Source organism: Choristoneura fumiferana, chromosome Z (assembly GCF_025370935.1).
Source record: "Choristoneura fumiferana chromosome Z, NRCan_CFum_1, whole genome shotgun sequence".
NCBI lineage: Eukaryota > Metazoa > Arthropoda > Insecta > Lepidoptera > Tortricidae > Choristoneura > Choristoneura fumiferana.
In genome coordinates, this window is record NC_133472.1 from 10,642,076 (window position 1) to 10,703,256 (window position 61,181).

A 61,181-nucleotide genomic window follows, 5' to 3' on the forward strand; every position below is an offset into this window, starting at 1 on the left:
AATCGTGACCAGCTCAAAAATTCTCAGTAATGGGTCCCGACTGTTGAACCTTAAATTAGCTACCTAACAGAGTTCTAGACCACTAGACTTATTTTCTTCCTTTTAGTTTTAAGGCAGACGGGTTTTTGTTTTTTTTTTATTTAATGGTTTTTTATTACAATTGTTTACCTTTAGGTAGGTAACTTCTACGTTTTAGGTAAGATCTAAAAAGCGATCTAATCCTTAGATTAAAAAAATACAGACAGAAACACCTACACTTCAGCATTATATCAATGACTTACTTAACACATTAACCGCCTCGGGACCGCTATATAGGGATCAATACAAGGGCCTGAATTAATAAGTAAAATTAAACGTCCAAATAAAATGTGATTTTCAAGTCTTGAGCCCAGTTTTTAATACGGCATCCATAAGATTGTATTACGGAAAAAATTGCGCAATCAAGAAAGCCGTTATGATTCATCCATAAAAAAATATATTTAAACTACGCTACCCTCGGCTCTGAAACACGGGAGAAATGAAAAACTAAACTACCAAAACAACCATTGCATTGGTTATGAATGAAATTTAAAGGCACGAGGCGTCTATCTCTATCTGCGCTGGTACCTAAGGGTGCCGGACATAGTTATTAGAGCGCAAGATAGGACAAACGATTACACATTATTGGGGTCCGCCGACAACTGACTTGATAAGGGTTTCACCAAGTGTTGCCATCCATCCGGATTTGTCAGGACTTCTGTCTTGATTTTGACTGTCTCTTTAGTTTCTATAAATTTCACATAATATTATTGTTTAATTTTTTTGTAAACCCGTGCAAAGTTACTCGTTTTTGTCCCGAGGATTGACATTAATCCCGCGCCAAAACCTGCCCACGGCCTTACCAAATAAGTAGGTACAAAGAAATGAAATAAGACATGAAATCATGCCGAAATGAAACATTGTTATTTTTGAGATGGGCCTCCAAATCGGCCGAAAAACGCAAAATCAGGGCTGTTAAAGTGTTCTCGACACTCTATTAGACTTTTTCGAAGACATTAAAATTTTAGGCGTTAATATTCTAGTATGTAGGTAAAGAATCACAACACTAATTACCCTAATAGAGTGCATATTAGATTGAAACTAAACATAAACTTTAAAAGCCATTATATTTCATGAAATATTTTACGACTTTCGTTTGAAATATTTTCTATAACTATCAAGGTGTAATTACGTGACTGTCTGACATACAACACGCAGCCTTAAACACTAGATCTAGAGAGATTTAAAATTGGGCATACGTACATCAGTGATGTGTATTAATTTTTGACTGTGTGCCAAATATGTTTTAAATATATTATGCGGGTGAAATAATACAATAAACGACGATTTAGTTTTTACTTTGTATTATCAATTCAGTTTAATTTTATAAGAAGGATATGTATACGCTTCCGTCAATTATGTTATAAAAAATACGTGTGTGCGTGACCAGTGGCTTAAACGCTCGAAGATTATGCGAGTATGACCTACTTACTGTTACAAGTTCTTTAATATTCAGATTTGACTGAAGAAAATGTTGATTTCCAAGAACAAATGCAATAGTTCTACTAAAGTAGACTCCATTTACTTATACGATTACGTGTGCCTACAATATTTGAAGATATCCCTCGATTTCCCCAGGATCAACTCATCAGATCTTGATTGTAAAACAATGGGAGCTTACCAAACGTATTAACTTATCAACAATAAAAACAAGTGACCTCCACCTTTTTTTAAGTCGGTTAAAAAACATTACTAAATATAACAATTATGTGGACACTAATATCATCCAACTGCATAAGAATATGAGGTAGGAGTTGGCATGGCTGTTGAGGATACTCGGTAAGCCTGAGTGCGGAGGGCGTGGCAGCGCGCCCACCCGTCCTCACCAGTGGACCTTGGCACATCTCCCATATTCGCAATCAATTTTATCACACTGGTGGAAATTAACTGCTTTGCTGAACCATTATAAGTATCAACCGTAAAAGGTCAACGCAGTTTAAATTTACGTTTTGCGCCGAGCGCACGCGACCTGTAGGTATCAATGCATATTCGTACCTACCGATTCAGTGCTCACCGCCACACATACACTCGAGCGGACAGGCAGGTGGACCTCATGACCTCTCGACACTTCGTGCCCATACAGTGCTTGTGAACAATAGAAAAGGATGTCATTAAATATTTAATGAACACGCTTAGAGTGCAATTTAACAGTGATCGAGGTAAGCTTGATTATTTTTTATAAAAATAAGAAAAAGGTGTTACCTACGATTTAAAAAATTGCATAATACGTTTTTTTTTTTCGTTTAAATAGAATTTGGCTGGATTTCAATGCCGACTATGTAATTTTGAAATGCGTTCATTTATTTATTTTTGACATTTTAATGAGTCCATTCCATGTCCACTTCGCTTTACCTTTCATAATTATGTGCTAGGTATAGGTACGAGTATATTGATTGATTACATCAACTAACTCTACATAGAGCTTCCTACAAGTTCCAATTTCAAATCAAATGCAAAATTTGGCGTATGATACTCACAGATCGTCGCCGCGTAAATTCGGCACCAGCATTGGATTCTCACGCAAACATCGCAATACCGATGCAAATGAAAATCGTTCAAACTTTCCCGGGCGTGAATTCATGATCCAATCATCACATAAACGGATTAATGATATATATATATGAACCTATAAATGTGCTCACTGTGCCGTTGACAGCTGTGTACCAATAATAAAAATTTGATCATTTAACAATTTTCGCAATAACAAAGTAATTTTAATTGATTGCAATCAGAAGTTTAAATACAATCATTTATTTTAAGTATTTATGTATGAAACTAAAACAACTTAAACTAATAATGACACGTTTTAATACAAAACTCTAAGCGAATTTAATAATGAACTATTTCAGTCATTACACGTTACAATATAATTATTTAATACCAAATTACTACAGTTTCAAGATGGAGTGCTTGTGGCACGTAATAAACCGAAACTTATGCATAAATTATATCCATTAAAACTATCGCGTAGTACAAAGTAATATTTCACTAATTTAATTAAGTACGTACCAACGCAAGGTAACTCTTAAATTGAACTATTGAGTTCGGTAGTAGATACAGCTTCGCCATTTATTTTCCAGACGTAGAATGTTTGTTGCGTGTAAAGAATCCGAGTTGTTTTCCGCTTCGGCAACGCGGCAAAGGAATGTTACTTAGAACCATTCGCTCAGACCGACTAAAGTTGAATTCATCTTATTTGCAGCTATTTCATTGCATTACGTATAAATAAGAAGGAAAAATATGTACATACAAAAGCAATTTTCGAAAACTGTAATATGACTCAGGGCATTTATGCCTACATTCTGACCTCTAACTAACAAAATCGCGTTAAACTGAGATATACTCAGCGGCACAAAATTTGGCCCACTCTTCATACAAAATTACCTATTCTCTACATACATCCTCCTATCCATCCTACTCTCATACATTTGAGGACCAGATTTTTTGCCGCTCAGTATATAACTAAAATGCAGTTTCAACAGTTTAACGTACTTCGTTACAACACCAATACCCAAATATGTTAATTTTAAATGTTTCAACTTAATCTGCGCGGGCGCTCGAAATTAGCAACTCATTTAAGCGGTGATAGGCATAAGTTCCATGCCGATTATGAAATGCCTATAGTTATAAAATATCAATAAAGTTTAGCAAACCTGCTAGCGGAGAGCCACGACCGATCGAGCCCACCGAGCGTTGCACCGATGGCCTTGTCAGACGCATTGCCGCCATGCCGCCTTTTTTCTATCCCGATGCCCAAATTTCAGAATTGAAATGGTATCAAGCCAAGTATTACGGCGCAGCTCTAGTTGTGATGTGACGTCGCCTATAATAATAAGAGATAATAATAGAAGCTCATGCTAGCTCATGTCAGTTTCTATGGGCGTGGTAAAGTGTCAAAACGATCGAGTCAAAGACACATAAATTCTTTTTTAATGTTTTTTATTCTTGTTATAATTCTTGTATAATGTATAATTCTTTTTATTCTTCTGAACAACCCGTAACCGGCCGGACTGTCGTAATTTGGCGGTAAAAAAAACTGTTTCATTTTTTAAATTAATTGATGCTACTTAAAAATCTGATATTTTCTGTTAATTAGAAAGGTTTCCTATTGATATAAAAAATTTCAAGCGTTTCTAAATTTTTCAGACATTCCCCATTGAAACAAGTACTAATAAACGTATAAAAACTGCAAAAACTGCATGACAGGTGAATGCTAGTTAACCAACAACTGAGAGTGCTTTTATAATGATTGGTGCAGAGGCTCAGGGGGTGATTTTTAAAATCATGCTTATGAATTACCTTTCGAGAGTGGTAAAAGGCTATGTTGCAGAGACATGATAGAAACGTAGATCTAACCAAATCACCAAGGGAGATAAAAGACTACAATTGTTAAAACTGATATTTTTAGTCGATTTACTTGCGAAATTTAGTGATATTGACCAAATCTTACATTGCACATAGTTATAAGGGGAGGGAAAAGAAAAAATAATGCCAATAGCGGTTGCTATCCAGTTGGATATTCACATTTTTTTGTAGTAAGTAATTTGACTTGGGTACTGATACAAAATAATTGTGTTAATACGGTTTTCGACACGTGGCATAATTATTATACCTACTTGTGATTTACTGCTGTACTCTTATTTCAAAATCAACACAAATTATCGCTGTTTTTGAACGCTAAATATTATCGCATGTGTGATTTCATTAATCGGCCCCCAGGTCGATTAAGCCACAGTAAGTGCATTACTGTGTTGCTGTTTGCATTACTCTGTTATATTCGAGGACTATGTTGCATTGCATAGCATTTGGTTAGGTACCGTTATTTGTGTCACTTATTGGTGTCAGTTTAGTCAGAATTTAATTAACATTGTTTTTACACGATATAAAAAAGAAGAAGGTTCTAAGTTCGAATGTATGTATTTTTTTATCTTATATGGTTTTTTTTTAATATGACCGTTCTTCTTGAATAAATATTGAGTTAGAGTTTTATCATGCAAATCAATGAGCTTATCACCGACTTCAAAATAATAATAAAAAAAATCATGATTTTTGGAGTCTGTTAAAATCTTTATTCTAATATTTTTTGCTGGGCACAGGCCAATTTCATAAAGTATAAGCTTTAGTTGTGGTTCGCAAGCAAGCCTAGAGGCAGGCTTTTTACCTAATTACCTACAAATAAAAAATCAAAACACCTTGAAGAGTTCCAAACGTAAATTCCTGGGACCTTTACGAATGTTAGGTAAGTAGTTAATTAAATGTTAGTGGATAAATGCTGTGACTTCACAGGTAGTCCAATTTCAAAGTGCAGCGGCTAAATGTGACTTAAGCAACCGCGGAAACCCGTTTCGATGCTCATACACGTATTCATGTACTGGTTAACAATCTTGGTAAAATTACAAATTAACACCAGTCAGGGACCAATTGCTTAATATGAAATAAGTAAATACATTGAATTTATTATGTTTAAGACCTGTAGTTTTTCTTCACGGATTGATACGTAAATGTATATTTAATAATAACAGTAATCGTTGGGTAAATGAAGTCAAACTAACAGGGCAATTATGTATCATTCACGCAGTTTACGTGACAGGACTTAATTCCTCATTTTCATGTTGTTACATGTCCAGAGCTAAGCATGGCCAATAAAGTGATTTCGTAACCATTCTCACGAAGGTCAACGCTTAATCTTAATCATGAAGGTCATTTGACACATATTCATGATTGTGAAGGTCAGCATGTAAACAATTTTGCTGTAAATTTCTTCTCTGATCGCCTCGAAGTTTATGCATAATGCTCTCATAGTCACCTTATACCTTAGTTACCTCTACCTGCTAGTTACCTTAAATCAGTCAACGAGCAGTGGAGAGGGCTACGTTCAGATCGAACCAGAAATGAGGAGATCCGTGAAAGAAACCAAGTAGGTAACTAACATAGCACGAAGAATTGTCAAACTAAGTAAGTAACAAACAAGGTAAGGCAGGCACGTAACTAATACTTAAGTAATTATGTAAGTAAGCAGGCATGGCACATTGCAGGAAGAACTGATAAGTTGATAACCGTTAGGGTTAATTTTTTCTTGGATGACGGCCCCCCTACCGAAAGACGCGGCTTGGGTAAGCTCCTCACAAGGTATACTATGATGAATAACCCGGTAGAGGTCACAGGAGTCCGATTGACTAGAGCAGTCATTGTGGCGTTGTTTGAAAAAACTTAGGTACATCCAGCAGTGGACATGTTTCGGCTCAAGATGATGATGATGCTCCAGAGCTAGAGATGCGGCACATAAGAAAATGCAATTGGCAAAATTTTAAGAATTTAGATTTACTTCCTCCGCTGCCCGCGAATGTAAAACGAGGGAGTACCTACGCTGCGTCACGGCGGTAAATTCAGCATGCCGCTGATTGCCTCCCTTATTTATGAATTCGTGTGCGTATGGTTTAATAAATATACATGAGATGAGATACCATTCGTACACCGCCCAAATTCAGGGCAGGTACATACGGTTGACGTTTATACCAATGCGGTAGATATATGCTTATATTGCATGTTAAGGATATCTACATTAAAACTCGGCCAAGTATGTGTCGGGCCAGTTGTCTTCGAAGAATCCGTTTATCGCTATCCGCGAGAACTATGCAATTTTCCGGGATAAAACCTGTCCTATGACCTTCCAAGGGTCCCAAACTATCCCCGTATCAAACTTCATCTAAATCGATTCAGTGTTTTAAGCTGGCAGAGGTAAGAGGTACGTGCCAGATGAAGTTTTATGATTTGTCAGAAAACATTCATTGCAAAATTACAACGCACGGACAGACGGACATGACGATACCTTGTAGAACTACTGAACCCTAATAGGGAACGTATTGCGTTAAATATCCTGGATCTTATATTCTGGAGAACACTAGTAAGCAGAATTTCTTTGCTCACCCGCGACCTTACCTTCCGCGACCTTGTGGTCCTCCGTAATAAGTAACGCTTGATTCAATAAATTATTTGAATCTTAAGCTTGCAGATGGTAGGTACCTGTACCTACTTAATGTAAAACTTTACAGCTATCTTTTTTTTGTTCGAAATGTTAAATGAAACGCCGCAGGGTTGTCTAGTAAAATCTTGCCACAGATTTTTCCTAGTAATTTATATAGATAATATTTTTAAAAGATGGTCCCTCTTGTTTAGAAATTAAAGTAAGTATAATATACAACAACCGCTGCTCAGCAGCCGCTATTCTGTCTGTCGCTCAGAGTTTTCCAATTGTTAAAATCATTCTTTTTTCTATGGTCCTTTTTACTTTCCTAACAAACGCACGCAAAAGGGCCAATCAACTATTTTACCGACACTTTGGGCGTCTCCTGCGTTACCAAAATTGTCTCTGGCGTTACCAAAAAATCGTACATCCACCAAGATATTTCACGGTTTAATAGGTTGAACTTACGTACGATGGCATATTCATATACACCATCTATTAAAATTACAGAAAAAACATGTTTACTTACAAAAATCTGCAATTGTTTGAAAAATGTCGCGGACAGATTAGTGTCGGTAAAAAAGTTGATTGGCCCAAAAATCAATAAATATGAATGGAGCACGGTTCAACCCTGTGGCACTGTATAACCCCATACTGATATTATTTAACTCATATTTCTATCAAATAACAGAGGGATGAGGGTTGGATCTTTCCCTGTACCTAAAATAGCAGTTACAGATTAAATAAATCGCTTTATATGTACACGACATCCTGCAAGCATTCAAAGCGTACAGGTACCTAAAGGCCGAAGTGTCTTCCAACATACTTTGTTGTGTTAACAAGTATAGTTCCAAGCCACTGGCGAACCATTTGCATGAAATGGGTATAAATAGTTACGTAGCGTGCACTTAATAGACTTGTCCATTACTAGTCTATTCCTCGGAGGTCGGGGTATTTGCTCATATCAAAGTGCTAATTGTTTCCTTGGTATGCGCTACTGTTAACAATCTCATAAAATTACAAAAAGCATGTTAAATAAATGGACAAAATCCATTCCCACCCAGCCTATATACGTCCCACTGCTGGGCACAGGCCTCCTCTCAGAACAAGAGGGCTTGGGCCATAGTTCCCACGCGGGCCCAGTGCGGATTGGGAACTTCACACACACCATTGAATTTCTTCGCAGGTTTTGCAGGTTTCCTCACGATGTTTTCCTTCACCGCAAAGCTCGTGGTAAATTTCAAATGTAATTCCGCACATGAATTTCGAAAAACTCAGAGGTGCGAGCCGGGTTCAAACCACTAGGCCACCACGGCTTTTTTTATTTTATTTTTTATTTTATTTTCTTATTGTGCCCATAGTCTAAAAGTTACGACTGCAACAGGCACCAATTAAATATTTTAGCGAGGTTGCATACAATTTCGATAATTTAATACTGGTAGTTTTGCTATCAATATGTGATTTTCTTCTAAAAACGTCAAAGCGCAACTGACAATACATATTACCGAACTTGTATATTGCCAAGTAAAAAAAATACATATTATAAGAGTTGAGTTATAAATAAGATAGAATTAATGACTTAACAAAACACACGAATATCTTTTAAAATAATGAAAATATTCAAAAATAAATAAATTCAACAAACTTAAAATGAAAAAATATTTTTGGGGTGTCTTGAGGTTTTCAGTTATTTAATTAACACCTTGTAGACCCTAAATAGTCAAAATATAACTCTATTCTAACAGGCCCAAACATGGCTTGAATATGCTTTGTTCTGTTGACTGTAAAGTATCTTCTAAAACTTCACGTATTTTATTTAACTATATTATCTGATTGCTCTTCATTTTACGATTCTGAATATAGCATGAAGGCGCTTTTTTAAATAACACCTGGTAAAATAACATTCTAAAATGGTACTTATCTGTGTGTTGCAACAAAATTACCATATTAATAAAATATTCAAGTAATTAAAAAAAATAGGGGCTGTTTTACCACCCATTGATTATTTGACGGATAAATGTTATGCCGTCTCCGTCTATTCGAACAAAATAAACAGAGACGGCATCACATTCATCAGTCAAATAAATTTAATGAATGGATGGTGAAACAGGGGGTAAGTGTGTGATTATAATTGAGGCACTACCTGGCTTTTATTAATCAGGTACCTACTTTAAGCACCTACCTAACTAATGGAAGCGTCCATATTCTAAGTCACATTGGCGTCATAAGGTTGCTTTGATTAGTACTCGAGTCAGTGGCACTAGGCTGTGTACCAAGTGATATATTTATATGCCAAGGCCTACAGTCTACTCTACGTACCTGAGTACTCACTTTACGCCGTTTCGCATTAGCAACTTACTAGTGCTAGCGGTACGCCAAAAAAAGCTGCAAATGGTGTTAAAAGTTATCTTGAGGCCATACGAATCAATTTGACCCGCGTAGCACGAAAAAAAAAACAAAGAAGGAGAGGAGTTATGACGTCATCTTTTTTATTGTATGAGAATATTTTTTTTGTTCTGAAAACTAACGCGTGTGGTATCTAATGACAGGGCTTACTAAGACGATTCTAAAAATATATCACATCAATATATTTCAGTCCCTTGTTTAAAATAAAAAATAAAACCGGCTAAGAGCGTGTCGGATACGCCCAAAATAGGGTTCCGTAGCCATTACGAAAAAATTAAGTAATATATTTCTTAGGATTTCGTATTCTATACGGAATCTTCCAAGTTTAGGTATATTTTATACCCTAGGCTGCTATTTACCTACTCATAAACTACTAATAATTCTTAAGCAAACTTAGCCGTTATAGTTTTCCTTGAAAGTTTGATATATTTACTACCATCCTGAATTTTTGCAAATTTTTCCACCCACCGGTTTAGTTGAATATTTCGCAAACAAATCACTGAATCAAAAAATCGTCTTAGCAAACCCCTAATGGTTTTAAAAGACCTATCCAACGATACCCCACACTATAGGGTTGGATGAGAAAAAAAATCACCCCCACTTTACGTCTATGGGAATTACCCTAAAAAAAAGTTTTTTTTTTAGTTTTTAACTGTACCATTTTGTCGACATAGTTTACTTATATATCCTTGCAAAATTACAGCTTTCTAGCATTGATAGTCTCTGAGCAAAGCCGCGGACGGACGGACAGACAAACAGACAGACAGACAGACAGACATGGCGAAACTATAAGGGTTCCGTTTTTGCCATTTTGGCTCCGGAACCCTAAAATCATTTTCAAAACATACTTACCAAGTTTGGACTTCTCCAGAAATGATGCGGTTGAATCATTATTTGTCAAATATACCTAAAATGATACGGTGTTGTGTGATTGGACGTGTCTGACACGCCACACGCTCTTGGCCGGTTTAGAGGGGCGGGGGGAAGCTCAATTTTAATGAAAATTTAATTAATAAATAAATAAATATTGCACTTTAAAGTTGAATATTTCGCAAACAGATCATTGAATCGGAAAATTGTCTTGACAACCCCAATGGTTATTTAAAGACCTATCCAACGATACTCCACACTATAGGGTTAGTCGAGAAAAAACACCCCCCCTTTACGTCAATGGTGCCCTATTTTTTTTTTTTGTTTTTTTTTTTAACACTGTCGGCGTGAATGATATACCAAATATGCCAAATTACAGTTTTCTAGTACTAACGGTCTCTGAGCTTAGCCGCGGACTGACAGACAGACGGACCGACATTGCAAAACTATAAGGCTTCCTAGTTGACTACGGCACCCCAAAAATGTAGATACGGCCCTTTATGTCTCAAAAAACGTATATGTATTTCGACACTTTCAAGGGAATCAAAATTTAGGTACGAGTATAGGGTATTTTCTGTTGACCTAGAACTATGAAATTTGAACTGGATATTCATAAATAACTACAAATTTGTACGGAAACCTCGGTGCGCGAGTCCGACTCGCACTTGGCCGGTTTTTATAATGTTATAAATAATATGTAAATTGACTTGCACTCAAACATAATAATAAATAAAATAAACTACTTAGGGGCTGTTTCACCATCCATTGATTAGTGTTAACTGACGGTTAAATGTGAAGCTGTCTCATTTGGTTTGTTCGAATAGACGGAGACGGCATCACATTTAACCGTTAGTTAACACTAATCAATGGATGGTGAAACAGCCCCTTAGTATCTATATGTCATCATCATCTGCCTGGCTGTTTTTCTGTAACCTCTTTACGTCTAAGCCGCTGAACCGATTTATATGAAATCCGATATACTTACAGATAGCTTGAGTCCCGGGGAAGGACAGGATAGTTTTATTCCGGAAAATTGCACAGTTCCCACGGGATAGCGATAAACGAATACTACGCGAAAGGAGTCGCGGGCAACAGCTGTAGGTATATTATATGTCCCACTGCTGGGCACAGACCTTTTAGAATGAGAGGGTTATCATTATAAATTGTAAAATAATCCTATTATCAGCGCGATATTAGACCAAGACATTAGCATACAAAGTGTCAACAATACTTAGTACCTACTTAAAACCTATTAACAAATAGAAACATTATGTTCGCCAAACTGTTCGCTTTTCGTCAGCTGAAATCAAACGATAATCCAATACATCGCAAGAGCCAGACGAGCGTGCAAAGCAGTCAGCATACGTGCTATTGAAGCATCAAAATCAATTGAGAAGCACCACAGAACGAAGAAGAAGAATAGAAATATAATGTGTGGATAAAAAAACATATACTTACTTGGGTATTTATTTTCCCAGCTTAGTCTGACTATTTATAACGAAGTTAACTGCTACAATAAAATCGGTCAAGTGCGAGTGCGAGCGACTCGCGCATGAAGGGTTCCGCACCTCCGTACAATGTTTTAAAAACAAATAGTTCAGTAATAATTTATTGTAAAAAAAATTAATACAAGCTTTTTTGTTGGCGGTACTTTTTGCCGCTGGTTACCAAAGTAGGTAGTCGTCAAGACGAATCAAATGAGACCCAATATCGATGCGATCGTGTCGTTTTATTACAGAGTTCCTACGGCCAACATCTAACTTCATCATCAGATCAGCTCTACGTCATAATAATATTGCATTGTCATCGGATTTATACATGCATGCAAAATTTCAGCTCAATCGGTTGAAGATATCCACTTCAAATTAATAAAAATATCACCAAAATGTGCAAATATTTTGAATAAAGAACAATTTTAAATTCTCATCCTCTTTGGCTGTCGCCCTGTCGGAGGCTGCATAGCGCTTTAGACTCTTGTCAAGCGCCAAAAAAAAATTGGCTGAACGCAGTAATTCGGCCGAACGGCGCGTACTTATTATGAATTAGCGAATAAATCTTAACCTGATTTTAAAATTTGACCTTGTAAATAAATACTGTTACTTAGTATGAATATAACGGACATTTTTTAGTGTAAAAAAATTAAGTACAGCGGCTGTGAGTGCTTTATTGAAGTTGGCTTTTGTGTAGTGTGTGTCGGAGGTTTGTGGATCATAAATTGTTATTTAGTCTTAATGCTGCACAAAAAAATAAACCACGGCCTTAGAAACAATTATTATAATTATCGAAGGTTTTATAAAATCGCAAATTAATAAGTACTTAAACATTAAACAACATAGAGTCACGGGCGTTGCCCCTAGCAACTGACGGCCGTCATCTTGGCAGCCTAGCAATCAAAAACCGCTGAATGAAACACGTTTCTTGTACGACGACTCCCTTCAATTTGTAACTTTATTTTATTTATAGTATTTGTTGTTGTTGCGGCCACTGTAATACTTTGATCTGTGAAAATTTCAAGTGCCTAGCTATTACGGCTCAAGAGATAGAGCCCTGTGTGTGACAGACGGACAGACAGACAGACAGACAGCGAAGTCTCAGTAATAGGGTTCCGTTGGCACCCTTTGGGTACGAAACCCTAAAAAGGATTATTGCGGAGATAATGGTTCAAATGATTACATTTCATTAGCGATCAGGGAACGTAATCGTACCTGGCTTTTTGTATAACCTATGAAAATACAAAAACACATTATGTTGAAGTAATGATCTTTCAATAGTTATTGCGATCAATATACTCGTACCTACCTACTCTCGTCATAATTGAAATATTCAGAATTTTTATTAGCTATACGTAAAATTACAATTCCTTGGGAAATAATCGTACCAAGTAGATTTCGTTCTTGATATAACTTACAACATATTATTTGGAATTAAAAAGTATTTCTTACGGATTCGAAAGCTTACGAACAAATAAATCCTTTTAACGCGTTCCAAACAGCCGAGGATCCGGGATAGTAATGGATTCCAAAATAAACAAGCAATGAAATGGGCAAACAGGTGTGTTGAATCGTAACTGAGAGAACCATTTCGTAACTTTGTGGAACTTCTACAATGGAGCGGAGCGCCTTGCTAAGATTCCCAGACCTTGACTGATATCAAGTGGATCACATTTTTATTTAAAGCGATACGACACCCAGTAACTGTTTATTTATAATTAAAAAATGTTGCAACTATTCATCCGGGCCCTTAAACTAAGTAATTAAGTAAATATACTACCGGAATTTGCTTGTAGGTAACCGTAGCGAAGTTAAATGTATGTCCATGTTTACGCAAACGCATGAACACGCAGTGCCTACGAAATATCAGTGGGAAACCCGTCGGGGTACTTTATGACGAGACATGGTTTACTGATTAGCAGATTCAGCCATTAACATCCATTTATATTCTTAGAACACACGGAGACACAAACCAGCAGAATCGGAACAAAGGTGGCCTTCGAATATGAGAGATCGCATTAGATATCTTGTATAAGTGAACAATTCAACACAACCTTACTGTACATACTGATATCCTTTAGTTCTTGTTTTAGACTTGGTTTAGTTACATTGTAAGAACAACGAAGTGTGAAATTAAGAACGGAATTCAGTGTAGGTACAATCCATGAGCTCTTAGAAACCTTCGGGTTTCGGGGGAAATCGGAAGGATTCGTGTAGTAGAAAATGACAATTGTCTTTTTGACATAGTAGCAATCCATCACGCTCGTATTTAGTTTATTTTTCGAAAATTAATTTTCATGGGGAGTCAACTAAAACAGAGTATTTCTGTAAATAGCCAATGACGGGAAACCGTTTATAATGTTTTTTTTTCTAAAAAACTGAAACTTTCAAGAAAGGTGTAAGTATGTTAATGAGGTTCAAGGCCGAGTTATAGAAGCAACAAGGATTTCGAAAAGTACATTAATAGTACATTGTGTCTTAAGGGCGGTAAATAAGGAATTACGAACGAGAGTCTATTAGAAGCCCGAAGTCGAAGACTGAGGGCTTTAATGAGTCGATGTTCGTAATTCTAGTACCGCCCGTGCGACATACAATGTTTTTCATTACATTTGCAAGTAAAATTTTATATTTGTAAAAGAAAAAATATAATTCTTCCATATATTGGCGATACCTTAGGCTGTGCTCTTTTCAGCGTCGCCCTCAACCTCCCCCTCCCTCAGCATGCGCCGCAACGTGCGTGTGCATGTGGTCCATGTAGTCCTGCAGCAAGAGCGCGCGCAGCGCCATCAGTACGGGCACTGACTCATTTACCGACCTTGGGCTTCATGACAAGAAAATTTGTACGCGCAATGACTCATTTATCGACCACGTGTTTCATGACAAGCACATTAAGGTCGAGGGTTTTATTTGGGGGGTTGCAACTAAGGTAGCCTGCATGTTACCACACTGTTTACGAGCAAGTGTGATGAAAAAAATATTAAACGAAGCAGACATTTATTTGACATGCCCAAGAGAAGTAGACACAGATAACAGCTCTATATACATACAAACAAAAGTAGTGTGTTAAGGCGGGGTGTTCTCTATTTAAATTAACGATAAAAGAATTCGAAAATACTGATTTTGTTTGGTTTCTATCATGACCAAAAGTCATATTGTATTAAAATTAGAAAAAGATAAATAAGCGTAATATTATTACAGTAAGGTTTATTTTGTACTGATGGTTATTCTTTACATTACATTTTACGGTAAGTTCGAAAGGTTTTGCAAGTTGATAACAGAACAGAACCGCATATCACGATCGCGTGTCAATGTCAATACCCGAAGTATGCTTCTAAAATCCAAAGGTTTTTTTTAAGAGCTCACGGAGTATAGATATGATATAACATTTAGTGCTCCTTGTTGCAGGAATTGACAAAGAAATGAAGTTTATCGGCCAGAAACAAAATGCGACGAATATTGTTGTACCTCTACTCGATTGTCGTGATACACGCAATGACGCCTTCCAAAGTGTTCGATATTTGGACAGACATGTTTCGGCCATTGCCTCGGTCCCCGAAAGAGGGATTTTTGCCCGATTACACCCCGCTAGATCAAGAGGAGTTCGATTTTATTGTCGTCGGAGCGGGATCGGCGGGCTGCGTCCTAGCTAACAGACTGACCGAAGTGAAAAAATGGAGAGTTTTATTACTCGAAGCTGGGGGCAATGAAAATTTCTTCTCCGATATTCCTATATTTGCGGCTTTCCTTTCCTTAACACCTATGAATTGGGGTTACACTTCCGAACCACAAGAAAAAGCGTGTAAGGATCTCCGAGGCAAAGTCTGTTTCTTGCCCCGCGGTAAAGTACTCGGTGGCAGCAGCGTATTAAACTTCCTAATCTATCAACGGGGGCACCCCGACGACTACAATGACTGGGCCAGAATGGGTAATGAAGGCTGGAGCTATTCCGAAGTGCTGCCATATTTTAAAAAGTCAGAGAATATTCGAATTCCGGAACTAATGAATTCTTCATACCATGGTAGGGGTGGGTATTTGGACATAGATTACGCACCGTATCGGTCCCCTCTTGAAAGTATTTTCAGAAGAGCAGGGGAAGAACTTGGGTACGAATGGAGTGACCCGAATGGAGAGAACGTTATCGGGTTCTCCAAGCCTCAAGCCACTATGAGGAAAGGCAGAAGATGCAGCACTTCAAAAGCATTTTTAGAGCCCATCCGATTTCGGCCAAACCTGAAAGTGTCCAAGTTTTCAATTGTAACTAAATTATTAATCAACCCTTATACGAAAACGGCCAATGGCGTTGAATTTATCAAAAACAACAAGAGGTGATGTATGATTTTTTAATTTCGAAATACATAGGTAATTAATAATATGTATTACTTATTAATGCTACATGCATCAGACATAAAACAAATAAAATAATTTAAGAAAAAATAACCATATAAAACTTAACTATAAACTCAAGCCCAAGAGGTGGTGTCCAATAAAATAATAAAAAACTAATACCACTAGGTACCAAAATTTCTGGATTGGTGTCTAACACTTTTTGAAACCAATTTTTATGACGATAACTTATTTTTGTGGCTATTAAGTTGGTATGTAGGTAGTTTTTATTTAGGACAGGAGTCTTCCTTCAGTATTCATCAAATCAATATCATATTAATTAAGTAGGTAGATACCTTACCTACGCAGTTTCAATTACATTACGAATTTATGTTTATTTTGATATTGCTTGTAGTCGCCTTTCATAATACGAATGAAAGAAACTACTGAGGGGCGATTTTCAATCATATATCTATTAAAATACTGTTTAAATATATTGAAAATTATGCCCCCCGTGTGGTGTCGGTCGGGTTAGAATTACACCTCTCCATTTCTTACGTGGTTCCGTGCATGTGGTGTAAGCGGCGACAAACAGGCTAGCGACCTGTCATTATTGTACCGTTTTTGTCAAACTTAAAACCTAAAGTTGCTAAAAGTGGCTCCGAAGCGGAGCGGCTCGTTTCATGTGCTCTGAATACCCCGTTTGGAAATACTGAATTTAGAATGCGAGCAGAGCAGTTAACCGAAATTTAAAACTCTAATTCATTTATAACAAAAACTAGTTGTAATTTTGAGTCGCTATAGTTTGATGGTTACCTTTCGGGCTTTCGGGTGATATTTTCATGGATGTGATTTCAAAAATTGCTCGACATCTTAAGAATTAAGAGGGTTAAGATGGCTAACGTATCCTAGTAATATGTTAGCGTCGTAAGATAATGATACAATGTCATATCGCTCTCCATAGACTTTATTATCGGTTGGATATTTTAGCGCTTCTCATATTACCTACCTAGGTGGTCCGGAGTGAGATGTACGGCTTGCAGGTCATTCATAGACAACAAACCTTTTTGGGGTGGAGGTACAACCTATCACTTGCCCTCTGGGTACGAGTCGTAATTCCGTAACTGTATAAATAAATACAAACCAGAAAGAAAGATTCTACTCGTATAGATTACTATAAAGATCAACTTATTAAATAGTCTGTCTTGTGCTACATGAGAGACCATAAGACGACCGGATGGCCAAGTGGTTAGAGAAGCTTGAGGTCCCGGGTTCGATTCCCGGCCGGGGCAGATATTTGTGTGAATAACACGAATGTTTGTTCTCGGGTCTTGGATGTTTAATATGTATTGTCTATTGTATTTAAGTATGTATTTTTCTATATAAGTTTGTTTATCCGTTGCCTAGTATCCATACTACAAGCTTTGCTTAGTTTGGGACTAGGTCAATTGGTGTCAAGTGTCCCATGATATTTATTTATTTATAATTTGCACCTCTAAAAAACACTGACGTAAATGTGAATCTGTTATCTTTTTTATCGATTTTTGACCGTTCTCTATCATTACATACCTACTTTTTGGAAACAAATGCAATTATGTTATTGTTGTTTTAGAACTTCGAATTTATATCCTTTCCTAAACATTAAAGCCACACGCTGCTATCGTAATCTTTAGGGAAATAAAAAAACCGTCGCTGAAAAGATGAAATTTTATCCGAAGACATTGGAAACTAGAAGTCGTTCAATGTAGTATTTGGTTGACAGCAATATTGCCGTAAATTGGGGTAATTATTAGAAAAGGCATTGTATGGGATCCAGTATCATCTAACTTTAAAAAACAGGCTTTTAGCTTGGGAAATATTTTCAGGGTCCAAAACAAAAGGTAAAATACCTACCTGTGGTACACCCACTGCTTGCAGCGTCGCTTGGTTTTTGTTTCATAAATTGCATTATACTCGTACTACCCTCCTAAGCCAAAAGGCTCTATCACAATAAAAAAACAGCTTTGAGTTATTAATACTATTGTGTAGCTTAAAACATTCTGCATCACATGGTGTAAATGACAGAAAAGCTTTTTTTTTGAGATAGCGCCTTTTGGTGTAAGAGGGCAGTATATTACTTAGAAAAAATATGAAGTATAAGAAGATTAGTTGTGCCTGTTGGGCGCTACAAAGATTTTTCCACCTACCCGGGAAATAAGTGTACTGTACAGTCGCAGTCGAACCATTTGATTCCTGACCCACCGTAGAACGTTCTCACAGTAAGTGTTAGTATGACTTTTTCTACTAAGAGGTTCTGCTCAGTTAGTTCGATAAATAGTGTCTGTCTGTCTGTCTGTCTGTCCGTCCGCGGCTTTGCTCCGGAACTATCAATGCTAGAAAGCTGTAATTTTGCACGGATATATAAGTAAACTATGCCGACAAAACGGTACAATTAAAAATTAAAAAATATATATTTTTATTTAATTTTTCCCATAGACGTAAAGTGGGGTGATTTTTTTTTCTCATCTAACCCTATAGTGTGGGGTATCGTTGGATAGGTCTTTTAAAACCATTAGGGTTTGCTAAGAAGATTTTTCGATGCAGTGATTTTTTTGCGAAATATTCAACTTTAAAGTTCAGTTGAGAATTATTAGTAGTTCATGAGTAAATAGCAGCCTAAGGTATAAAATATACCTAAACTTGGAAGATTCCGTATAAATTATCCTTAGAAAAATATAACTTAATTTTTCATAATGGCTACGGAACCCTATTTTGTGTGTGTCCGACACGCTCTTGGCCGGTTTTTAATACTTGGGTGGGAGAACGGAGAAAGAAACCTTGTTTAAAAGCATGAGAAGTATTTCGTCGGTTTACCTATCTTTGAGCAAATAAAAAAGATTTTATCTGTGGCTTAAGGTTTAAATGGGAAAAGGGCTCGTGCCTTCTTGTTTTTATTGCGTTAGGTAGATCGTAAATTAGCTTTTCTGACGATGTTAATTTGTTTCTTAGGTACCGCGTCCGTGCTCGCCTCGAAGTAGTACTAGCGGCTGGTACTATCGGCTCAGCACAGATTCTGATGGTGTCTGGAGTAGGTCCCACGGCGCACCTTCAGGAAATGGGCATCACACCAGTGCTAGACCTCCCCGTGGGATACAATCTCCAGGACCACATCACATTTTCCGGAAACGCATTCATCGTGAATGATTCCCGGCTCTGCGTGAACGATGTAAGACATTAATACAAGAAACCTTTGGAGGTTACGTTACGGAAATTGCTTTTAAAACGCGGGACGTTATACTTCCTTTTGTGCTTTTGTAGTCATCGAGTCAGAAGCTGACATCAATTATGGTGACAAATTCAGTCTCTCTATTCAGGAAAACACGATTGATTGTTCGTTTAAAATAGGTGACATGAAACTCGAAGTATTAGTTGGGTAATAAATCGACAATTACTGGCCACCGTTCAATAACAGGCCAGTTTACACTAAAAATGAATTCTGTAACCTATAAACAGAGTTCATATATTTAGACATGGTGTCGATTACTGGCCACCCTTCAATCCACCTTATACTAATCCACCACCTTACGAGTATATAGATACTAAAATGTATTCTGGTGACCTATATAAATATAATTATTTTTTAATATAAGGTGGCCAGTTATTGAAAGGTGGCCAGTAATTGACGATTAACCCTATCTTTGCTATGTGATCATTTAGCGAGCAGCCCTTCTGCGAAGTCCTTCCGGATCGCTGCCATCATTTTACTCGCTAAACCTGTCGCCAAGCAGCAGTACTTGCGCTAGTTGGTTCCGACGTGGATAGTAACATTGCCGGTTTATTACTAGCATATGATCTATTCTATTTTTAGGGTTCCGGAGCCAAAATGGCAAAAACGGGACCCTTATAGTTTCGCCATAGCTGTCTGTCTGTATGTCCGTCCGCGGCTTTGCTCCGGGAGTATCAATGCTAGAAAGCTTTAATTTTGCACGGATATATATGTTAACTATGCCGACAAAATAGCAAAATAAAAAAATTAAAAAAAAATTAGGTTAGGTACCTCCCATAGACGTAAAGTGGGAGTGATTTTTTTCTCATCCACCCCTATAGTGTGGGGTATCGTTGGATAGGTCTTTTAAAGCCATTAGGGGTTTGCTAAGACGATTTTTCGATTTAGTGATTTGTTTGCGAAATATTCAACTTTAAATTGCGAATTTTCATTAAAATTGAGCGTCCCCCCCCCCCTCTAAAATCTAAACAGGTGTGTGGAAAAATTTGAAAAAATTCAGGATGGTAGTAAGTATATCAAGCTTTCAAGGAAAACTATAACGGCTAAGTTTGCTTGAGAATTATTAGTAGTTTACTCTTGAATAGCAGCCTAAGGTATAAAATATACCTAAACTTGGAAGATTCCGTATAAAATACAAAATCCTTAGAAAAATATTACTTATTTTTTTCGTAATGGCTACGGAACCCTATTTTGGGCGTGTTCGACACGCTCTTGGCCGGTTTTGCTTTCATAGTATCGCATCTGAGAACCTGGTATCTCTTCTAACTAGAAATAAAAATTAATTACTTAGTCAAAAGTATTTTCGTTCGCGCATGACTTCATAACGGCAGCAAGAATTTAGTTTTTTTTTGTGTTTGAATTAAATAAAATGGTTTAGAAAAATTTATGCAAGAGTAAATAAATCCGATTTTTAAATCCGATTTTCGATTTACTAGGTAGAAGATGCTTGTAGAGTGGATTTAGTCTCATTTTCGTCATTACGAGGGTCATGTTAAAAGAAATTAGGTACTCCATGCTCGTTTGATTGATACTCGCCAGTTATACACCACCGTGAAGGCTAATTAAATAGCTATAAATTTAAAAATGGAATACTCCAGAAATCTGCGTAATATTTTTTTTTAAATATTTTTTCTGATTGATTCTGGCGGGAATTTGCGGTTACAATGGAACTTAGTCGACGTGATTTTCGAGTTATGATTTATTATGACTTTAAAAAGGGTTTAAAGCCCCAAGAATGTTTTGAACTTTTAACCACGACTTTTGGTGAGTCTGTTTGTTCTCGTGCAACAGTCTTTAATTAGTTTGCTGAATTTTAAAGAGGGCGGGAGAGCTTTGAAGATGAGGCGACTCCAACAAAATGTCGCCAAGCACGAAACACACAGTAACAAATGTTTGCCTCATTTTTCTGCAAGACAGGCCATATTGTGACAGTGGTGCTAGAGGATCAAAGAACTGTCAACTCAGAATGGTATGTGACAGTTTGTGCTCCACAGGTGCTGTCAGCTTGGTGTGACAAGCGGCCAAAGTCAGGAACCCAGCACCTGCTCTGGCACCACGACAACGCCGCCCCGCACACTTCTGCCAGAACACTCGACTATTTTAGTTCGAAAAATGTCACTATACTCCCTCACCCGCCATATTTTCCTGATCTGGCACCCTGTGATTTTTACCTGTTTCCAAAAATTAAAGAAAAATTAAAAGGAAGGCGATTTGAAACCAAAGAAGATGCCTTGGCTGCCTATAATTATGAAATTTCTGAGGTACCCAAAGAAGAATGGTCACTGACATTTTCCAAGTGGTTTAGCCGGATGAAAAAGTGTATAACGGTGAATACTTCGAAAAAATAGATAGCAATAATAAATAATAAACCTTGTAGTTTTTGAATATCTAATTTCTTTTGACATGTATACCCGTCTGAAGCTGCGTAGATGGCTACTTACATAAAAAAAAGATTAGCAATGACTTTGCAAAGATCTATGGTACCTAAACTAACATAGTAACTTCAGCTTCTACAGGTCATAGCAGTTTTAAATTCGGAGCAGTTTCCATCCAATGCCTCCCGAACCAATTTCGCTGCGCCTTGTGTGCCTCGCCGAAGCGCTAGCCTACATAGTAAATCAGGCAATTCGGAGCTTAATAGCGATACGGACGTTAGATTAAAATGACCTATCCCGCTGTTTGTAGCCTACGAAAGATATATTATTATAAATGCGAAAGTTTGTGTGTGTGTGTGTATGTTTGTTACAAACATGGAACATAGATAGCTGGACATCTGGAATAACACATAGGCTAATTTTTATCCCGATATTCCCATGGGATTCCTATCCCATGGGAATATCGGGATATACAATCTGGAAATAACAACCGCTGGGCTTTGAGTCATGAAATTTGGTATGTAGATAGCTGGATGTCATAACATAACACATAAGTAGGCAGGGTAGGGTAGGGTAGGGTCTCAGTTCTGTCCTTATTGATCCGGTACACCTAAAGTCGTGATTTAATTATTCGTTTTTGTTAATGGAATTAACTTCAGCACTGTTTTAATGCATAAAAGACATGTGTTTGGCGGATTGAGAGCATTACGTAATACAGGGTGCGGTATTTTGAAAGAGTCCCGTCCATGAACTCATCGCTGTGCTCGTTAGACAATCATAACTTGGCCCGTTTGCTCGTAGAATATTATCTTAATAGGAATCAGGGTATAGGAATCAGTAAACTATATTGAGGGCCTGTTTCACCACATGTCGACTAACTTTAAGTGTCAGATTAAAGTAATGCCGTCTTTGTTTATTCGGACAAAACAAACAGAGACGGCATCACTGATATTCGTCACTTAGTTAGTCGACAAGTGGTGAAACAGGCCCTGAATCGGATAACTCACGTCTTAAATCGAGTTTAGCTCGACATGTTTCGGGCTAATCCGTAGCCCTTCCTCTTGGGAGCAACGCGACTCGGCGGCTGCTGCAACCCGCGTACTGCGCGCCGCCGCTCTGTTCGCGCGACTACCCGACGAAACTGACACCGGCGCACAAGATACCCACGTTTTCATCGTAATTTTCATCATAATTATAACTGTCAAATGTAGGGTAGCAAATAACACTAACAACTTCGCTCTGCAAAGGTACGTTCACACTCACCGATGACGCAGCACGAGTATTTAACACCGTTTTCCAACTCGGAGGTAGGTACCGTCCAACCACTATCCCGGTTAAGAATCAAAATACCATTTTTTAAATCATCACCATCACCATCAATCGGAAAACGTCCACCGCTGAACAAAGGCCTCACCCTTAGAACGCCACAATGAACGACGACTCGCCACTTACATGGTGCAGTTATCCACAACTCTAATGTTCGGTGGAGATAGAGCAAAGTGACTATCCGAAGATTCGTAGTACCTACTTACAAGTGCGAGATTCATTTAGATCGAATTCTGTGGTCGGAGATCGGACCATAAACCAATTTCCCACATGAAATGTGTCAAATTCAACTACCATAGGTAATCTTATTACCGGACAAACACACAGACTTAGGGACAGGTGGAAGTAAGTCTAAGCCTGTTATATTTAACCTAACCAACAAAAAGTAGGAAAACCCCCGACTTTGTCACTTCAAAGTTCAATATCTCAAAAACGGCTGAGCCTATTTTGATGAAACATATCTAAGAACCATCGCTAGAAAACCTGATTTCAAATTAAAAAACCGCATTCAAATCGGTCAACCCGTTTAAGAGCTATGGTGCCACAGACAGACAGACAGACAGACAGACACACAGCGGTCAAACTTATACCACCCCTCTTTTTGCGTCGGGGGTTAAAAATTAATCCCCTGATGTTTTGACATTGGTCAATTCAATACAATTACATAATAACACTTGCGAATTAACCGATTAAGTTGTAATAGTCTGATGAGTGCCGCGATTATTCAACGGACGAGGTTCGTTTCTATAGAATCACCCAGCAGTGTTTAATGGGACAGCTCACGGCAGCGTCTCCGTTGTCAGCGGTGGCGTATATGGCAGGCACGGGCCCGCTAACTCTGCCGGGCGGCGCGGCAGGAATGGGCTTTACGCGCACGAGGTTCTCCGAGGACCACGCAGCCGACCGACCTGACATCGAGATTGTGATGGGCGCTGGATCCCTCGCTGGCGACATGTTAGGAGTACTAAGAGGTTTACTGGGTACGTATGATTTTGTTTTGTATAGAAACGATTAAAGATTTTTAATCAGAGTTTAAGATCAGCCTGAGTTTTAATTAAACATAAGTACCTACAGTCAAAACCGTTTATTTACAACGATATCGAAGGGACAGTAATATTTGGTCGTTAACACGGTTGATCATTATAGCTAGCCTAACCAGTGTTATCTTAGTACCATCAGCCAAATATGTGGTCTACCACCCTAAAGTTGATAAGCGTTTGCATGTCGAAAATACAAATTGAGACATGGATGCACAGAAAAACCAGAAAAAGAGACCAGCGCTGGTAATCGAACCCAGGTCCTCAGCAGTCCGTGCTGCGTGCTATAACCCCTACACTACCGCTGGACAGGAGTCTAGACACGAATTTCTCCTATGCACACATATCTTAGCTTGCTTTTTTCCACTATGCTACTTAAGCAGCAGCACTAGCGACATCTATGCCTATCCCCTATCTAGCGGTGGTGGTTATAGCGCGCAGCACGGATTGCTGAGGACTTGGGTTCGATTCCCAGCGCTGGTCTCTTTTTTTGGTTTTTCTGTGCATCCATGTCTCAATTTGTATTTTCGAGATGGTTTCACGGGATACCCGTAAAAGTAACGAATTTGGAGTTGAAATAAAAAAATGCAAAAAGACTCCAAAAAAACAAACCATAATCGTTTGCATTTCATAAAACAATAATGTCAATACGGTATTTGACAACTCCTGATTTTGCCACATCTTAATATTATTATGAAAAATATAGATAAACAGATGAAAAATATAGATAGGGTTCCTTTTAGCCATTACGAAAAAATCAAGTAATATTATGTGTGTTATAACACAATTAAAACACTTACTACAGTCTTAGAATCTATTACCAGAAAAAGAGAGTATCTTCACGGCACTTACGCCATTTTGTTGAGAAGCGCAGTTTTTCGGCAATAACTCAAAAACGGTACATCCGATCATGTTGAAACCAATTTTCGTTGAAAGTATTTATTAAGCGTTACCTTTCCATATTTTTGCGTATTTTTTGGACAAACGGTTTACAAAATAGAGGGGGGGGGCACAATTTTTGCTACTTTGGGAGCGATTATTTCCGTAAATCTTCACTTAATCAAAAAAGTTTTTGAGAAACCTTATGATCTTTTCAAAAGAGCTGTCGAACTGTGTGCCACACGTTGTTGCGAGTTAAAAAAATAATTTTCAATTTCTGTTACGTGTATGGAGTGCCCCCCCCCCCCCTATAAATATTTATTTTTGTAATTTAACTACAAAACTAAATAGCAGCTTTGACAAGACATCTGTACTCCAAATTTCATTGATATACATCTTGTAGTTTTCGAGTAAAATGCCTGTGACTTATGGACGGACGGACGGACAGACAGACAGACAGACGGACTTGACTAAACTATAAGGGTTCCGTTTTTGCCATTTTGGCTACAAAACCCTTAAAATGACAGAGCTGGCCGCGCTGGAAGCAAATAATCGTGGAGATGTGTACCATAACGTGCTCGCCGCGTGCACGCCGCGTGCTCGCCGCGTTTCCGCTCCGCCGAGGAACTGCCGGCAAAAACGCTAGTGTGCACAAGCTCTTAGCCAATTCCTCACGGAATACGCAGAATCGCCATGGATAATCCTATTTGGAAGAGGTCTCCAGTCGTTTTCCATTTGATAGTACATACAACGTACTATTTCTCAAAACTCGCCAATTGGTACCCGATACAATGGTACCCGGCCAATTTGCGTAGGAGTAATAAAATTTTAAATCTGGACCACATACAGCCATGCAATTGATCCACAAAAGTTTCCCCATTATTCCTTCCGATTTAGATAAATTTCGGTATACAAAGTTGGGTATATTGTTAAAAAAATTCGTACTATGTACTATTAATATCAATTTACAACCTGGCATTTAACTACCTGGTTATGTTACGATCTTGACATTCTACTACTTGGTTATTTTACGACCTTGACATTCTACTACTTGGTTATTTTACGACCTTGACATTCTACTACCTGGTTATTTTACGATCTTGACATTCTACCACCTGGTTATTTTACGATCTTGACATTCTACCACCTGGTTATTTTACGATCTTGACATTGTACTACCTGGTCATTCTACAACCTGGACACCTGGACATTTTACGACTTTGACGTAAGACGCCGGAGGGGAAAATTGGTACTGTAGGAAAAAAATAAGTCTTTCTTTTCGATGACAGCTGTAGCGGACAGATAAGACCCTAAGTATAGGTACTAAGTATTGATCGTAAATGAGAAACAAATACTTACTGTACATGTTTAGGGTAGAGCTTCTTTATAGTGGCTGGACACCCGACGGAGAAGGTGCCTACTTAACTGATCAGCCGATTTTATGCTTCATGTCGTAACAAAATTAAATCAACCGTTGCAAATGCTTTCAAGAACGATCGTTCGTGTTCAGTGTTACGACAACAATGTCTATCTATTTTGTTCCATATGAAACTCGATTGTAGTTAAACCAGTTTAATAAAGGTTAAATAGGTATATATCAGGACGCCTCTTTTCCTATAAAATTTTTAGGTGTGTAGGTGCCTAAACGGAAAACAATTTGGTGTTTTTGATTTCTTAACTTTGGCAAAATTGGGTGTGCTAAAAGATGATTGGGTACCTACATGCATGTCTTTTTTTTCTTATTTAAATGATGGCGCAGCCATTTTTTTTCTCGTCCAGTTTGCACGCGAGTAGGGTACCTACCACCTACAGTCGGCAGTAGAAGTGTATGAGCAGTTACGGCACTCAAAGTTATCTAGACAGGACTCTACTGCCAAGGTAACAAGAGTGTTTAGACCCTTTTGAGCACCATAACCGTTCATCTACTTTTGCTGCTGACTGTACGAGATATCGCGGCCTTATCTGACATAAGGAAAACACCACACACATTTTACTTCACACTTCCAGGTGTAACAGACGAGTGGTTCTGGAAGGTATACGGGTCGTTGCCCGTGCAAATGCGCCAGAGCACGTTCGCGATGAACCCCGTGCTGATCCGGCCGCGCAGTGTAGGCCGTCTGACGCTGCGCAGCGCGCGGTATTCCGACCCGCCGCGCATACAACCCAACTACTTCCATCATCCCGATGACATGAACGCGCTCAGGGAAGGCGTGCGATTGGTAATTATGCACACTATATTTATATTGTTAATTAATTTAAATTATAACAACCTAATACATGCCTATTACATCCCAACCTGTGGAATACCACCACACCCGAGCGAGACTTCCCCCGCTAAGTCTAGTAACATGAAGTTTTATATCGCTATTCACGGTGTAATTTTCGGGAATTTCTGTGAGAGTTTAGTGAAATAACGGAATTCCAATTCTACTCCTGGATATACGAGTATGTGGTAGGTACAGCAGGGCTACTACGAAACTCGAAACTCGAAGTTCGTATCGTATCGTCCCTCTCGCTCTCGTATTAAATAGGTACTATAAGTGTCAGAGGGACCGCACGACACGAAATTCGAGTTTCGAAGTAGCCCTGCAGGTTCGTGCGAGCGACTCCGGGGGTCAAATCTTCTACTCGTAAGAGTAAAAGGAACTGTTCCGCCTCTCTCCGATAAGTTCTCGTTATTTTATCCCTAGACTACCTTCAAATTCAATAGTGCAACGGAAGTATAATAATTTCCAAATCTCTTATTTTGGACTGCGGTTCCCAGCATAAAATCTGAATGGAAAGATATGTCATTGGCTTCCCCCCTCACATCTGTCCGAACACGATGAAAAAATAAGTTTGAGAGATTTCTGATTCTCAAAAATAAATCATTTTATTGGTTTTCTCAGACAGAGAGTATAATAAAAACGAAGGCGTTCCAGCGCTACGGCACCAAGCTTCACGACACGCCCTTTCCAGGTTGCGAGCACCTACATTTCGACTCCGACGACTATTGGGAGTGCGCTATCATGCAGACATCTATTACGTTAGATCATCAGGTGAATAACAGTAGTTTACTGTCTCCTCAGATAAAATTTTCATATCTTACCTATATCAATAGGAATAAGTTTGCCTTTGTACAGTCGCCATCAGATGTTTCGGAGTGGCCAAGCTGGTCAAAAATATCGGCACATGCACTCTATTATTAAGGTATTAGAGTTCATGTATCGATATTTTTGACCACATTGGCCGCTCTGAAATGTCTGATGGCGTAGAGTCACCCGATCTCTTTCTCTTGTTATCTGTTATACAACAGTTTTAAAATACTTACCTACATAAAGATATGGAACTGGGCGAAAGTGAAATCACCTTTACTTAATTAAATAATTGTGTTAAAAAGTAAATACAAGAGTCATTCACAAAGGTGGATCCACCGTTGTTGGCACGATGGGCATACCCACAACACAACCCTAAGGTAATAGACTTGTGACGAAACACTTTCACGGTCTATTGAGATCGATAGGCTAATGTATTGATGCGCGGCAAAATGAAATAATCAAATTCAAAAGTCGTTCATGCATGAGTCACGATTGTTCATGAGCGAGTTCGTGTCCAAGTCGCACTTGGTTGATTTTCGGGTGGCTGTGACCACAACCTTCTTTGACGGCTAGATCCACGCCGGGTAATGCACGTATTTTTTTATACCTTGGTAAAGAAACACACTGGCCTGAAACGTCCAGCATATGTACGAGTATGTCAAATATAAATACCTACGCAAAGAGGAAGTAGTACCTACGTGAATGGTCACTATGGCCAGTGATATTTTCATTAAATATGTCGTGGTGGGTTTGTATACGTTTAGCAACAAAAAATCACCATTTGACTTTTCAACAGTAGGTTAGTATTCTAAAAAATTCTAATCTACGAACGCCTAAAATATCATGTATGAAGGATTGGAACTGTATAATAATAATCTAATTAATGACATTTAAAAAATCATATAGGTATTATGTAAAAGTCTTAAAAAGCCATATTATAATAAAGAATTTAGCTGCATTGAAATGAGTCCTATAATTGTTTTGTACTGTATTTTAAACTCTTTATTTTAGATTAAACCCATGAAATTAACAGATAAAAAGATAATATTTTCTTACTGACGAACTCTACATAGAAAATTGTTTTTCTCAAACATGACATGAAATATTGACGTTATGTTACAAATAATAGGCCTAGAAGTATGAAGTATCGCGCTGCAGGCGCTGCGGCTGGCCTGCCTGCGCGCGGTCACTCTAGCGGCCTGCAAAGAGATTTCATACAACCTTGCAGGCCGCTGGCCGGCATTGCGACCGTCTTTTGTTTCAACGCGCGCTCTGCAACACGGCCCGGCCTACGCCCACCGCCAGCACCCCCCGCCCCGTAGCCGCCACGCCAGCAGCCAGCTCGACACGCGCGCACGCAACAGGGCGACCAGACTAGCGTCCCGCCATGCTTAATTTCTGGTTTTATTTTATTTCATGTCATGTTTGAGAAAAGCATTATACAAGCCTCGGCCGGAACGTGGGGTTGCCGGTCTCTACAGTAATGTAATGTAGGTACTGTTTTAGCCAGGACTATCTAATTCCAAGACGGGATTTTTATTTACATCCAAATTTATTATTGTTGTAAATTAATTAAACCCAAATGGAATATTGTCCATTATACATAAATTAGGAGCAAAATAAAATAAGCAATAAGTGAATGTTGTCTAAATTAAGTCTTAACTTAATATGTAGGCCCAAAACAAATGATTTTGGGTGGAAGATATACAATTCGTCATATTTCTGAGTGTACATAAATACAAGTGGTCGTTTAATTTTCGCCATACATCAAAATTTACCAATTTTACCATAGGACAAGGTTCCATTTCGACGATATTCAGGATGAACAATTTTCATAGGTATTTGAAATGGTATATTTTCTGCTTTGACGTATTATTTGATATCGAGTTATCCGTTTTCCATTTGCACCAAATGACAGTAAATCTCTTGTACCTATTCTGTTATCTATTATATGAGATAAATACCTAATAACTTTTCATTTCACTTTTAAGGTGGGGACATGCAAAATGGCCCCAGCAGGTGATCCAACCGGCGTAGTATCTCCGAGGTTGCTAGTTCACGGCATCAGAGGCCTGAGGGTAGCCGACGCGTCTATCATACCCCGTATACCAGCTGCCCACACCCATGCCCCGGTGGTTATGATCGCGGAGAAAGCAGCTGACATGATAAAGCAAGATTGGGGATTTGGGGACAACATGTGGAGCCCCTAAGAGTCACTTTACAAAACCAAATATTAGGTTTTAAGTTGTAAACTGAGTTATAGAGTGATTAGGTACACTTATTTTATCCAGCAACATTTATTTTAGGCTTGTTTCAATTCAAACTATCGTCGATAATACTGCAATGCCGCTTATCTGACTGGAGGCAAAATTGTACAGGAAAGCGTTGAAATTAAGTAAATAGTTTTGCCGCAAAAATACAAATTTGCTACTTTTGTAGGTTACGACAGCATTAGCCATTGTTGGTTACACGGCATAGCAGTTGTACCATCGACGCTATGTGATTGATAAATAATCTTATGTTCTGAAATATTAAGATTGTCAGAAGAGATGTCTATATAGGCTGTGATACTGTTTTTATGTGCTCTACCAGTTAGTATATTGTAAAACAAACAATTTAAATAAAGAATACTAAATGTTATCAACTATATTTATTTATGTACCTACACTTATATTGTTTGTAATTGTCATTTTAATCGGGAGATGGCCCAGTCTTTGTTTTTCTGTTAAGTTTCCTGTAAAGGAATGCCAAACGTTTCTCCAGATCTTTCCATTTAGTTGGCCTCAAGTTAGGTTTAGCTGTCTTTGCCCACATCTTCTTCTTTCTAAGGATTACCTGAAATGGAAATTATATTCAATTAGTTAAACAAGAACACACACACACACACACACACACACACACTGCCATCATTAATATTATCAAGAATTAATAGTAACAATTACAGTAATAACACGTTAGACATTATGCCCTCAGCCAAATGGTTTTGAGCATTTTTAAAGCTTTCATTACATAACCAGTAAGAATTCATTTATTAGATCTAGAATCATCACAGTTTTCCAAATAACTAAAGTCTATCTCTGGAACCATTGACGCATGCATGGCTTACCCCTTTGCATGCAAGTAAAAAAAGTTTTTTGCACCAATCCATATTTTAACAATATGAGGGGTTAGTCAAAGAATTGAACTATAGTTAAATAATGATAAATTCTTTATAGAACAACTGCTCTTTCACTTGTAAAAGTGTAAACTCTACATAACAACACTTAACCTTTTAACTGCCAATACGTTTTCATTCGTACATGCCCGTTTTGCCACCTACACTGAAACTATTATGACATTTTGTCTTAATTATAAGACTGCGGCGAAATGAGCTGGATAATGTTTGTCTTATAATTCAGACAATGGCAGTTAAAGGTTTAAGGGACTGAGCACTTTTCGACGTTATAGAGTGGTTGTTAAATGGAAACAAAAAATGTAAATAAACTTTCATCTATCCTCCTAAGTCCTTGCGTACTTTATAAAGGACTAATTAACACTAAGAATAACGGCCAAATATACTTTATAAAGTACAAATTGTTCATTGAATAAAGAATTCTGAAAATTTTGAAATAAGATCCAAAATAACAAAGCAGGTCAACCATGTCTAGGTCTTAAACGCTAAGTTTGTTAAAAAACGTCAGGACTCAGGAGGATAGTCTACTCGCCATGTTTACAGTTCAAAAATCTGTAAGCAACTGCGAATATTGCGATTATGAGAATTTGTAACAACTTGACAAAAGTGTAGTAACCGAGTTAAACACGTCTAAGTTTTGAATACAAAAAACAAAGACAAAATTTCTTCGAATCCCCGGCACTTCAGTCGAAGTAAACACATGCTAGATAATAAAACAACAACAACTGTATTACATAAACTTATGATATACATTATAAACATAAAACAGCCGGTGTTAACATACATGGTATTCTTGTTTTGCTTGAAAGCCCCTGATCCATGCCGGCAATGTGTACAAGGTCTTTACTGGATGTATGTCACCTTTTCCCAGGATATCTATGTAATCATTTTGTCCAAATAGGGCTCTCCTCTCAGTCCAAGCATTTATAGGTCTGTAAAAAAGGAACACTATGACATTTAAAAACTTATAGACTAAAATTGTAATAATAATGTGTACCTCAGAAAACTTGAGCTACTCTGTAGTATATTTCTTAGCAATGAGCTGGAGAAATTAATAATAATTAGGTTTACCTATATTCAGGAATTGGCAGAGCTTTCCCAACGGTACGGGGTAAGAGGCCTCCAGACCAAAGTTTTTCATTATAGCCATATCTCCGTACTAGTCGAGTTTTATCAGCATGATACCTAGTTCTGAAAATAAAATAAGAACAATTTCAATAGGTACTTTCAGTGACAGTGCCACACTTAGGTCATGCATGATATAGCATTTAAGATAAAACTCTAACGGAAGAAACAAAAATTACGATAAATTTATAGAATAATATCACAAGTTTTAGATAAATATTGGGACATTGTACAGTAATTAATTAAAAAAAAAAACTAACCTTACTACATTTACAGAGGGCCTCCAAAATGTTTTCAGAATTGTAGAACCTAACCACTCCATTTAAAAGCACCTGTGCTAGCTCGGCTAGCCACTTCAGTGCCAAGAAAATACCTTATTCCTAGCTTTCTACTTAGATTTCTTTCTTTCTGCCGTGGCTGAATGTGTGACTGTGACCTGTGAAGACTCCTTGACTGACAGTGACAGTCAGCAACTGACAGTTTTGTTTTCTATTGTGTTGTCGGTTGTGTGCTTGTTGTGTGTGTGTTGCTTGTGTGTTGCTTGTGTGTTGTGATCTGAATCTGTGGTCGGTTCGGTAAATATATAATACCTGAATACCATAGCATACGTAGTATAGTTAAAGCTCTTTGAGTATTTAGTGAGAAAAGTTTTTCCATGTCAGCCTTTATGACATTGACTTAAGATTAATTTTTACTCGGCCCGTGTAAAAACTTTATATCTCTTATTTATTTGTATCTTAGTCTGTGTATACATCAGTTGGCTCTATCTATATACTACACTACGAAGTGCAAATTAGCAAAGTGATAAACTCTAACTTCGTATCTTGCCGTCCCGCTGACGCTTATATTATTTAATATGAGTGAGAGGGACGGTACGCTATTGGTACGCTACGAACATAGATTTTCTAATTTTGAAAAAGGACTCCGTGGACTACTACCGACAGTACCGACTGACAGCACAACCCACCCACCGACAGAATTAAACAGGGGCTGTGGTGTGGGGCTACTACGGAAATCGTAATAGTTATTTATGTGGCTGGTGCATAATGAGAGGCATTAAAGTACGAGTGTGGTTTTATGAAACGAGCCGAAGGCGAGTTTCATAATAAGATCACACGAGTGTTTTAAGGCCTAATTATGTATAGCCGCATACATAACTTTATCTACATGCATATCATAAGTTTTCTATAATATGTTCAGATATGGCCTGTATTTTTAAGTTAGTGTTACTGATAACTAGTTTGAAGTACCTACCAAAGCTTAAATAAAACAGATAATAAAAAACCAAAGTTTTATTTATAATAATAATTATTATCTACATGCATGTCATAAGTTTTCTACAATATGTACAGATATCAGGGCTTTAAATACCGTTAAAAAGTGGTAACGTTACCAACTGTCAAACCGATTTAACGTTAAATGATAATTAACGTTAAACGATTTACCGTTACTTATACAACTTTTTACCGGTATACAAAATGGTAACGTTATCAGCTATTCATTAAATTAACGTTAATTCAAAAGTATTGTTAAATCATTTTAACGGTATTTATATTACTATTTACCGGTAAGCTTGGGTAACGTTAAATGGCAGATTATCCTCATTTATCGAGCGAGTATGCACGCGCTAAATTGGCAACACTCGGTAGCATAGCAAAAATTACCGATAGTGTTACTTGGTATCGTTATAATAATGTGAATTGGGTAACGTTAACAAGCCCTACAATGTAAAGTAAATTTACCGGTAAAAATAACGGTAATTAGGTAACGTTAAATAATGTTAAGTTATCAATTAACGTTAAATTTTAATACCGGTACTAGGTATTTTTATGATTTTTACCGTTATTTAACGTTACTTATAGTGTGAATTTGGTAACGTTAACAAGCCCTGGTTAGAACAAACTCCACAAAACTCGCCCACAGACAAAATAGGACAAGACAGACAAACTCCGAGCGAGTTCCTGAACCAACAAAATGGCCGATCTCCATTGAAAAAACTTTATTGAGATTTTTAAAAAGGAATTACCTTAAATCGTATGTATGTTATATTTATTACAATTAATGTCAACCTCACGGAATACATTTTTTTACCGGGTGTTTACATATACTATTAAGTAAATGCTAACAAGTCTCATAAGAATTACCCAGTATCAACAAAACTAGCAAGTTTCTTGTTTGTTTATTCGCTGTTGCTTTCCAAAACGCCTTGTTCATGCAATTCTGTCTGAATTTGTTGTTCTATTATCAGCACTAAAAAGATGAGCGAAAGCCAAAAAGTTAAGTAAACAAGTTGGGCGCGTAATTGCGTTGTTTACAGACAATGTCGTACAATCAAATTATATACCTACTCATTGCTTCCGGACAACTGATAAATCCTATGAATTTCAATATATCGTAAGAGGCGTACAGTTATTACTAAACTTGTGATTCGACATTAAATGTATTTTTATTATTGATAGTATTTACCGACATCAGAGCATTGTCTAATTTTATTCATAGCAGATTACGCAAGGATAATAATCGCATTGGGCGTGTGCATTGTTTATGTTTTAATGCGATCACTTGTTTTCTTATTCTTATCCACTCAGTCACAGTTCTCTGAGTTTAGTTGATTTGATTTAAATGAGCATACTTTAAGCCCTTTGTATTATTCTATTAAAACCAGTAGTACAGTAATTATTGTTATTATGTTACAAACAAAATGGCGCGCAATGAACGAACGCTCACTTTTTTGCCTTTTTATTGTTCAAGCTGAGACTTGTTTTGTACACAGTATGTCTTATGTAAAATTCAACAATTATGGTAGAAAAACAATTTCACACTCGAAAATACAAAATTCGAAAAGAACTTATCTGAACCCAAGAAAAAACTTGGGCTACACTTGAAGACAATATAAAATTTCCTGAAGAAATTAGTAAATTAATTTTGAGCCTGCCATTTACTTTACTATGTATTTATTTTCAGTGAAAATGTCTAAACGGGAACAAAGCGACCGAAATGAAAGAAAACTTGACTCTAGCGATTATGAGAATCTTATTTCTCAACACAGTATATTTGAGAGAACTAAGCACCAAGAACTGCCCAGTTTTCCTGGTTTTTCCAATGCAGAAACACAAACAAAGCCTGGTGATATAAAAGGGCAATCTGTACAGTCTGCTCTAGGTGCATGGCATTACAATCCCTGGTGGATGCTGGCTAGTACGTCCAGGGCCACCCCTTCACATGACGACTTTTCAGAAAATAGTGACCAAGCAAAAGTTAAACAAGAACCAAGAGGTGCTCCATCTCCCGAGCGAGATCCTCTACAAGGAGAGCTAGACCATTACAGAAGCACTGTGACTCCTCCTGTAGGATTGGATTCATTCTGTGATGATTGTTCTGATCCATTTTGTGACTCTGGTGCAGCAGTTTGTCGTAAACTGTTTCATTGCCCACATTGCAGGAAGAGTTACCCCACCATACTCGAATTTAACACACATTTGACAGGGGTACACCCAGCTCAAAAGCCATTCAGATGCCAAATCTGTTTGGAACCGTTCCATAAGAAATCACACCTGAGAAGACATTTAGATGCCAATCACACACGGAAGGATGTTAATAAGTGCTCAGTATGTTCCAAGTACATTAAAGATAAGAGCAACCTACGTAAGCATATGCAGGTTCACACTGGCCGCGTACCACAGAAACAGTTTAAATGTGATCTGTGCAACAACAAACGGTACATGTCACTGGACCGGCTCAATAATCACAAGGTGGTGTGCACAGGAGAAAAAGTGCTAAAATATTGTGACATGTGTCCCAAAGTATTTGACAATTCAAGGTCTTTGAACAGTCACAAAAAGGTTCATGCTAGAGAACTGAAGTGTGACAACTGCGGTGAACAGCTCCGTTCGCTAGAACAATTTACGAACCATAAAATGATTTGTCAGGGGCCATCAGAGGCTAGCGTGGGTGGTAGCCTGGGTGGTGGCGGCAGCGGCGCGGGCGGTGTGTCGGCCGGCGCATCAGGCAACCGCTGCTGTACGCAGCCTGGCCTGTGCGAGCATGACAAACCAGCGTACCTCAACATCCCCGGGTACGCCGCCGGACGCGTGCTCGACGCGACGCTCTCCTCTCTTAAATCAGAGTTGAACTGATAAAAACTTACAAACATGTACATAAAAAGGGTATATAACTGATTTCATTTTTTACATGATTACCAAATAGTTAATTCAATGACAGACAACAAAAAACAATTTTCATAATTGAGAATTTCACAAGACTGATGCAAATATCCCGCCTCACGACTTGCTTTATTATTACCATTTAAATTTAGGGTTTAGTTCATAGTTTAATACAGTTAGATTAAGCATTGTAGCTACGATCTTGACCATGTTCAAATATATGAAAGATGGACAAAATAATTGTTGAAAAGAGACACTGCACTATATTTTATTTAAGTTTAGACATATATTTGAATATGTTTAAATTGTTATCAGGCTATAATTTTATATCTTAAAATTAATACACCGTTAAGTAAATTGTTCCACAAAAAGCTTTATTATAGGGAATGAACCATTCACCATGTGTGAAACAACAAATATATTTTTTATTTGACTTTAATGTTGCCTCGACTGATTTAGAGTTAAATGTTTGTGCAGTATTAAGTTAATCATTTTTTTTTTCTATTTCGAAAGATTGAACTTTATTATTTGATTAGATATTAAGTTTTTTGTAATAGAGTGGTCTGTGGATATTGTAAGTTTAACCAGTAAATGTTTAGTAAACACACTTATTAATGGGGTTAAATACACGACTTGTTTTGTTTCTGAGAAGCGCCTAACCTTTTCATTGTAATTTCAGAATTACCTTTCGAAAGAACCTTATATAAACCAAAATGTTTTGGGACCTAATCATAATCACTACACTTTGAAGTCTGATCTTTAAACAGCAAAGCTAAATTTCATGTGCCTCTGTGCATTTGTCATGAGAATTTTAGACAAGGTGCTCAAAAATAATTGTTTTTCGTTTTTAATGGGATGGTGTTATTATTATTATTATATTGTACACATTGAGCAGCCTGGGCACTTAAATATGTGATGGCAACTGCACGAGTTGCAGAATAAGAATTTATCACAAGAGCAGTTGATTTGATGGCTAATATAGTGTGTCATAATTGGTTGGATTATTGAATTCAAGCAAGGGCTATGTATGACTATTCTGCTAGCGTGTATTACAACCCTACATAACCCAATCCAAAGACAAACTATAAACATTCAAGTTTAAAGTTGTTTCGAAACATTATCGTATTTCTATTTCGAATATTTTTTACTATTCAAAAAGTTTACATGTGAAACTATTTTTGTTTCATTGAATTAGATAAGAAACTGTAAAGTGCAATGAAAAACTAGGCATAGCCTTGAACATATTATGGAAAATAATTGTTATGTTCTAATTCCAAAATATTAATTTATTTTTGTGGTGTTATACACATTATAACTGGAATAATAGTTATATAATGTATGTATAGTTTAGTCTGTATTTAACAGTCAGCATAGAAAAATTGCATTTCCTTTTATGTCCTCTGGTCATTACCATTTTTTTTACCATTTTACTGCTCCACATTCTAAGCCACTGATGGCTGTACTCGGAGACAGTATTAATATTTGTATATCTCATTAGTGCTGATTTTAGTTGATCAGATTTGAAAATAGAACAAGATAAATATATCTATTAGGGTTAACTGATGTCTCGGGACGATCACGATCGTTAATTTGGGACCCGCTTAAGATCGAATATTTGTTATTTTGTATGACAATTCAAAGGATTTTTTGACGAAATGGGTCTCGTGACCGTACAGCAATAAGTCCACTAGTGTACTTTTACCCACTGTGTGTTTCAGAAAAAACAGAATTATGTAAAATTTGTTTTACCACTGGAATTTTAAATTATTAAAACAAATCTGAATGTAAAAGCTACCTAGCTACTAAAGTACATACTAAGTTACATTAGTACATTATTGTTTATTAGTTGAGTTATACTTATATGAAGTTCTGTTAAAACCTATATGTTGGATACAGAAAAGTTATTTTTAATTTTTAATGGATTTACTTTGTTGTGTGGTTCAATCTTGTGTTCATGTTTGAACTTTTTACTCGTATAATGGTGTACCTATTGTACTGAAAACTTCTTCCCTTGGGATTACAATGCAATAGCATACAAGCCTTAATTCATATATTATAGAGCTCTTGTAATGATTGTACTAGATATTAGTAAATTACTTAATTCCGTCATTTTATGACCAGGAGTAGATACCTGATCTTAGCAGTTTTTATATCATTTTAATCGTATATCATTAATATTACTTATAGGTTTTTAAACGGTACCATATTGTAATGCTTGTCCAAATCAAATTAATATCTATGAGCATCTACCGCAAAGCTGTTCTAAAGAAAAGAGTTTCAAAAATATCCTCAGACATGCTATCGTTATTGACGCAAGTAACTACGCTTTCCTCTAAAAGTGGGAGACATGATGCTTTTCTCACACCATGCAATTGGCTCATTTAAGCCGACGCGACTGAATCGACATTCAAAAACGAAAATTAACCGAATGTGTCTTCCGAGCGCAGCGATAACTCCGCGGAAGAGAAACATTAGTGTATGAGTGAGTTAGCTTAACGGTTTGAGAGAAATATCCATCAATAGGAAATATAGGAAAGTTGCTCTAAGCTAGTCTACAGCTAGACACTACTTGCGTCATGTCACATCACGTCAGAAGCATAATTGGTATCATACATTTAATTTAGTATGTCTAGAAACAAATTAGTGTGATGTGTGGCACAACTTGTATCGACACAATAGACTTTCTAGATTAAGTCTATCTCGATAGTATGTCCGTGACAAACACTATAATTATCATCCAATGTCTTGAATTTTGAAGCAATAAGTTTAAATAGTGTAATGTGTAACAATAAACAACATACGTTTTTCCGCATGAGGCTATCAATATTTAAGCGGTAACTCTTTGCGATCAGACTTCGGAGTCTCACTTAACTTATTTTTTTTAATATAAAATTGATCGAATTATTCTTTGTTGTACCTTTTTAAAAATATATATATTTTGAGGCTTTTTTTATGAAATATTCGTTTGTTATCTATTTACAATTGTTTAAATTCATATTTAGCTTCCGAGGTAAACATATTTTGTAAGTTTAGGTTTAGATTTAGTTATATACATTAGAATTAAGTACCGATTTTTAGTTCTGATACTGCTGAGTGATTCGACTATTGATGCAAAATTTTATTGACCCCACCAGTAAATTAGTTTAAAGTATGCAAATGCCAAGTACGCGATGTACATAAAATAATTACAACCTTATCTATGTCCATTTCGATGCCAGTAATCACGCGGGCTTTTTAATTAATCTGAAATCTTAGTTAGGCTGCCAGGACCACTAAGCGACACTTAACTAAACAGAGTTATATGAATATGTACCTACCTACTAGATCACATACAATGCAATATCGCAATTCCGCGATCCAACGGAAGTTAGTTTCGCCCCTGTACCACTCAGGCGGTCGCGGTTCTGACTAGAGGCTCATACTCGAAACTAGTACTAGTGCTAGTGACCAGCATGCGAACTCAATAGTTGTACCTTTTTAATGCTTTCATGTATAAAGGTCGGGGTTGCTAAACATATTTGTTAATTTGAGGAATATTATACCTTTGTAGGTTTATTTATTATATGTACTTGTTAAAATAACCTTACTTCCTTGTTTAGCCAATAGATTGGATACAAAATAAATAAAAAAAATTAATGATAAATCTTTTCATTATTCCTTAAATTGACGAGTATACGATGAAAACTTGTTATACTATTTTTGACCCTAGATTAAATTTAAATGAAAGTTTTAGCAGCAACAGAACAAATAGTATTTTTAGCGCCTGACAATTTACTATTTTCTCTGCTTAATAATGCTTGTTGTATATTATATCATTATAACTTAACATATCAGTCAAAGCCACCCAGTATTCATTGCCAATTGATGGACTCACGTTTGACTGTACGGCCAAAGTTACAAAAAATGTATACACAACCAGTTATAAGTTGAGTGCAATATGTGCATATATAATATGTTAAGTGCATAAAGTAGTGTATAAATATTTTTGCAACTTTGGCCGTGTCGATATCTTTGCATTTGACTGTACGACCCACTTCATGTCATGGTGCGTTCAAACAATGCAGTCATCGTTATACTTATAAATATAAACCTTTTATTGGTCTACTATAGATATTTTTTCGATTTAGGTTTTAGGTTGAAATTTTTACGGAAAAAACAAATGGCTCAAAAAAATTTCAGTAACTGTACTTTGAAAAAACTTGTAAGTACTAAAAATTTTGCATACAGTGGCGCTATTGTCGTGTGTTCCATAGGTTCCATAAAATATAGCTGAAGAAATTCTCCCAAATTTAAACTTAAGTAAATGAGGTAAAGTGCAACGAGAATTGAAATCACCTGCCCATGTGCGCCTAAAATTGCCATTATTATTTTTTTGGCCTCTTTACTCGAACTATTGCAACATAAACCGGCCAAGTGAGCGTCGAGCTACACACGCAGTAGGGTTCAGCTAACTTGTTTGGGACACGCAATTTTTGAAGCCTAATATTTTGCAAACAGGGCTGAGAGAGCTACTACGAAAATCGAAGTTCGTATCGTACCGTCCCTCTCACTCTCGTTTTAAATAACAAGCGCCAGCGGGACGGTAAGACACGAAATTCGAATTTCGTAGTAGCCCCTCGAAATGTTCGTGGCACGTACACAAAAAACAGGGTCGAATGACATTGTAATAATCATCGAGCTAAACCGTACCTAGCCCTATAAATCGTATTACTTACCTACTTCTGCCAAATTAATAAACACTTATAATATGTACACACCGACATTCAGTACCCAAAAACATTTCAATTTTCGCTTAGCATCGCCGATAGAAGTGCACCTCTACCCTAGTTATAGGGGTTTCCCCTTATTGTTGATCGAGGGGACCTATTTTCTTTCGTATACTTGCATATTTAACGAATAATTCACACTTGGGAATGTTGATATCACAATATAATTACACCTTCCGGCGGTCTCCTATTTATAAATAAATAGTGTATTATCAGAAATTAAAGGGCTGTTTCACTACCCATTAATTATTTTTATTTGACGAATAAATGTGATGCCGTCTCTGTCTATTCGAACAAAACATACAGAGAAGGAATCATATCTATCCGTCAGATACATTTAATCAATGGATGGTGAAACAGGGGTTAAATGTCGCTTTTGTGTTGCTGAGATACTAACTGCAATAATAAAAAAAAACATTATTTTGCATCGGTGGTTATAATGGTGTGGATTTTATTTTAAAGGTAGGATTAAGAAAAAAATGTGTTCATATGAATTTAGTTTTGTCATAGAATATTTAGCACTGTAATTTTTTCTACTCGACTGTAACGTTCGACTTACAAGTGGGCAGCCTGGGCTATAATAAACAGCTTTTTCATCACACTTGCTCGTAAACAGTGTCATAACATGCAGGCTACCTTGGTTGCAACCCCCCAAATAAAACCCTCGACCTTAATGTGCTTGTCATGAAGCCCAAGGTCGGTAAATGAGCCAATGTGCGTACTTGTACTGCTGCGCCGTGCCGCGTGCCCGTGGCCCGTGCGTGCGCTGCTGTAGCAGGACTACTACATGGACCACCACATGTACACGCACGTAGCGGCGCATGCTGAGGGAGGTAGAAGGCGGCGCTACCAAGAGCACAGCCTAAGGTATCGCCAATATTTGGAACAATTAAAGTTTTTCTTTTATAAATATAAAATTTTACTCGCAAATGTGATGAAAAACATTGTATGTCGCACGGGCGGTACTAGAATTACGAACATCGACTCATTAAAGCCCTCAGTCTTCGACTTCGGGCTTCTAATAGACTCTCGTTCGTAATTCCTTATTTACCGCCCTTAAGACACAATGTACTATTAATGTCCTGACAAATCTGGTAGTTTGTATCTTAAAGTTGCAATTCAGTGAAGGTGTTTTGTATCTAATATGCTTTGAACGTCAGGCTATAGAGTGAGTTATTTGCACTATTATGTATTGATCTAATACAATAGCAATACGAAAATATATTAATGCATACTTTTATCACCAATAAACAAGTTTCCTTACTGTTTGCATGTTCTATGATTTGAATTTTTTGAATGCCCTTTGTAACTAATTTATCGTGGATAGTTTTCAATTAAGGCTCCAAACCGATGATCCTGTCAACTCCGGCTTGCTGGATCTGCGCTAGTTTTCCTTTAGTTTAGTCAAAGGGATTACATATAATCAACTTCATGTGCAGCCTGCGTCAAATATGAGGGAGCATCCAATGTAACCAGATAAGTCGGACCTCGCTCTATCGCCATAACAATACTACGTTACGATATATCTGACGCTGATTATATACGGTTAGCATCCCATTCTAAAACTGATTTATTAAATAAACCAGGCATAGGTATAATAGTACAAACCAATTCACAAGAGCATGAATAAATTTAATGAATGATTGTGTGCATCACAAAATGATAAAACAGGTTCATTCAAAAAGTGATTGTCTTGTTTTTAGAAAATCTCGTTCATGTACCTAACCGCCCATGTAAGTAAAAAAATCCCTATACTACGATTATTTCCACTTTGATACTCATGATGTCTCGGTTTAAATCGTAATGGTAAATTACAAACAAAATACTATTTGTTTTGTTTTTTACTATTAAGCATTTTACCTTATCCAATATACAAAGCTGGATTAGACGTTGTCGCGGCCATGATCATGACCAAATCTTGATTTCAATCATTGTAGGTAGAAAGTGAGTGTCAAAGTGGAGAAAATCGTAGTGTACGTACGTCATAGATGAGTGTGTTACGTATACGTAACCTTGTTTGCATACTGACGCCGTGAAACGCGAACAATGCAGCGAGACACCTACACAGGAAGAATCTGAATCACGTACCAGGGTTGGAACCTTTTCATAATCCATTTCGCTAGATTTTCTTTGGCAGATGCAAAGCATGGGATGTCATCGTGACATTAGTAGCACTAAAGCCCTGCCCTGGTACGTTCTTCAGTTTCCTCGACTGTTTGTATGAATTTTCGCCGTGATTGCGCGAATTGCGGCGTCAGTGTGAAAACAGAAGGGCTACTATGAAGCTCGAAAATCGAAGTTCATATCGCAGTCTCCCTATCACTCGCGTATTTTAAATGACATAAGCGTCAGTGGGACGGCAACATACGAAGTTCGAGTTTCGCATTTCTTAGTATAGGGCCAGGTTATAAATCATCTATAAATGAAATAAAAAACTCCATTATAGTAAAATATTTGTAACGAATCGTCTTTACCTTCCCTGTCATGTTTTACTTGATTAGTCCTTAATAATGTACCTACCGATTTTTGTACAATTTTTATTTTTAGGGTTCCGTAGCCAAAATGGCAAAAACGGAACCCTTATAGTTTCGCAATGTCTGTCTGTCTGTCTGTCCGTCCGCGGCTTTGCTCAGGGACTATCAATGCTAGAAAGCTGTAATTTTGCACGAATATATATGTAAACTATGCCGACAAAATGGTACAATAAAAAATTCTAGATTAGATTTTTTTAGAGTACCTCCCATAGACGTAAAGTGGGGGTGATTTTTTTTTTCTCATCCAATTTTGTAGTGTATGTGGGGTATCGTTGGATAGGTCTTTTAAAACCATTAGGAGTTTGCTAAAACGATTTTTCGATTCTGTGATACTTATGTTTTCAAAATATTCTACTTTAAAGTGCAAATTTTCTTTAAAATCGAGCGTCCCCCCCTCTAAAATCTAAACCGGTGGGTGGAAAAATTAAAAAAAATACAAGATGGTAGTAAGTATATCAAACTTACAAGGAAAACTATAACGATTAAGTTTTCTTGAGAATTATTAGTAGTTTAAGAGTAAATAGCAGCCAAAGGTATAAAATATACCTAAACTTGGAACATTCCGTACAAAATACGAAATCCTTAGAAAAATATTACTTATTTTTTTCGTAATGGCTACGGAACCCTATTTCGGGCGTTTGCGACACGCTCTTGGCCGGTTTTTATCATGAATGTACGTACTTGTCGATGTGTGTACTCGTAGTCAAGGAAACTGAATCACGTACTAGAGTGGAACCTTTGAGCTACTAATGTCATGTTGATATCCCATACATTTGCCAAAGAAATCATAGTGAAATTGATTATGAAAAGGTTCCACCCTGGTACGTGATTCAGTTTCCTCGACTGTACCTAACATTCTCATGAGTCATGACTATCCTATTATTTATATGTTCTATGGTTTTTAACCACAACCAACATATTACTTTTTCGCGGCATGTGTCTTTTTACGGGAACCAGAATATCAGTTGACCACATGTTTCCACTTTTTCGCCTAACATATAACAAAATAACAGTAACAAAGGTGAAAAATTGTACATATAAATCTTAATGTAGAATTCTAGACTAAGTAAGTAGCTCTTCAAAAAACATACTTTGTGATTTTGTCAAACTTTATATTGATTATATACAAGTATAACTTAATTTATATTACAACCCTCCCTCGCTTCACTGACATTTTAATCTTTTTCGTTTTCTTCTCATTCTTCTTCTTAGCAATATTTTCTTTTCTCTTGGTTTGCCTTGCCTCCTTGGTCTGTTCAACGCCTTGGATCCTGTTGTCCCACTGCTTTTTACTCTGTTTTTTCTTTTGTTCCTGTAATTGTTTAAATAAAGATTGATAAACTAAGTTTAAAAAACTATGTTTTATATATTTTTTTTACTGCTCTTGTATATCTCTTAGGAAAATTTCTATTCATAACCAGAATTACTAGAACAGATTCTTTCTTAGGGATAACTTCGTTTTTGTACTAATTTTGTTTATTATTGTACTTTAAAAACTGTTATGTGCAATAAATTGTACACATACAAGTATGTATATATATATATATATATATATATATATACATACATGTATCATAATGCTTTTGGATTACTCTGTATTACAATCTCAGTAATAATTCCAAATATGATAAATAAATTCCAAATAGTTCTGCTAACTATACAATTTATCTGCAGCTTTGAGCACATAATCCAATAGATATGACAGCCTGTTGCTCTTTGCTTTAATTGTTAAATACGGTTTTGGTTAGATATGGCCAACTTGGCAACATTGACATTCCCAAACTTTTAGAAAAGGCTATACAAATATAAATCTTACCCTTTTTTGAATTGATTTCTTCAGTAAAGTGGGATCATCTTTGATCTTTTGTCCCTCAGCTTTTTGTAAAATAGTCTTCCACGCAAGTTTTTCTTTGAGTTCCTTTACTTTAGACTTATCCTCGCTTTGTTCTAACTGGCGGAACTTTTGTTCTTGTTGTTGGATGTGTTCTAAGATTTTCTTGGGATCCTTTTCAACTTTTTGTATTCTTTCTGAAATTTAACACATAAATATCTACTAAGGTATTAATGAGAAATTGAGTGACATGAAACAAAAATTGCATTAACCATTTTTATGATATTTATAATATTTTTACAACAAAACAATACATGTATAATATTAAATTATTATTTTTTATAGAAGACTATACAAGTATCTCAAAGTTTGTCAATTGTGTTTGTTTCTTTTCTTTTGTACAATAAAGAGTTTACATACATAAATACTATACAGGGTGGAAAGAATCAATGGGCCCTGGAGGGCAGCTCAACTACCTTAAATACTTTAGTTAGCTAATTGTACTGAAAGGAAATACTCCTCTATTTTTAAAATTGAACAAAACTGCATTCAAAGATCGTCTAAACTTCGCTTGTCTCACCCGGGAATCGAACCACCTAAAAATTTTAAAAAATAAACACTCACTATTTTATAATTCAGATTGATAGGATTATTATTCAGGATAATTTTTATCTAATAAACATTTGGCCTTACACAATGTTTCCTTTCAGTACAATTAGCTAACTAAAGGATTTAAGGTAGTTGCCCTCCAGGGCCCGACTTATTTTTCCACATTGTATAACATCTCCAATACTTAAATACAAAATGTATCAAACCTCTTTGCCCAGTGTTTGCAAAATCAAACTTTGAAAACACAAGTTTCCCATCAGTGTTAAAAATTGGCTTTGCAGTGTTTGTTTTTTCTGTTTTTATCTCTTGTTTAACCACAGGTGGCTTGTCTCCTGTTGGCTTCACTCTACTCTTATTGATTCTATCTCTCTTTTTAATCTTTTTGTTCAATTTGCTTGCTAGGCTCTTCTTGGCCAACTTGCTTTTCAGATGGAAATTGTTCTGAGATTTGATTTTTTCCAGCCTTTCCTCCAATTCTGCAATGGTATTTGCGCGTTTAGGAACCTGTTTTTCTTCTTGTTTCTCATTACTATTGTACATTTCAAAATCTTCATCTGCATCATCTGAAAAATAACAAACACAGTTGTTGTACGCACATTTATTGACTCAGATACGTTGCTTTGCGGAGGTCCATATCAATGAACTAAAATCAATTACTATTTGCTCACTCACAACTTTCATTGAGGCACCCAAATTTTCATTGTAGGGGAAAACTTAGTATGGTTCCTTTTATTTTTATCCATAGGATAAAACCACCCAAGTGAGGGTGCAAGCCTCATTGGTAGTGTCTAGCATATCAACGAGTTTGGTGTAGATGGTGTGCTCACAGAAGGTTTTTCTTTAGAGTGGCATAGACTTAGACGCTGATAGACCATCATGGCCTGCACAAAAACATACTGGGCAGTGCAAAATGTGGGTGTATTCGCAATAAACAAACATCATCTTTGGCCTATACATGTTCCATTGGTGGGCAGGGCCTCCATTCAGAATGAAAGGGTTTAGGCCAGCAGTTCCCAACCATTTACAAAAGCAGACCCCCTAGCACGTCCTTACCACTGTCCATGGACCCCTAAAAAACTTTTACTTCTAACATTCAATTATATACATATAATAAAGCTGAAGACTTCGAAAGTCTGTACATGGAAGACATCTGAAAAAAAGTGGCCTGGGGATACTTAGAATCGATAACAGAACATGTTCCAACAGTTTTTAGAATTTTTGTCTGTTTATCGTTTATTTAACCGTGCATAATGTGAGAATGGCTGAAACGGATTTTGATGCAAACTTTACTAATCTGTCGAGAAAATCCCTGGCCTGGTTTTTTCAAGTGTGCTACTACTATCGAGTACCCTGCTAAACTATCTGCTGAAATTAATGTTGTATGTGACATGACATGAATAAGCCACTGAGGAAGGATACACTCGAAAACATAACCCTCCTACGGGCAGTCGCGTGATTAAAATAACATTTGTTTTTCAAATTTATGAACATACCTTTAAATTCATAATGATTAATTCTAATAAGGTCGCAACACTATCGCATTTCTGAGCTGTGCATTCAACTTGTGCACTATCTGAAGTTCTCAATTCACACTGAACTTTAATGGTACAGGCTGTACCAAGAAGCTCATATTAAATTTCAAATGACATTTCACAGATCTTTGTAATAGAGCAATAGTATACAAATGGAATAGTAAACAAGGAGATTCAGATCCTGATTTCTGACATCTTTTGAACTGATTCTGACACAGATTTTAAAACAAAAATACAATAATTCGCATAAGCAAAAATTAAAAACGCAAATCACAAATACATTAAAATAGGTTATATGACCAATAATTTGCAAGCAATATGCCACCAGGCATAGGGTTATTTTAAGTTCTTAAACAGGTAGTACTAAATTTTTCTAGTAAAAAAATTGTGAGAGTATTAATGATTATATTGGCTCTTATTGATACCGAGTTCCTGTGTTGCAGAGGTTGATGATTTGGTGTCCTGATATTTTATTTTTTATGCATTTTACTAGATTTTTTCGTGTCATTACTTTTATTCAGTGTTTTGACAATTCCTAATTCCTGCCATACAAAAATTGGAAAATATAAACAAACCTTTCCGTCGTTATATTACTAATTGTGAAAAACAGCTCAGACTAGCAAGAAAAATCTTCTTTTTTTGCGTGTGTACATTGCGATGCCTTAAAGCCAACGAGTTTGTAGTGGTCAATCATGCGCCGCAATGAAATGCAACTTGCACGATTTTTCTTGCAAGTTAAACTCAGCTTTAGTAACGAAATTCAAAAGCCAAATTAAACTATAAATACCTCTTGTTTGCTGTGGTATGGACAACACAGAAAATATATTTTGCAAAAATAAAAATTCCTTGTTAAGCTCTGCTTTCAATTGCTTAGTCTTCATGGGTTTCTTTTGAACAGACATTGTGTAGGTTCGGTGGCCCAGCTAGAAATAATAAAATTAATGTACACTTGATGTACACGCTGCTCTTATTCAGTCAAGAAATTACCCACACTATTTTTTTTACCTAATACTCGTCTCGATTTTGTTTCGATTCAATATAATCTATTCAAACGACACAGTTTGTTTAATGCTATCTTAATTTTACCACGCGCGAATTTAACTAACCAAAGTTTTCTCAGAATCGCTCACTGCCTCGCTGCGCTGCAAGCAAAGTAACGTATGAGTATCAGTGACAGTGACAGTTCTTTTTTTTATCCTTCTTAAAATACAGGCAACGGGAACTAAGCCCATACAGCAGAAACTTACATGCTTGCTTTTTTCTTAAGTCGATCTATTTGACCGTTTGAATCAACAATTACCATTAAAAGATCATAATAACATGATAACCACCAATACTTGACTCAAGCATAAATCAACATACTTCAAAAAACGAAAGTACGAGATTCGAAAATCAAAGTTGAATCGTACGTTCCTCTCAATCTCGTATTAGATAATACAGGGTTTCTCAAAGTGGGGCACGCGAACCCCTAGGGGTTCGCTATTCGACGGTAGGGGGCTCGCGACAAGTTTACGTGATGGTGGCTGCAAGACTGGTAAGATGATTAAGATTTGTTTTTGGAGTCTTTATGTATTTTTATTTCAACTCAAATTTGTTACTTATTTCTTTGTTATTTGTTGTTGTTTGTTTCAGTTTGTATTTTCGTTGGCAAGACGATTCTTACCTATATTTGTTACCTTTTATTGAAAAAATAATATACTTACATTATATTATCATGATGTTTGAAATAAAAACTTAGTTTCTATATTAAATACGGATTTAAGACGTGAGTTATCCGGGTCATTATTTAATATGAGTGAGTCTCACGGTAGTTTTCATGTTCAAATTAGTTCGCTGTCGTCTAGAAACTTTAACAGGGGTACGTGGAGCATAAGTTTGAGAAACCCTGAGATAATAGAAGCGCCAGCGGGACGGCAAGATACGAAGTTCGAATTTTGCACTTCGTAGTATAGAGTATAGGGCTAGTTTACATTATTCCAGTAAAAGTAAAAAACCATTCCAGTAGGTAGCATGACATTAGGCCGTATTGCCTAAAGTTTCTGACACTCGCGATCGCAATCAAATGACAGATTTCGCATACAAAAACTGTCATTTCATTGCGATCCCGATCGTCAAAAACGTATATAGGGGGCCGTGCCCACCCCTGTATTGGTCCAGTGCCCATCCCAGGATGTTTGGGCTACCAATTCGAAATTCTACAACACTGATATCTTCACACAAAAATCATGCATGTCAGAAGCCAGCCCCCCCCCCCCTGAAAAATAACGATGATTGCGTGGGTGGATAAGGACCACTGTTCGAGCATTTCAACCGCCTCAATTTTCGTGCCACGTTTCGTTTTATTTATAATATGAATGGGCTGTAGAATTTGATGACATTTTCGATTATTTATTATTTTAACAATTTAATTTTGTAACAGAATCTTCTACCATGTCATCAAAAATATATGACCACGTAAATCGAATAAAATAAACGCTCTGAATAACCTGGCCGCGCCACGATTCTAACAAACAAGTAAACTACTTGGACTGGAATAATGTAAACGGGGCCTAACTATTGTGTTATTAGCACATAAAGAGCAAATCAATCAAAAATCAAACATCAATCAAATCAAGGGGTGATAAGGGGGTGACTGTTGGGTGACTGACACTCTTTCCCGGCCCGGATACTACCGGTATAGAAATACAGACCCCGTTTTTTGTGTACACGCCACGAATGTTTCTATAAACTGAGGGGCTACTACAAAATTGGAAAATCGAAGTTCGTGTCGTTCCGTCCGTCTGACGCTTATACTATTTAATACGAGAGTGAGAGGGACAATACGATGCAAAAACAGGGTCGGTGTTATTCGGGCCGGGCGGGATAGACTGCAGGGCTACTACGAAACTCGAAGGTCGTGTCGTGCGGTCCCTCTGACATACTATTTAATACAAGAGCGAGAGGGATAGCACGACACGATCTTCGAGTTTCGTAGTAGCCCTGCAGTATCATGTCAATGATGACAATTATGGTTAATCAATGTTGTAAATAATTTTGAATTTGTCAATAATGATAATGCTATAAATCATAGGAGTGGGAGTGAATATGGAGTGAATTTCTCAGTTTCACGCGATCCTAATACAGCAGAAAGCTAGTAAATCAATATTTAGATTATAGGATTTGAGGTCCAACAAACCAAACCAAATAAAACGTAGGCAAGACAACATTGGAAACATAATGCATTTTGTTTTCACGGTTGTTAAGTACGACGGTTAAGTAGGTAAGACAAATGACTCCAAACGGAACAAATTCGATCGTATAATTTTACACATTGAAAATAATTAATTTTTACCGGCCTCGTGCGGCCCAATGTGCAATAAAATGTACACAATAAGTTCAAGAGAATTATGAATCTATGACAATGTAACAAAGTAAAAATTCTTTTGTTTTACTATTGTTTTACACCATGGCAGTTTGACGGCATTTTACTTTATTCTCGAAACAATAAGATTCTAATTGCTTTGTCAATTTTTTTTTCAAAATATTTATATGTTGGGCTTCAGGAGGCTAGTTAATGTGAACTGATTCCCATCTATCGTGGAGCTAAAGCATAAGTACAATATTCAGACAGTAAGAATTAATATACATTTATATAAGTTATCAATTGGTAGCAAATATTCCTAGAATGGAAGAAAGAAATCCGCTAGAAATCCAAACTCCTGTGACTTTAACTGAAAATTCTGAGCAAAATAATAAGCGAGGCAGGCCATCTTTAGTCAAGGCAGTGAAATTCAGCCCACAACCAAAGTCAATTATATCAAAATTATTGAATCAAGTCCAGGACGACAACTGTGTTACCATCAAAGATGGGATAAATACCAGTGAAGTAAATAATGATGTACATAATAGAAAAACTAACTTAGAAAATGAAAAATACAGTCAAATTAAATGTGACTTGGAACCAGAACTGAATTCACATGAAGGACTACAAGAAAGCTTCAGTTTTGATCTTGCTGGTGTAGGAGAGGCCCATGATAACTTTAAGGAGTGTTATTTATTGCTTGAAAAGGAACCAAACACCTGTCAGGTAGTTTAAATGTATATATTTTATCAACAGACAGAATACACATAAATTAATGCAACACATCTCTGTCTATACTCATATGTATGACGCATTCACTGCCGGAAACGCATATAAAGTATTCACCCGACTTTCACCAGTGCCGCTGTCAGGATTCCGCACACATTTGAACACGTATGTGCGTTTGCAGTACCTAGCAAAGTTCGAAAAACAATGCCGGCAGTGAATGCGATAATAAAGAGGCAAGCTTTATTTGTAGTGTAGGGGGAAATCTCTGGAACTGCTATACTATACCTTGACAAGTTCCTGTGACACGTGGTAGAACCCTGTCACAGGGAGCCTCTGCTGCCTTTATCAATTTTTTTTGTTAAGTGTGGCTGTTGAAACCATTACATGTAACAACCAAGAAAAAAGTCCCAACACAATCTTAAACACCAAGATAACCCTCTTTAACAACTAAAAATTGCTGTTGCTTCAATGTTGTTATACACGGTATTTATTGACTGTATGCAATTTTATATCATCACTGACATCAACATACATCCCTGTATTATTATTATTCTATTCTTGAAATTTTTTCTTTCATTTTATCCTGTAGTTTTATATATTTTATTTGTAAGTATTTTATTCTGAAAAAATGACTTTCTGCCAAGTTTCTTGCGGCGATGGACTTTCCGAAAGCGCTGGTATTTTTAAAATTGACGTGTAAAAGTGCCTATTGCAGCTTATTTACTAAATAAATGATTTGAAATAACAATATTGAATTGTAAGCTTGTTGTAGTTGTTATGCATAAAATTTTAATCACTCCAATTATTTACAGAGTACTCATGGTGATAAGAAAGAGGAAAGTGCAACAAAGATATTTGAAATAGCCTGTTATATTTGCCCACACAGGTAAACTTTTTTTTTTGAGTTTATTATAAATACCTGGTTTATAATAAATACCTACAAACCTGTTTTTTTATTTATTTCAGGAGCAATAGCCAAAAAGCGCACAGGGAACATTTGATCATTCATAGAAATCAGCCCTACAAATGCAACTTTCCAAATTGTAATTACATTTGTAAATTATCCTCCAATCTCATAAAACATAAAAGGATACACACATTGGAGAAACCCTTCCTCTGTGATCAGTGCACATTTAGGACCAATTTTGGAAACTCACTTAAGGTGCACAAGAGAATTCACACATCTGAACGGCCATATGGATGCCAGTATTGCAGCTATCAGTGCAACAGCAGCTCTAATCTCAAGAAACACTGCCTTCACAGGCATAGAGAGATGTCCTAGTTAAACTATTGTGTTAGTATGTAATGTATATTTATCATCTATACTAATATTATAAAGAGGAAAGCTTTGGATTTTTGGATGTTTGTTACAAAATAACTCAAAAACTATTGGACCGATTTTAAGAAATCTTTCACTATTATGCTAAATATTAATGCTAAATTATTCCAAAGTGCCATATTTATTAACAGAAAAAAATAGGGTTCCCTACTAAAACTACAATAATGTAACTCAAAGTGTAAAAAAAGTTGCCATAAAACATCTTTCGTCACACAAATGCGCTGTAGAAACTATTGATTATAGAACAAAAACGTTTTTTGGGAAATTGAGCTGAAAAATGTGTGTGAAGTGCCCTTGATTAAAGACCTTTTTAGAGTTCTGTGCCCAAAGGGTAATAAAAACGGGATCCTATTACTAAGACTCCACTGTCAGTCTGTCTGTCTGTCACTAGGCAGTATCTCATGAATTGTGATAGCTAGACAGTTGAAACTTTCACAGATGATGTATTTCTATTGCCGCTATAACAACAAATACTAAAAACAGAACAAAATAAATGTTTAAGGGGGATCCCATACAACAAACGTGTTTTTTTTTTGCTCGATATTAATAACGGTAACAGGTAGTTGCTTGAAATATAATATTTATTTGTATAAATGTACTTTAAAATAAATAATTAAATTAAAATAAAATAAATATTTAAGGTGGGCTCCCATACAGCAAACGTGTTTTTTTTCCGTTTTATGCTAATGTCTTATGTTGTATAGGTACGGAACCCTTCGTACGAGTCCGACTCGAACTTGGCCGTTTTTTTTTTACTTTGTCCGTGCGAAGCCGGGGCGGGTCGCTAGTACTAAATAAAACCGAATAAAGTCAAGTCTGTAGTTTCATTTTAACTTTGAAGGTCTACATATTGTACCTACCTTCGGTATAATTATGATTTTTTTAATGTTTTCAAGTTTCGTATTTTAGGCACTTATAATTATAACCCTTGTACTACCGAAGGTACGAAGGGTACTCATTTTAAATTTTTTAGACAATTATGCCCTTGTACCCTTGCTTATACTGCCGAAGGTACGGTATTATAATTATCAATAAACAAAAATTGATTTTGTTAATTTCTTTAACTTTTAAGGGCAACACACACAGAAAGCGTGCGCGGGCCGGGTCGTGTCCGCCGCGTGGTTCGTTGTATTCACACAGAGAGCGGGTCGGACCCGCGACGGGCCCGCAGCGGCTATCAATGTTGCCAGTTTAGTGACTTACAGCCTTATTCATAAAAAATCCTTAATTGAGGTTTGATCGGTCTGTTACTTAGCAGACTGATTAAGCTTGTTAGACGGTTGTCAAGAAGTATGATTCATAAACGCTTGCGAGCAGTTTGCTAGTTGTTGAGCTGCTGATAGACGGATTAGACGCGTTATGTTCGCCACCTTGACAATTCAAAGACAAAAAATGGCCTAATCGATAATTAAAAAAAAAATTGACAGCAGTGACAGCAAATTAGCAGGAAAAAAAATAAAAAGCGAGATGTTTGTTTTCCCGCCATTTCCGATCCGCATGTTTATGTTGTGCAAAAAGCCATAATTATGTTAATCATCCAAATTTTTTTTTTTTCATATTTATTTATTGTTGCTAATTTAGAGGATTTTTAAATACAAATTCCTGAAAATAAATTTTCCTGTTTTTTTTTAATCTTTGCGTAGCCCTGACTTCACTATAAATAGCTTCGGTATGGTTTTTTGTTCTGTTTTTTGTGCAGGGAGATAAAGGAGGGTCTACGGTCCTCTAACTTTAGCAGAGCCTTGATCGACTACAGACGTTTATTTTTTTTTTGTGGTACCTCCCATAGACGTAAAGTAGGGTTTTTTTTTCTCATCCAACCCTATAGTGCGGGGGTCTTTTAAATTAAAACCATTAGGGGTTACTAAGACGATTTTTCGATTCAGTGATTTTTTTGCGAAATATTCAACTTTAAAGTACGAATTTTCACTGAAATCGAGTTTTAGGGGTTTTTAGCTTAAGCTTTAGGGATAAATATTTTTGAGAGTCGGTAACTCTGCGCTCGGCCCGCGCGCTTTTTGTGACGACGGGCGACGGGCGCGGGCCCGCGCACGAACCGTCGCGGGCCCGCACACGACCTGCGCGCCCTCTCTGTGTGTGTTGCCCTTTACTGCTTCCTGCTCTACCTGTAAATAAACAGAAAGACAAAAAAAGACGAATTTTGTACAGATCAAAGCATTTATATTCTTTATAATTAATCTAAATAAATATACAATATTCTATAAAGGTATAACTGGTAGTAAAATAAACGATTGTCGCCCAAAAAGTACTTATACAATGTCCGCTTACAACATGATTATTATAACACCATGATATTTATATAATTCATTTGAACTACGCAACAAAGCAGCGAGGTTACAATTAACAATAATACTAGGTTGTATAGTCAGCGGGTGGTTTGTGATGATAGTAACTAGGGGTGAGGTTTGTGTCAGTGACAGTGTTCGGTGAAGTCTACGACGACTGACTCGCGCCAGCCGAAGAGGAAGTAGCCGGAAGCGGAGCCCAGGACGACGGCGGCGCAGAGCCACGTGTTGTAGGTCATGAACACCAGCATCAGCATGTAGCTGACGAGGACCTGCAGCCCGTGCAGCGCCGTCTGCCACGCGTGCGCCCCGCTCAGCATCCTCGGCCTGCTTACGACAAACCGTTGACAAGTTTAAAGACTCAAATAGGTAGACTAGGATACTTTATACAGTACACTCAGTGTATATGTTATGTAATTACAGTCTGTTCAATATAGGAATGGACAGAAGGAAAATAGGCTCTTTATAACGCACGCTTTAGGAAGTCATTTAATAATATTTTTTTTTGTATACGGTCTGAACTAAATTCTAATTAAACTATCGAAGACGTCAATATTACTTTCAATTATTCATTCACTAACTGTTGCCCGCGACTCCGTTCACGTAGAATTAGTTTATTGCTATTCCGCGGGAACTATGCAATTTTCCGGGATAAAAACTATTCTATGCCCTTCTCCGGGGTTTATACTATCTGTATACCGAATTCCACTTAAATTAGTTCAACGGTTAAGACATGAAGAGGTAGGTTACAAACAAACATACAGACTTACAAACTTTCGCAATTATAATTAATATTAGTGAGATTAACTTTGCTATTTTTCATATCATAATTTAAAAACAATAAAAAAACTTTCTATTTTGTTAAAAACAGAAACGTCTTTCTATAAAATACCTAAAGAGGCAGAGGTTAAGAACATTCTGCAAGAAACGGAACGTTTATAATATTGTTAACTCAAGCAATATTCTGTACTGTAGGTACAGGCGAGTTCATAAACTTGGGATTGTGACCAAAACTGATCAAAAATATCTGAACACGCTTCTACGCCGTTAACAATAGTGGTGTTCAGATTTTTTTATCAAATTTTTTTTCACAAGTTTATGAACTCGACTGTACATTATTTATAGTTTTTAATCGCCAGTTTGGATCAAAATGTGATGTGATGACCTTTAATCATATACGAATAGTTAACTTTTCACAACTAAAGCACTGCACTAAATTTGATGAAATTTGGAATGGAAAAAAGCTTGAACTTCATAGCAGAAACTACGAGTAGAATATTTTTAAACAGCAACAATGAGAGCGGATGAGTCCACGAAACAGTTATTAAATTATGTATAAATATAAATCGAATTAATATTATGTAGCAAATTACGCAATATTGTGTTATTTTGTAAGTACCTACATTGCGTATTAATCTACTTACTTACAAAGTAAAGAAAATGTTGACTTTATCCTATTTATTACTTATTTTATTCATCATCATCATTACTACGACTTCAGAAAAAATGTTTAGAACCCCTTCTTCTGTGACCTTCTAGAGTCCTATGTTATTCTGACTGAATGGACAATAGGGGATTATTTATAATGCCCGGGCATTATGGCTAAGCTATATATCTAAACTTCATTATTTATGACATTGTCAGGTCATTATGAATATTGCAACATGATCGTTTCAAAAATATAAATAATAGTAATGCAGTGTATGTTTTTATTACTCTGCCCAATAGGTAATAGACATTATGTATAATGCCTGGGCAATTTAATCATTTGATTAGTTATTATCAAATTGCCATCTCATTATGAAAAATGTCCGATTTATCACTTGGTCCACACCACAACATATACACGCGTGACACTTGCGTTTATACAGAGACACTTCGTGTACATATCTTCTTCGTGGGTATATTCATCAATAGTACAGTAAGCGTCAGAGAAAAGGACTGTACATTCAAGGGCATAAATATAATATATACATTTATAGCGTCAAATATATTTATATATCGACCATATGTTAGTTCGGTCAAGGACTTTTATTCATGTGCCACCATACGTATGTACTTTATCAATTATGTGACCAAATTGAATTGAAAAATTTCAAACTGTTACAGCACTGTAGTTTACTGCGACAATGTACTAAGAGGATTGTTTTTGTCGCTTGCTCGGTGTAACGTGAATCTACTTCACTATTTTTTGCCTGTACCCTTAGTGTAAGTTTTCGGTTACAAAATACGTCTCGATCGCGTTCGCGTTAAAATCTCAATTTGTATGAAAACACGAACATCGCAAACGTTCCGCTAGAGGCGCTGTTCGTGTTACACTAAGGGCACTGTAGGCGTAACTGCGAGCACGCAAACTGCAATCCAGTGTATGCTCGTTCATAGAGATATTGAATGGAAAGAAGTGCACAAAGGTCAGATTGATTCGAAAAAAAATTAGCGTGGAAAATGGTCAAAATTAATGCAAATTTCGAACCTTCTATAGGTAGGTACCTAAATTCGGCCCCAAGTGCAACCTTTTCACAAAAAATGTCACAGTGAATATGTACAATACAACACCACACCACAATCATAGCATAGCAGGCACGGTACTGGGTACTACGGCGTGGCTCGAGCTTACAGCCATTTACCTATGGATAGTAGTGAATAATCCAATCCTACTAATATTATAAATGTGAAAGTTTGTGAGTGAGTATGTTTGCTACTTCTTCACGCTGAAATGGCTGGACGGATTTGGATGAAATTTGGCAAAAAGTTAGTTAATAACCTGGATTAAAACATAGAAAGAAAGAAAGACAATAATTTATTTATAACAGCAATAACACATTAAGTTTAGGAAAAATAACAATAAGAAGTGTACATAAGATACTTTTTATCCCGATATTCCCACGGGATAGGGATAAAATCTTGAAATAACAACCGCTGGGGTTAGAGTCATGAAATTAATATTAATTAAGTAGTACCTAAACCTATTCGTTTGCCCTTCGTGCAAGACTACGATACTCCTTGGATACCAGACCTCTTCGTTGATCACGTATGTTACTCAGTTAATAAATAAGATATAATATAACTAAAATTTTATTTTTTAATATAGATTTTAATTAAGTTTGTAATCAGTACCTATTTAGTACTTATTATTAATATTAACCAAAATATTTTTATGGTTATGTCATTCTTTCTACATTATTTATTACTTACAAATTTGTCACAGAAAATATCTTGCGACGATTTCGACATTGGCGAAATGCACGATTATTTTTGAAAGCGTAATAAATTCACATTCTCCAATATTGCACAAAAAAGTTCACAGACGCGTGTCTCACTCAAGCGGATGCCACTCGCGCTCGCACTGGTCCCAACCGGTCCGAGATATCATGTCCGTGAGCAGTGTCTATGTGTGCTTTGCTTGAGCGCACTTTGTATGTAGATAGATATCGTAGGTACTTATCTGTTTTCCTATAGCGGGTTTTAGGGTGCGGCTCCACTGAGGCGGAGACGAACGGAGCGGAGAGGAGTCGTGTAGGGATCGACCAATTATATTAGGTACATCTCATCTCCGAGATGTGGATTTCAACTAATATGATTAGTCTCCTCTCCGCTCCGCTCGTCTCCGCCTAAGTGGAGCCGCAGCTATACCAAACTAAATGAATTCCAACTATAACATTGTCGAGAATAATAGTATCACGATCTAACAGGAGGGATTTGACTCAGTTCAAAAAAACGTCTAAGCAAACAAACAATAGAAAAAAAAATATCACTTTAAATCATTCTGAGAATTCAGGTAAAAACACAGTATTTTTTCTTCTTTCTAAAATTCTATTGTTCCTTTATCTACCAACCGCAAACTACCAACCGGTGATTATGAATGGTTGTAGGGTCTGTGGTAAGGTAGGATTGGACGACTGCACCGAAATGCATTAGTATTCGTCTGCCCTTGATTCGTGCAAGACGTACCAAATCAGGTCCATGACAAGTGCGTGTCGTGTCGTGTCGTTTTAGCAAGCAGAACCCTGGGCGCGCATTATTCCTTGATCCACGTGAGCAGTCTACGATCGATCCTTCGATACCAGACCTCTTCGTGGATCACGTATGTTATCACTTAGTAATAAATAATTAAATAAGATAACTATAGTGTGTTTCCAGGGCAGGCGAAAAAACGGACAATGACCGAAAGTATTATGTTAGCGGCGAAACAAAACGATACGTATCGCTCTCCATACAATTCTGTGCCCTAAGTGTAAGTTATCGGTTACAAAATACGTCTCGATCGCGTTCGCGTTAAAATCTCAATTTGTATGGAAACATGAACAGCGCCTCTAGCGGAACGTTTGCGATGTTCGTGTTTCCATACAAATTAAGATTTTACGCGAACGCGATCGAGACGTATTTTGTAACCGAAAACTTACACTAGGGGTACTGTATCGTTCCTGCGTAGCTCGCGCGTTTAGTGGTACGGACGGGGTGAGCGAGCGTGAGAGTTAACAAACCTTTTTCGTCTGGAATCTCAATGTCATTAAAGATGATTTTATGTTAATTTCTTATTTTACTTTTATTCCTCATTTTTTGATTCATCTGAAGTATTCTGGTATATCAAATACATAAAAATCCTGCAGTAGATACAATATTTTATTTTAAATTTAGATACCTACACTTTTAAATAACCAACTTAAAAATTAAAAAACCCCGACATTTTCACTTCAGTCCAGTTCAGTCTTTTCAATGGCTGAATTGGCTGAACCAATTTTGATAAAACATGTCTGTCTAGGACCTACCGTTCGAAAACGTTCGTGCTACGGTGTCACAGACAGACACATCGGTCAACTTATAACTGCTCTACTTTTGTGTCCGGGGTTAAAAATACGTCTGATAGACTCTACATCATTAGAATTTAACTAATTAAGTTATTTCAATCGCACAGGGCTAAGCAAACTAATATTATTTATTATAAATAACAATTATTACAATACGAGTATTTATAATAAATAATATTGAAATTACATTTTCCTCTTTATTCATACAATGATGACCAAAAAAGGTTGGTGATCTGATGGTAGGCACTAAAGGTGAATGTCCACTTTTTCGGCTGCCCTAGAAACAAAATATACTAACCAGCTTACTCTTAGAATAGACGGTTTAGTGGTGATGGTGATCCTACCTGAGCTAGCTTTTTCCGGCGGCTGCGTACGCGCAAAGATCAAATTTGGTGAAGCTCTTTCATCATTACCGTGGAATAACGTAAAAATAAAGATTTAAATAAATCTGACGAAAGTGCTTCAACAGTTTTGGTTTTAAGGATATTATACAGCCTATAAATAAAAAAAAAATATATTAGTGATTTTCAACTAATAAAAACTTAATTAAAACCATCAACTCCCCGAAACCCGTATTATTTAATATTTTATTATTTGCGATTCATCTTTAACTGTCAAGATTTATTCTTATTAATTCAAAATTACGCAAGTTTCATACAAACGTCAACCCTCTAAGAGGTAGGTATATACGAATATAAAATAAACGGTCTCATTCCTTGCTAAGTTTAGATCATAACATAAAGAAAACTTCTATGCAAAATCTATGCCTAACTATGTTTCTATAAACAGGAGGTGGAGGAACTGCATGAACACGCATATTTGTGCTAAGCTTGCCGA

The 61,181-nt window shown here is 36.7% G+C and overlaps 6 protein-coding genes across 12 annotated transcripts in view; 3 read left to right on the top strand and 3 right to left on the bottom strand.

Moving 5' to 3' along the window:
- Positions 1–2,015: 2,015 nt before the first annotated feature.
- Positions 2,016–30,730, top strand: LOC141426805 (glucose dehydrogenase [FAD, quinone]-like). The gene is made up of 7 exons (XM_074085990.1): positions 2,016–2,237; positions 15,214–16,133; positions 19,120–19,336; positions 23,876–24,077; positions 27,021–27,232; positions 27,902–28,051; positions 30,082–30,730. The coding sequence occupies exons 2-7, from the start codon at positions 15,253–15,255 to the stop codon at positions 30,298–30,300; spliced, it is 1,881 nt and encodes a 626-aa protein (XP_073942091.1). The 5' UTR covers positions 2,016–2,237; positions 15,214–15,252; the 3' UTR covers positions 30,301–30,730.
- On the bottom strand, positions 30,726–33,378 carry mRpL51 (mitochondrial ribosomal protein L51). The gene is made up of 4 exons (XM_074086071.1): positions 32,648–33,378; positions 32,334–32,453; positions 32,047–32,194; positions 30,726–30,925 (listed from the first exon to the last, which is right to left on the bottom strand). Exons 1-4 carry the CDS (start codon positions 32,707–32,709, stop codon positions 30,782–30,784), a joined length of 474 nt encoding a protein of 157 aa, XP_073942172.1. The 5' UTR covers positions 32,710–33,378; the 3' UTR covers positions 30,726–30,781.
- A 510-nt stretch (positions 33,379–33,888) lies between these two features.
- Positions 33,889–42,584, top strand: LOC141426813 (uncharacterized). 2 transcript variants are annotated; one of them, XM_074086009.1, is made up of 2 exons: positions 33,889–34,425; positions 35,352–42,584. In XM_074086009.1, exon 2 carries the CDS (start codon positions 35,357–35,359, stop codon positions 36,521–36,523), a length of 1,167 nt encoding a protein of 388 aa, XP_073942110.1. In that variant the 5' UTR covers positions 33,889–34,425; positions 35,352–35,356; the 3' UTR covers positions 36,524–42,584. The 2 variants fall into 2 exon arrangements, with proteins under 2 accessions (XP_073942110.1, XP_073942103.1); XM_074086002.1 differs by having other exon boundaries at positions 33,889–34,421.
- Positions 42,585–44,921: 2,337 nt separating this feature from the next.
- Positions 44,922–61,181, bottom strand: part of Surf6 (Surfeit locus protein 6) — a 42,614-nt gene continuing 26,354 nt past the window's right edge. Inside the window, exons 1-5 of one of the 4 annotated variants that reach the window (XM_074086044.1) lie at positions 48,814–48,988; positions 48,610–48,745; positions 46,497–46,853; positions 45,667–45,878; positions 44,922–45,162 (exon numbers count right to left, since the gene is read on the bottom strand). In XM_074086044.1, coding sequence (XP_073942145.1) covers positions 44,992–45,162; positions 45,667–45,878; positions 46,497–46,853; positions 48,610–48,724 — 855 coding nt within the window. In that variant the 5' untranslated portion in view covers positions 48,725–48,745; positions 48,814–48,988 and the 3' untranslated portion in view covers positions 44,922–44,991. Of the gene's footprint in view, positions 45,163–45,666; positions 45,879–46,496; positions 46,854–48,609; positions 48,746–48,813; positions 48,989–61,181 lie in introns of those variants that run through there. The other 3 variants (XM_074086051.1, XM_074086035.1, XM_074086060.1) reach the window with 3 other exon arrangements.
- On the top strand, positions 50,822–54,776 carry LOC141438539 (uncharacterized). Of its 3 annotated transcripts, none has more exons than XM_074102408.1 (4): positions 50,822–50,955; positions 51,365–51,888; positions 52,704–52,777; positions 52,858–54,776. In XM_074102408.1, the coding sequence occupies exons 2-4, from the start codon at positions 51,487–51,489 to the stop codon at positions 53,171–53,173; spliced, it is 792 nt and encodes a 263-aa protein (XP_073958509.1). In that variant the 5' UTR covers positions 50,822–50,955; positions 51,365–51,486; the 3' UTR covers positions 53,174–54,776. The 3 variants fall into 3 exon arrangements, with proteins under 3 accessions (XP_073958509.1, XP_073958511.1, XP_073958519.1); XM_074102410.1 differs by lacking the exon at positions 50,822–50,955 and adding an exon at positions 51,037–51,081; XM_074102418.1 differs by lacking the exon at positions 50,822–50,955 and adding an exon at positions 51,058–51,081 and having other exon boundaries at positions 51,486–51,888.
- LOC141438560 (high affinity copper uptake protein 1-like) lies at positions 55,396–56,387 on the bottom strand. The gene has a single exon (XM_074102433.1). The coding sequence runs from the start codon at positions 55,854–55,856 to the stop codon at positions 55,662–55,664; it is 195 nt and encodes a 64-aa protein (XP_073958534.1). The 5' UTR covers positions 55,857–56,387; the 3' UTR covers positions 55,396–55,661.

Coding starts and splice junctions, on each gene's coding strand:
- LOC141438539 (XM_074102408.1), top strand. CDS start 51,487: ATGGAAGAAAGAAATCCGCTAGAAATCCAAACTCCTGTGACTTTAACT. Junction 51,889..52,703: donor AGGAACCAAACACCTGTCAG/GTAGTTTAAATG, acceptor AATTATTTACAG/AGTACTCATGGTGATAAGAA. Junction 52,778..52,857: donor TGTTATATTTGCCCACACAG/GTAAACTTTTTT, acceptor TATTTATTTCAG/GAGCAATAGCCAAAAAGCGC.
- LOC141426813 (XM_074086009.1), top strand. CDS start 35,357: ATGTCTAAACGGGAACAAAGCGACCGAAATGAAAGAAAACTTGACTCT.
- mRpL51 (XM_074086071.1), bottom strand. CDS start 32,709: ATGGAGTGGTTAGGTTCTACAATTCTGAAAACATTTTGGAGGCCCTCT. Junction 32,195..32,333: donor CTGCCAATTCCTGAATATAG/GTAAACCTAATT, acceptor CCTTTTTTACAG/ACCTATAAATGCTTGGACTG. Junction 30,926..32,046: donor AAGCAAAACAAGAATACCAT/GTATGTTAACAC, acceptor TTTCCATTTCAG/GTAATCCTTAGAAAGAAGAA.
- LOC141426805 (XM_074085990.1), top strand. CDS start 15,253: ATGCGACGAATATTGTTGTACCTCTACTCGATTGTCGTGATACACGCA. Junction 24,078..27,020: donor AGTACTAAGAGGTTTACTGG/GTACGTATGATT, acceptor TCACACTTCCAG/GTGTAACAGACGAGTGGTTC. Junction 28,052..30,081: donor CTATTACGTTAGATCATCAG/GTGAATAACAGT, acceptor TTCACTTTTAAG/GTGGGGACATGCAAAATGGC.
- LOC141438560 (XM_074102433.1), bottom strand. CDS start 55,856: ATGCTGAGCGGGGCGCACGCGTGGCAGACGGCGCTGCACGGGCTGCAG.